This window comes from Hordeum vulgare, chromosome 7H, assembly GCF_904849725.1.
Source record: "Hordeum vulgare subsp. vulgare chromosome 7H, MorexV3_pseudomolecules_assembly, whole genome shotgun sequence".
Lineage (NCBI taxonomy): Eukaryota > Viridiplantae > Streptophyta > Magnoliopsida > Poales > Poaceae > Hordeum > Hordeum vulgare.
Genome location: NC_058524.1, coordinates 420493580 through 420565668, shown reverse-complemented (window position 1 = coordinate 420565668; position 72089 = coordinate 420493580). Strand labels below are relative to the sequence as shown.

Sequence of the window (72089 nt, the reverse complement as noted above, 5' to 3'; positions counted from 1 at the left end):
TTCTTCACAATCGAGATGCGTGAGGCCGAGTGGCGAAGTGGGCGATGGAGATGCTGTACTATGACATCAAGTTCGAGGCCAAGAAAGCTATTAAGTCTTAAGCTCTGGCTGACTTCATAGCAGAATGGGTAGAACAACAGCAACCGACCCACATCTGCTCGCCCCATTGGACAATGTTCTACGATGGGTCCAAGATGTTGAATGGCTCCGGCGCTGGCGTTATGATCATATCACCAAAGGGCGACAAGCTCAAGTACACGCTACAGATACACTTCGATTCCTCCAATAACGAGGCGGAGTATGAAGCTCTCCTCTACGGGTTGCGTATGGCCATCTCACTCGGCGTCCGTCGCCTGATGGTCTACGGTGATTCAGATCTGGTGGTCAATCAAGTGATGAAAGAGTGGGACGTCAGAAACCCCACCATGACTACATACTGCAATGAAGTGAGGAAGCTTGAGAAGAAGTTTGAAGGTCTAGAACTTCACCATGTTCCAAGACTGAAGAACCAAGCGGCTGACGAGTTAGCGAAACTCGGATCCACTCGGAGACCAGTCCCGAGTGACGTCTGCCTCGAGCACCTCCACCTCCCCTCAGTCAAAGAAGATCCTTCCACAGAGGAACCAGTACAAACCAAGAGCACAACAGATCCGACTGAAGTCGATGTACCTACTGTGGTTGATCTGGTCATGGAGATTCTAGCTGTCATTCCCGATTGGACTATGCCGATCATGGCATATATCTTGAGGCAAGAACTTCCAGAAGACGAAGTACAAGCCAGGCAGATAGTCCGCAGGTCGAAGTCATTCACTGTCATTGATGGCCAATTGTACAAGGAAAGTATCTCAGACGTTCTTCAACGATGCATCTCCCCAGAGGAGGGGCAGCTGATTCTGGAGGATATTCACTCGGGGACCTGCGGTCATCACGCTTCTTCGAGAGCAATCGTCACCAAGGCATTCAGGGCTGGCTTCTTTTGGCTCCAGGCTAACGAGATGGCTAAGGATATGGTTGATCGATGTGAGGGCTGCCAGTTCTACTCCAACAAGTCCCACAAGCCAACGTCTGCGTTAAAGACGATCCCTCTGGTGTGGCCGTTTGCACTGTGGGGATTAGATACAGTCGGCCCATTCAAGACAGGCCAAGGTGGATACACACATCTGTTGGTGGCAGTCGACAAGTTCACGAAATGGATCGAAGCGAAGCCCGTCAAGAAGCTCGACGCTTCGACAGCCGTCAAGTTTGTCAGGGACATCATCTTCAGATTTAGTGTACCTCACGGCATAATTACGGACAACGGGACAAACTTTGACTCGGACAGATTCAAAGGTTTCTGTACAAGCCAAGGCATCCGAGTGGATTTTGCTTCCGTAGCACATCCTCAGTCCAATGGACAAGCAGAGTGGGCAAACGGGCTTATTTTGCAAGGATTGAAGCCCCGACTCCTGCGAGAGATAGGACATGCCGCTGGTGCTTGGGTTACCGAGCTACCTTCAGTGCTTTGGGGACTTTGCACAACCCCGAACAGATCTACAGGGCGATCACAGTTCTTCCTCGTTTATGGAGCAGAAGCGGTCCTTCCAAGTGACTTGCTTCACAATGCGCCACGAGTCGAACTGTTCTCCGAAACCGAAGCAGAACAAGCAAGGCAAGACGGAGTGGATCTTCTGGAAGAGGAGCGTGAGATGGCATTAACTCGCTCGACCATTTATCAACAAAATCTGCGGCGTTTTCATGCACGCCACGTCAGAAGTCGGACGTTCCAAGCAGGCGACCTGGTGCTCCGAGTGGATCAACAAAGACCTCACAAGTTGGCTCCAGCCTGGGAAGGACCCTTCATCATCTCCAAGGTGCTGAACAACAAGGTATACAGACTCTACAACATCGAGAGGGAAACAGACGAGCCGCACGCATGGAACGGAGATCTCCTGAAGCGCTTCTACACGTGACCGTCGACTGAAGCGATGTAAAGAACAAGTATTGGCGAAATAATATAAAGTAGATTGAGTTTTTTGCAGGTTCAAAGTTCTTCTACGGTCGCAGACTCCGGTCTCAAAAAAAACAAAAAAAAACATAGCTGCGATCCAGCATCGCCTAAGTATTAACTTTCTCCGAGTGTGCACTTAACGTCACACTCGGGGGCTTAGCTGCGATCCAGCATCGCCTAAGTATTAAATTTCTCTGAGTGTGCACTTAACGTCACACTCGGGGGCTTAGCTGCGATCCAGCATCGCCTAAGTATTAACTTTCTTCGAGTGTGCACTTAACGTCACACTCGGGGGGCTTAGCTGCGATCCAGCATCGCCTAAGTATTAAGTTTCTTCGAGTGTGCACTTAACGTCACACTCGGGGGCTTAGATGCGATCCAGCATCGCCTAAGTATTAACTCTCTTCGAGTGTGCACTTAACGTCACACTCGGGGGCTTAGCTACAATCTAGCATCGCCTAAGTATTAACTTTATTTGAGTGTGCACTTAACGTCACACTAGGGGGCTTAGCTGCGATCCAGCATCGCCTTGGTATTAACTTTCTCTGAGTGTGCACTTAACGTCACACTCGGGGGCTTAGCTGCGATCCAGCATCGCCTAAGTATTAACTTTCTCCGAGTGTGCACTTAACGTCACACTCGGGGGCTTAGCTGCGATCCAGCATCGCCTAAGTATTAACTTTCTTCGAGTGTGCACTTAACGTCACACTCGGGGGCTTAGCTGCGATCCAGCATCGCCTAAGTATTAACTTTCTCCGAGTGTGCACTTGACGTCACACTCGGGGGCTTAGCTCCGATCCAGCATCGCCTAAGTATTAACTTTCTCCGAGTGTGCACTTAACGTCACACTCGGGGGCTTAGCTGCGATCCAGCATCGCCTAAGTATTAACTTTCTCCGAGTGTACACTTAACGTCACACTCGGGGGCTTAGCTGCGATCCAGCATCGCCTCAGTATTTACTTTCTCCGAGTGTGCACTTAACGTCACACTCGGGGGCTTAGCTGCGATCCAGCATCGCCTAAGTGTTAACTTTCTTCGAGTGTGCACTTCACGTCACACTCGGGGGCTTAGCTGCGATCCAGTATCGCCTAAGTACTAACCTTCTCCGAGTGTGCACTACACGTCACACTCGGGGGCTTAGCTGTGATCCAGAATCGCCCACGTACTAACCTTCTCCGAGTGTGCACTACACGTCACACTCCGGGGCTTAGCTGCGATCCAGCATCGCCTAAGTATTAACCTTCTCCGAGTGTGCACTTCACGTCACACTCGGGGGCTTAGCCGCGATCCAGCATCGACTGTTGCCTTTGGCTTCACCAAGAAAAGCCAAACAAAAACTCGAATAAACATTGCAACAGAAGAGCAAAAAAAAAATGGATTCCAAAATTCTCGCAAAGATAGCTAACTCGGTGCGGATCAAGCTTACCCGCACCGATTTAGAAGTGTGACAGCCAACAGAAGTGGCCAAAGTACCTTACAGATAAAACACTCGGCATACCGAGGATAAAGTTTTCTTACGCTTCAGCAGGGTCAGCGCCAGGACTAGAGGGCTCAACGAAGGTGTCCAAGTCGATTCCATCGGCGATGCGGGTAGCACTCTCAAGGAACGTCTCCACGAAGTCTTCGAATGGAAGCTTCTTCGTGTTGGCGACCTTTAGTGTCTTCAGCTTTTCCTCACGCACCTCCTTGCAATGGACTCGGACCAAGGACAGAGCAACATCTGCACCGCAACGAGCTGCAGATTTCTTCCACGACTGCACTCTGTTGGGAATCTCCTCCAGTCGGGTCATCAGGTTCTCCATCTCCTGCCGCGACTCATCTTCTGGCCAAAGCTCCTTGTCGATTCGGCCGACGACTTCTCCCAGTCGACCGATGAAAGGACCAACTTTGCCCACGCGGATGTGCACACGGAGCAGATCCCGATTGGCGTCGTCGCCGAGTGGAACGTTCTCAAGAATCGAACGCTCCACGTCAGCTGCTTCAGCTTCGGCGTCAAAGCAAAAATCTACGACAATAGGACAAATAGAGAATAAGCGTCGAGTGTTACGCGCATAGCACAACCACTCGGAAAAAGCAGGACTTACCAGCCAGACGCGTCATCATCTGCCGAGCCCTGTCGCTGACATATTTCTCTTGCGCCCTGCATCGTTTGTTCAGCACATCCATCTGACTCATCAGCGCAGTCCTCTGTTTCCCCATCTTTTCTACTTCCTCAGTCAACACCTTGTTCACTTCACGCGCCTGATCCAATGACTTCTCCCGTTCTGCCAGAGCATCCTTCATGCCGGCCATTGCAAGCATGGCCGCATCAAGTTCACCAGCGAACTGATTCCTCTCCGCCTTGAGAGTCTCATCGGCTGATCCCATTTCACAGGTTTTCTCCCACCAAACACCAAGAGACAATCAGAAAGTTCAACAGTTAAAAGTCTCAGTTCTTCAGACCCCTGCCGACGCAAGCAGTCGACAGCGGTCTCGGGGACTACACCCACTGGGTTCACTGAGAGTGACCCCACTGGCATGCAGCTCAAGCAGGCCTGCCCTATTGAGATGCATGTTATCACCTACGCCTACGAGGCAAATGTGACCCGACCTGAGTACAACTTACTCTCGGAGACTCTTACAGTAAGTGCACTCCGAGTGCCACAACTGCTAGCAGTCGGTCATATTATTTACAGACACGACCAAAGCAAAGACCATATGTATAAAGACAACTGTCGATGCAAGCACTCGACAGAAGTCTCGGGGGCTACACCCACTGGGTTCACTAAGAGTGAACCCATTGCAAACAACAACTGCTATTCAAGAACACCCAGTGGGTAACAGGAGAAAAGTAAATACTTACTAGACCACTTACTCGGATATCATAATGCAGCTCCAAGCTCCGCTGGTACAAGGCCGCAACGGAGTCGTAGGCCCTCTTGGCTTCTCCAGCCATCAACTCCGCCTGCACCATAGCCCCTTTGGCCACTCCCACCTGCTCCTCCGGAAGACGCTGGATGCTGAATTCAGCATTCGACGAACCTGGAATCGTCGGAGGTTCCTGAGGCATCCCAGGGTCCGCCCCAGTCGGCTCCTCACCCACCAGCACTAGTTCAGTCTGTGGCAGCGCCTCAGTCGGCAGCACGTCGGCGGCGAGAGTGGCAGCAGGAGGAGCAGCCTCGAGAACAGGCTCCACAGCTGGGTTGGCTCTCCCCTGGTCGCCCTCACCCAGACAAATCGCCCCTGACAGACCGAATGACACGAGGCCTCAGAAAAAGAAAGAAGTACCTGCCTGGGACATGATAGTATAAAACATTCGACGTCCCTACAACGCACCTGGCTGGAATGAGACGACGTTGTCCGTGTCCATGGGGTCATCTTCCTGACGCACCGGAGAGGTGGCAGAAGTAGCGACCCTGTCGAGTGAGACCCATTCGGCCAGTAAACAGAAGTTCACTCGGACATCAGAAAGAATTGAAAACGGTGTACACTTACGTAGAGGTGACGGGGACAGCAACCCTCATTCACGGCAGAGCCTTCCGAGGCTTAGGCCCACTCGGCTTGGCCACCTTAGAAGACTGACCCGCAGGCTCAGCGACGGCGTCCCTGGTCCTCTTAGTGCTTCGAACACTCGGGACCACCGGAGCAGCAGGCGGAGCACTCGAAGACGCGGGAGGAGCCGAGGGGACGGCGGGCTCGTGTAGGCGCTTGGTCCGATGCTCTGGGTTCGGAGGTGGCGAGTCTTGCTCTTCGTCTTCTTCCTCCTCCTCGCTAGTCTCCTCCTCCGATTCCCCGCTGTCGGAGACGTATTCGGCACTCTCTACGCTGCCCTCTTGGCTGCCTTCCTCCTCTTCCTCCGCCGGATTCCCGTTCGAGACGGGGGAGAACCAGTTGGTCCACTCCTGCATAAATTTCAGTCGGCAATATCAGACATCACACAGAGATATAGATAAACGACAAGAATTGGGACAGTTCAGTGCACTCGGCAATGTCACTCACCTTATTCGGTGGAGGATGATCCGCGCTGTAAGGCCTCACTCGCCGAGATCCTTTGGGATTCTCGCAGGGGCCCGTGATTTGGAGCACCCACGAGGTCACCCTCTCTTCAGTCACGGCCACCACGTTGGTCCGAGTGGAGTCCTCGGGGCCTGTGTAATGCCACATGGCATGGTCGCGAGCCTGCAGAGGCTGGATCCGTCGACCAAGAAAGACCTCCAGCAAGTCTATGACGGTGACCCCCCTCCTGACGACGTCCACGAGTGCCTCAACCAAGGGCTGGACGTCGTTCTTCTCCGCCCTCGTGAGCGCGAGTTGCTTAGGTGGGGCAGGCCGATCCAGACTGAAGGGAGGCAGCCCTGTCGAAGCATTCGGGCAGGCGATATCCTGGCAGTAGAACCACGTCGACTGCCAGTTCCTGACCGACTCACATAACTAGAGAGCAGGATAACTGCTCCGACTCTTTTTCTAGAAACCTAGACCCCCGCAGAGCTGGAGAAGATGTGTTTTATCATCCGACTTGCTAAGTCGTTTGATGGTCTGGGATCTAGCAGAAAATATGTGCTTGAACAGCCCCCAATGGGGGGGGGACATCCAATGAAACACTCGCACAAGACTATAAAGGCAGAAAGGTGGGCGATGGCATTCGGAGGGAAATGGTGAAGTTGGGCACCAGTGATTCATGATACCCTTGAAGAAAGGATGCGGGGGTAAAGAAAAACCTCGATGGACGTGGCTGAGAAGCAAGACGCGCTCCCCCTCCCGGGGCGCCGGCTCGACCTCATTCTCCGCCGGCAGCCTCCAAGACTTATGCACGATCATTCCGTGCTCCACCAGCTGCAACAGATCCCCCTCCGTCACCGTGGAGGGGAGCAAATCACCTTGAATCCACCCCGCCGGCAGCGCCCGCTGCCGCCGCTGAGCAGGCGCCTCCGCCTTGCCCTTCTTCTTCCTCGCCTCCATCTTGCTGGTCTGACCCTTGGTCATGGAGGCGACGGCGAACCCTCGGGAGGAAGGAGAAGGAAGGAATGTAGGAGTGCTGGAGGTGGCGAGGAAGACGGAGCAGGCGAGAGCGAAAGATTCGGCGAGCGTAACGAAGAAGCCTCGCCGCCCCGATTTAAATAGGGTTCTGACTGGGTCACTGGCGGGTGGCCCCGAAACCTTATCCGCCCGACTGGCCGTGGCGATATCAATGGAGGAGTTGAAGGCGTGAGAATCGAGGCGTCAGGCGCTACTCGAGTGCGCTGGCGTCATCCCCGCTAAGCGCGCGGAACCCGAAATTTGAGATCCCGGAAAATCCGCCGCTCCCAGTTGAGCAGTCGCATCAAAAGATGCCGCGGAAGCACTCGGCTTCCGACAGTCTGTTTCGCGGGCGCTTCCACTCGGATCGTTGGTCAGAAAAGATAAAATGGATCGAGGCAAGCAACGCCCAAGCCAAATCTAATCCAGTCGGATCCAAACTTCAAGCATCGCTTCGTCGTTCCAACCCCAATCCATTCGGGGACTAATGATGGGGTCATAGTCCTAGGGTAGAGTCATAGGCCTGCCATGTAGGTCCAACCCAAGGACTACCCATCACAAAGGACAGGGCCCTTAGTCAGCCCTAACTGAATTAAGGAGTCCCCATCATCCAGTCGGTAGCAGGTCCTCAATCATCCAGTCGGAGACTAGCATTCGGAGGATACCAAGCTAACCGACTGGATACACTCGGTACATCGTAACCTCTGTGGAGGGAAACGGCCGTACGTTTCCGGGTGCATTTATTAGTATTTAGAGCATACGTTACTTGTAACGTACGCATTCAATCCCCACTCCTCCACCCCTGTAACGGAACCGTTGTGGAGGGCAGCGCACTGTATATAAGCCGCCCTCCCCCACTGGTAGAGGGGTTATAAAATCATTGTATTCCATATTCCACTCGACAACAAGCTCCGAGAGCACTGAGACGTAGGGCTGTTACCTCCACCGCAGAGGGGCCTGAATTCATACAACCTTGCCGTAGCTAGGACTCTGCCCATCTCATCCGTACCCTACACATGTACTGTCAAGCTTATACCCACGACAATAACTAACCTTGTAAATGACCAATTCATGTTGACTCTCTAAATAGTTATAAGTGAAGCATGAGAGTTTTATTCTTTCTACAAAATAACATGCTCTAATAAATATAAGTGAATCAAAAGAGCATTCTACAAATATCGGTTTTCTATATGTAGAGAAATAGGTGTCCAACTTTAAATGATATAAGTGAAGCACATGAAGCATTCTATAAAGCCATACTCAAAAGATATAAGTGAAGTGCAAAGAGCATTCTATAAATCAACCGTGGACTTTCCCATACCAGCATGGTGCATTGCTAAAAGGTAAATAAAAAACACGACGCTCCAAGAATTTACCCATACTATGTGAGCAAAACAAAAACCGAGAAATATCGATCATTATTTAAGAAGAAAGATGGGATGCCTTCTAGGGTTTCCCCAAGCTTAGATACATGAGTATCCTTGAATATTTACTTCAGATTGTTTGTGAATCCCCAATCTTGAACTCTTGTCCCTCCTTATTCTTCACATATCGATACCTCCTCGATCTTCGAATACCTCATCCACACAAAACTTAACAAAACTTTCATTAGAGAGGTTAGTTTATATAACATCAAATGTCATCATGTCCTTCCATAACATTATTTTATAATTATTAGCCCAAGTCAATGGCGCTCAACAAGAATTCAAACATAAGCACACAAAGCGACTATAACAGTAATTTGTGAAAAACAGGACATTCTAGAAAGATGCAGATGAAACGTACACTTATGTAACTAGGAAAATTCTGAAAAAATATTTAGTGTTAAAAACATTATATAACAGAACTGCGTAAAAAATTCATAATATTTTTACGTTCCAGTAAAATAGGAAAAATCAAACACTACCCCCAAAGTTTACGTTTTTTCACAACACAAATAAAATAAGAAATTGAAACATCCTAAAGATAAAACTTGGCACATTATTCTTGATTTGCACAAGGGGATAATTATTTTTGTTGAAAAGTTTTTGTAATCAAGATTGATAAAGTTTCCATGGGCATGAACAAAAGTTCAAGGATGTCCCACACTTGAACGGTGCTCATCTTTCTCACTTTCACTTTTCTTTCTGAAAAGGTTTAAGATTCCCCACTTATTTTTGTTTTTAATTATTTTAAAATCACACAACAGAATAGAATGTCTCTCTAAAAGTTCTAGGTTGTCTCCCTAGCAGCACTGTCATTAAATCCATTAAGCTAGGCATATAGTGCTCAGGTAATTCATCCACCTCGATCCCCAGGTATATCAAAGCCAATTTTAATAATGATGATTTGTAATTAAGTAGTGAGCACGAAGTGATATATATGGTGACAATGAAGTCTAACTCTCTTCCTATGCATTGGCATCTCACAAAAGAATAAATCATTCACACAAAGTAAAGGCAAATACATAGCATAAGTAGTTTCTTGCAATTTTATCGTATTAATATAGAAAGTTGAAGATTTGGTTCCTATCTTATAATAATTGCAAGTAGGAGCAGCAAGCACATGCATATTGTATTCATCAAAATCGTCATGTGTAATGGTAAGATGCAACCCATCAATATAATCCTTTATAAGTGAAAACTTCTCTGATATGGTGTAGTTGGGAGAATTCAAAAATATAATAGCACTATAATGTGTGGGTGCAATAGAAATATTTTCATGCTTAACATGAGGAACTATATCAAGTTCATCTCCATAAACATAATTCATATTAGCATCATGGCCACAAGCATAGCAAGCATCAAGTTCATCAAAAAGGGTTATTTCAAACAAATCCAACGGATCATAGCATTCATCCTTTGGTAAGCACGAAGGGAATATAAACAATGTATGAGTCGAAGAGTTACTATCATTTGAAGGTGGGAACGGTAGCTAATCCGCTCTTCCTCCTTTTGTTCTTTGCTCTCCTCCGCATCTTTTTCATCTAATGAGCTCACGGTTTCAGGAATTTCTTTTGTCCATAGATTTTTGCAAAATATTAATATCTTCCAATGCAGTAGATATTCTCACAATAAATTCGTTAATATCATCATTATTCATTTTTCTCATGGAAATAGTAAATATGGCAAAAAATTAGGCCAGTAACTAGCATCATCATAGTTATCATACTTTTCAAAGAACGATTAAATTTCATAAGCACCCTTAAAAGCAACAAATTCTTCTATTTATTCCACATCATAGTAATCATATATACCACTATCATAATAAGCCAAGGTTTCATTATTATTAATTTTACATTGAAAGGGAAGGTGTTGACCCTTAATCTTAGAGGAACAAGTATAATGAAACCTCAATCATAAATTTCAAGCATACCAACACAACTTTTTAATTTAACTCCATAAGAGTTTCCCTTCTCAAAACAAGCGATAATCCCTAACGTAATTATGTTTATCCAATGTGTCTCCCATTATCAAGTTGAATGGGGATTTCTGTGGATTATCAAAGTAGTATTTAATATGTTTCACATAACCAACATCGTGGGTTTTAGGAGGTTTCGCATCTCCATGAGCAGAAAGTACACCTAATTTTTTTTGGCATTTCATGTTCCATATCCATAACTAAGGATATAAAAAACTTAGAATAGAAAATGAAATTACTTACTGATAAAGAAAACAAGCATATACTAGAATATCAATGCTACATTATTGCTCCTGGGCAACAGCTAAAAAAAGTCTTGGTAACCCATAAGTATAGGGGATCATTTGTAGTCTTTTTCGACAAGTAACAGTGTCAAACACAATGAGGAGCTAAAGCTAGAATTAATATTCTCACAAGTTCTATCGACCACCGATACAACTCTGCGCACGCTAATGCTTACTTTACCGAGAACAAGTATTAAACTACTTTGCTGGAATAAAACAAGAAGTACTTTGTAGATAGTTTTGTAAGGTAATAAAGAAAATGGAAATAAAAGTTGTATGCTATTTTAATAAAATAAAGTAAAGTACATATAGCGAGTTTGGAAAAGTGGTGGTAAGATTTGCGATATTTTCCTACGGAATTGATAACAAGATTGGTAATCATTATTACAGTTTTATATCAGGGGGAGGCATGAGCTAACATACTTTCCGTACATGGATCATATGCACTTATGATTGAAAGTCTTGCAAGCATCCACAACTACAAAATATCATTAAGGTAAAACCCAACCATATCATAAACATCAAGTCCCGTTTACTCCCATACGTAAACAACCCCTTACACAGGGTGTAAGCTTCTGTCACTCTAGCCACCCACTATAAGTGAATAACAAACATATTGCAGCACCCTCCAGCAAGGATCCCTCATGTGTGCGTCACAGGGAAGGCACCTTAGGGCAGCACAACAATAAACCACGCAGCTCAAACTAATCAAGATCATCAATTAACCCATAGGACAAAAGGACAGCAACAAATCAGTACATAATAATATGAAGTATAAAGCACCACGTTCAACTAGTACATCTGGATGCAGGTGAGTGGACCACTATAAATAGATGAGGGAAGGTGATGGCGGTGGTGATGACGGCGGCAAATTGTTGGTGTAGATCATCGTCATGATAGTTGCCCCGACGGTGCTCCGGTGCCACCGCGAGAGAGGGGGAGAGAGCCCCCTCCTTCTTCTTTTTCCTTGGTCCCCCTTAGGTGGGAGGAGAGATTCCCCTCTGGTCCATGGCTGCCATGGCTCTTCGAGGGCAAGATCCCCTCCGAGACTGGATCTATCTCTCTGTTTCTCTCTTGTTTTAGCTTCTGTTTTCTAGCCTTTCACCGTTTCTTAAATATCTAGAGATACTTAACTTCAATCGGGCTGAATTTTTGATGGGATTTTTATTGGGAAATTATATTTCTTGCGGTGAAAGAAGGGCCCCAACTGACTTAAGTGGGGGCATGAGCTAACAGGGCATGATCACCCCCCTGGTTGTACCCTGTTGCGTGGTGGTCCCCTCGGGCATCGTATTTTGTTGATTCTTCTTCCTAGAATTTACATATATTCCAAAAAAACATCCATAAATTTTTAAAGTGTTTGGACTCTCTTTGATATGGATTTCCTGTGAAACAAAAAAAAATACCAAAAACAGGAACTAGCACTAGGCTCTCGATAAGTAAGATGGTACCAAAAATAATATATAATGTTGTCAAAAGTATATGAAAGTTGTAGAATATTGGCATGAGACAATCAAATGTTATAGATACAACGGAGGCGTATCAGCTAGGTGTGGCTGCCAAGCAACGAGGGCGCGACCACCCCATAGACGCGCCTTGATGACTTGGGAAGCCCAGAGGCAGGCACGAGCTCCCCTCTTCTGCTTTATGATGTGTTCTGTCCTAGGAAAAGTCAAGAGGATACTTTCGGGACGAATAACCGCTCTCTCAAGGTGGAAACCTGGGAGAGGCCCTTTTGCTCTCCAACAAAGATTATATCGGGGAAACTTCCCCCCGGGAGGGGGAAATCGAAGACATCACCATCACCAATGTTTCCTCCTTTGTGGAAGGATCAATCTACATCAACAACTTCACCAACACCATCTCATCTCCTACCCTAGTTCATTTGTTGTATTCAATCTTTGTCTCAAAACCTCCGATTGGTACATGTGGGTTACTAGTAGTGTTGATTATGTCTTTTAGTTTATGTTAGTTGGTTTGTTTGGTGGAACATAATATGTTGAGATCCTTTATCATATTTATTACACCTTTGATCATGAACATGGTGATGATTTGTGAGTAGTTTCTTTTGTTCTCGAGGACACAAGACAAGTCTTGTTATAATTAATCTTGTGAAGTTGGTATTCATTCCATATTTTAATGATGTGTATGTGGTTTCTTCCTTTATGCTTGTCATATGAACGTAGACTACATGACACTTCACCATACTTGGCCCTAAGGGAAGGCATTGCGGAGTAATAAGTAGATGATGGGTTGCTAGTGTGACACAAGCTTAAACCCTAAATTTATGTGTTATTTCATAAGGGGGTGATTGGGATCCACATGTTTCATGTTATGGTTAGATTTATTTTAATTCTTCTTTCGTAGTTGTGGAAGCTTGCGAGAGGGGGTTATCATAAGTCGGTTTCTTGTTCAAGTAAGAACAACACCTTAGAATCGGTCCACCCACATATCAAATTATCAAAGTAACGAATGGGAATCAACTCAACATGATGAACATGACTAGATGGAAATTCCCATGTGTCCTCGAGAGTGTTTTCCTTTATATAAGAGAACTTTCAGGCTTGTCCTTTGCTACAAAAAGGATTGGGCCACCTTGCTGCACACTCGCTACTTTTGTTACTTGTTACCTTCTACCAATTATCTTGTCACAAAACTATCTATCATTGTTACCCACAATACTTGCAGAGAGTACCTTGCTGAATACTACTTGTCATTTCCTTCCGCTCCTCGTTGGGTTCAACACTCTTACTTATCGAAAGGACTATGATTGATACCCTATACTTGTGTGTCATCAAGACTCTTTTCTGGTGCCGTTTCTGGGGCGTGAAGCGCCTTTGGTGATTGGAATTTGGTAGGGAAACATTTCCGGTAGGTGCTGAAATTTACTGTTGCCTGTCAGTATGGATAGTAATCCTTTAAGAAGTTTGTTTAGGGTATCTTTGCCACGAACGGAAGTGGAAAAGACGGTCCCCAACCTACTGAACTTGATGAAAATATTTACTATGAAATTCCTTCCAGTATGTTAGAGAAACTGCTAGCTAATCCTTATGCACGAGAGTGTACAACTCATCCTATTTTGCCCTTATAGGTAGATCAGATTTGTGGATTATTTAATCACATCCAGGTTTATCCACGGACAAAGTTAAAAATAAGGTTTTCCCTTTATCTTTGGAGGGAAAAGCATTGATTTGGTATAGGCTAAAGGATGGTATTGGATCACGAAACTCTAATCGCTTGAAGCTAGAACTTCATCAGAAGTTTTAATATATGCATCTAGTTCATCATGATCGGAATTATATATATAGTTTTTTTGGCCTCGTGAAGGAGAAAACATCGCTAAACCTTGGGGGAGGCTTAAATCTGTGATGCACACTTGTCCAAACCATGATCTCTCAAGAGAAATAATTATACAAAAAAATTATGCTCGACTTTCTTATGATGATCAATTAATACTCGACTCTTCTTCCACTGGTTCCTACACGAAGAGAAGTATTGAATTCAAGTGGGATCTTCTAGAAAGAATTAAACTCAACATTGAAGATTGGGAACTCAGCAAAGGTAAAGAGTCAGGTATAAAGCTTGAGTTTGGTTGTGTTAAACCTTTTATGTAAATGGATACTTTTCATAAATTTATCAATAAATATGGGCTTGAATCTGAGATAGTAGGTTTTTGTGAATTATTTGCTACTCATGTTGATCTCCCTAAGGAGAAGTGGTTTAAATTTCATCCACCTATTGAAAAAAATTTAGAGGAACCTATTGAAGTTAAGGAAGATACAATTGTTTACCATGTTGATCCAGTTGTGCCTACTCCTTAGATTGAGAAACCACCTTTTCCTGTTAGGATTAAGGAACATATTAAAGATAGAGTTGTGGTTAATAAAATCCATATTAGCACACCTAAACCTTCTGAACAAATAAATGTAGAACATAATATTGCTATGGTTAAAGATATCCTAGTTGATAATATTGATGGTTAGGTTATTTACTTCTGTGATGAAGCGGCTAGAATTGCAAAAATTCTTATAAACAAGGAGGATGAGTTAGATAAAAATAAACCAGTTGTTAGCATGCTTGTTGTTTGTGTTAAGATTGGAGATCATTGTTTTCATGGCATGTGTGACATGGGTGCTAGTGTTAGTGCTATACCTTTCACCTTATATCAAGAAATTACTAATGACATAGCACCCTCTAAGACTCAAAACATTGATCCCACTATTAAACTTGCAAATAGAGATACTATTTCACCACTTGGGATTGTTAGAGATGTTGAAGTCTTGTGTGACAAAATGAAGTACCTCACTAATTTCTTAATACTTGGTTCACAACAAGATAATTTTTGTCCCATTATATTTGGTAGACCTTTCTTGAATACCGTTAATGCTGAAATTAATTGTGTTACACACAAGGTTAAAGTAAGATTTGATGATGTGTATCATAAATTTAATTTCTCTAACTCTGGTATAAAACCACATGAGAAAGAACTATCTAGTAAGAATTAAAATATTGGCCTTGCTTCTATTTTTGTGCCTCCTACTAATCCATTAGAACAATACTTGCTAGACCAGGAGAATGATGTGCATATGAATGAGAGAGATGAAATAGATGAGATATTCTTTAAACAAACACTTATTCTTAAACACAAGTTGTGTGTTCACATTTTATGTGATCCTGTCCCACCTAAGGGAGATCATAGTTGAGCTAAAGAAATTACCTGATACTTTGAAATATTCTTATCTTGATTAAAAGAAAATATATCATGTTATTATTAGTGCTAACCTTTCATAGATGAAGAAAACATATTACTCAAAACTACGAGGAAGCATCAAGATTCTATTGGATATACTCTTGACGATATTAAGGACATTAGTCCCACTCTATGTGAGCACAAGATTAATATGGAACTAGTCGCTCAAACAATAATTGATCATCAATGCTGCTTGAATCCTAAAATAAAGGAAGTTGTAAGAACTAAAATATTAAAGCTTCTGGAGGCAGGTATAATCTATCCCATAGGTGATAATACATGGTTAAGCCTTGTTCACTATATCTCTAAGGAAGGGCGTATAACTGTTGTTCCTAACGATAAATATAAACTTATCCCAGAAAGGATTGTAACTAGTTATAGGATGACAATAGATTTTAAGAAATTAAACAAAGCTACTAGAAAAGATCATTACCCCTTGCCTTTTATTGATCAAATATTACAAAGATTATCTAAGCACATACACTTTTGCTTCCTTGTTGGACATTCTTGATTTTCTCAAATACATAGGTCAAAGGAAGACCAAGATAAATCTACCTTTACATGCCCATTTGGAACTTATGCTTATAGACGTATGCCTTTTGGTTTATGCAATGCACCTACTACCTTTAAAAAATGTATGACTGCTATATTGTGTGACTTTCGTGAAATGATTGTTGAGGTATACATGGATGAGTTATTCCTTTGACGAGACTTATTTTAATGATTTCTTAAGCAACCTTGATCGAGTTTTGGAGAGATGTGAAGAAACCAATATTATCTTGAATTGGCAGAAGTGCTACTTGGCATAAAATTTCTGAACGAGGTATTGAGGTAGACAAAGCTAAAGTTGATGAATAGAGAAAATTCCATGTCCTAAGGATGTTAAATGTATAATCAGTTTTCTTGGTCATGCTGGTGTATATAGTCATTTCATTAAATATTTCTAGACCATTAACCAATCTCCTTCAAAAATTTATTCTATTTGTTTTTTTATGATGATTGTGTAGAAGCCTTTGAAGTACTTAATAAAGCCTTAATTCTTGCACCTATTGTTCAACCATCTGATTGGAACTTACATTTTAAAATTATGTGTGATGCTAGTGATTATGTTGTCGGTGTTGTTCTAGGGCAAAGAGTAGACAAGAAATTGAATGTTACCCATTATGCTAAATGACTTTAGACAGTGCCAAAGAAATTGTGCTACTACTAGGAAGCATTTTTTAGCAGTTGCATTTGCATGTAATAAGTTTAGACCTTATATTGTTGATTCCAAAGTTACTATTAATATTGGTTGTGCTCCTATTAAATATCTTATGGAAAGGAAAGATGCTAAGCCTAGAATGATTAGGTCGGTGCGTTTACTTCAAGAGTTTGATTTGCATATTGTTGACAGAAAGGGAGGTGAAAACCTCATAGTAGATAATTTGTTAGAATGGAAAATGTTCTTGATGGCCCACTGCCTATTGATGAAAATTTTCTTCATGAGCAATTAGCTATTATAAATGCTTTCCATAGTACTCCTTGGTATGCACATTACCACTAGTAGGAGAAAGGCTACCAGTAACGCTGGTTTGTGCCTTACTAGTAGCGCTGGAGCCAGCGCTACTGCAATCGCTCTACAACTAATCTGTTAGCAGTAGCGCTTTTTTAAACAGCGCTACTAGTATATACATTAGCAGTAGCGCTTTATCTTCTCCAGCGCTACTGTTATACCCATTAGCAGTAGCGCTGGAATATTAGTAGTAGCGCTGCGCTTTATCTGCTCCAGCGCTACTGCTATTGTTACTGCTTTCAATATTTAATTCTCGTCATATTAGCAAGGCCCTTATACAGGTTTTCATATAGTATCATCATAATACATCATTGTCATATAACAACTCCTAGTCATCATCATTTTCGTCCATGATACATCACTAATTGTTCTTAATACCTAGGATCTATACCCCTGCTACTATCTCTCAAGTAAAATAGCATAAAACATGTGTAGATGCACTCAAGTGCAATACAGGATATCTTGGCCGTAAGCTAACCATTGTCATGCCACCTTTAGACTCGATCCAATGAGGCACAACATTCATCGGGAGTCATTGTTCAATACATAGATGTAGCACACATAGTAATGAAGTTTAGCTTAAAAAATAATGTATGCAAAAGATGCATGGTACGTCCATTTTGCATCATGTTTTCATGTTGTTATTTATCGCTTCTTTGGCTGTTATTTCACTTCAGATACTATTCTTATGCCTTTTCTCTCTTATTTTGCAAGGTTTACATGAAGAGGGAGAATGCCGGCAGTTGGAATTCTGGCCTGAAAGTGGAGCAAGTTTGAGATACCTATTCTGTGCAACTCCAAACGCCGTAAAAATCAACGAGGATTTTTTCAGGATTTAAAAAAACACTGGGCCGAAGAAGTGCCAGAGGGGCGCCAGGGGTTGGCCACAAGCCTGCACGGTGCGGCCACCCCCCCCCCCCCCCCGGCCACGCCATGAGGGCTTTTGGGCAACCTGCTGGCCCACTTGCCCCCCTCTTCTGCTATCTGAAGGGTTTCGTCTGGAAAAAAATCAGGGAGGAGCTTTTTCGTGGATTCGCCGCCGCCACGAGGCGGAACTTGAGCAGAACCAATCTAGAGCTCCGGCAGGAAGATCCTGCCGGGGAAACTTCCCTCCCGAAGGAGGAAATCGTCGCCAGCGTCATCACCAACACTCCTCTCATAGGAGGGGACTCGTCACCATCAACATCTTCATCAACACCCTCTCATCTCCAAACCCTAGTTCATCACTTGTAACCAATCTCCGTCTTGCAACTCTGATTGGTACTTGTAAGGTTCCTAGTAGTGTTGATTACTCTTTGTAGTTGATGCTAGTTGGATTATTTGGTGGAAGAGTTCATGTTCAGATCCTTGATGCTACTCATTACCTCTCTAGTGATGAATATGATTATGCTTTGTGAGTAGTTACTTTTCTTCCTGGGACAAGGGACAAGTCATGCTGATAGTAGTCATGTGAATTTGGTATTCGTTCGATATTTTGATGTGTTGTATGTTGTTTTTCCTATAGTGGTGTTATGTGAACGTCTACTACATAACACTGCACAATTATTTGGGCCTAGAGGAAGGCATTGGGAAGTAGTAAGTAGATGATGGGTTGCTAGAGTAACATAAGCTTAAACCCTAGTTTATGTGTTGCTTTGTAAGGGGCTGATTTGGATCCACTAGTTTAATGCTATGGTTAGACTTTGTCTTAATTCTTCTTTCGTAATTGCGGATGCTTGCGAGAGGGGTTAATAATAACTAGGATGCTTGTCCAAGTAAGGGCAGTACCCAAGCGTCGGTCCACCCACATATCAAACTATCAAACTAACGAACGCGAATCATGTGAACATGATGAAAACTAGCATGACAGAAATTCCCGTGTGTCCTCGGGAGCGTTTTTCCTCCTATAATACTTTGTCCAGGCTTATCCCTTGCTACAAAAGGGATTGGGCCACTTTGCTGCACCGTTGCTACTGTTGGTACTTGTTGCTTGCTATGAACCATCTCACCACACAATCACTTGTTACCGACAATTTCAGTGCCTGCAGATTTTACCTTGCTGAAAACCACTTGTCAGATCCTTCTGATCCTCGTTGGGTTCGACAATCTTACTTATCGAAAGGACTATGATTGATCCCCTACACTTGTGGGTCATCAAGACTCTGTTCTGGCGCCGTTGCCGGGGAGTGAAGCGCCTTCGGTAAGTGGAACTTGGGAAGCAAACATTCATATAGTGTGCTGAAATTTATTGTCACTTGTAACTATGGATACTAATCCTTTGAGGGGCTTGTTCGGGGTATCTTCACCTCGAACAGAAGCACAAAGAGTTGCTCCTCAACCTGCTGCACCTACTGAAAATATTTTCTTTGAATTTCCTTCGGGTATCCTTGAGAAACTGCTGGCTAATCCTTTTATAGGAGATGGAACATCACATCCAGACTTGCATCTAATCTATGTAGATGAAGTTTGTGGTTTATTTAAGCTTGCAGGTGTGACCAAGGATGAGGTCAAGAAGAAGGTCTTTCCTTTATCTTTGAAGGATAAGGCGTTGACATGGTGTAGGCTATGTGATGATACTCGATCATGGGACTACAATTAGTTGAAATTGGAATTTCAACAAAAGTTTTATCCTATGCATTTAGTACATCGTGATCGGAATTATATTTAAAATTTTTGGCCTCGTGACAGAGAAATCATAGCTCAAGCTTGGGGGAGGCTTAAATCAATGCTATATTCATGACCCAATCATGAGCTCTCGAGAGAAATTATCATTCAGAACTTCTATGCTCTGCTTTCTCATGATGATCGCACCATGCTTGACACTTCTTGTACCGGTTCTTTTACGAAGAGAGATATTGACTTCAAATGGAATTTATTGGAGAGAATTAAACACAACTCTAAAGATTGGGAGTTTGAAGCAGGTAAGGAGTCAGGTATGAATTTCACGTTTGATTGCGCTAAATCCTTTGTTGAGACAAATACTTTTTGTGATTGTAGCACTAAGTATGGACTTGACTCTGAGATAGTAGCTTCAATGTGTGAATCCTTTGCTTCTCATATTGATCTCCCCAAATAGAAGTGGTTTAAATACCATCCTCCTTTAGAAGTCAATGTACTTAAACCCACTCCTGTTGAAGAGAAAGTCATTGCCTATAATGATCCTGTTGTTCCCAGTGCTTACATTGAGAAACCACCTTTCCCTGTTAGGATGAAGGATCATTCTAAAGCTTCAACTGTGATACATAGAGGCTATATTAGAACACCTACACCCCTTGAGCAAATTAGAGTTGAACCTATCATTGCTATTATAAAAGATCTTCTGTCCGACGTTGTTGAAGGACATAATATTCACTTCTGTGAAGATGCTGTTAGAATTGCTAAACCTCACGCTAGAGACAAACATAGGCCTGTTGTTGGCATGCATGTGGTTTTTGTTAAGATAGGAGATCATTGTTATCATGGTTTATGTGATGTGGGTGCTAGTGTTAGTGCAATACATCAATCCTTATACGATGAAATCAAAGATGAGATTGCACCTGTTGAGATAGAACCTAGAGATGTCACTATTCAGCTTGCCAACAGAGATACTATCTGCCCTGTGGGAATTGTTAGGGATGTTGAAGTCTTATGTGGTAAAACGAAGTATCCTGCTGATTTCCTCGTTCTTGCTACCGAACAGGATAGCTTTTGTCCCATCATATTTGGCAGACCTTTTCACAATACTGCCAATGCTCATATTGATTGGGAGAAGCAAACTGTCACTATTGGCTTTGAAGGTGTGTCACATGAGTTCAATTTCTCCAAATTTGGTAGACAACCTCATGAAAAGGAGTTGCCTAGTAAGGATGAAACTATTGCCTTAGCTTCTATTGCCGTGCCTCCTACTGATCCCTTAGAGCAATACTTGCTTGAGCATGAAAATGATATGCATATGGATGAAAGGGATGAGATAGATAAAGTTGTCTTAGAACAATATCCTATCCTTAAGAATAATCTGCCTGTTGAACTGCTTGGGGATCCACCCCCACCAAAGGGTGATCCTGTGTTTGAGCTTAAACAGTTGCCTGATACTCTTAAGTATGCTTATCTTGATGAAAAAGAGATATATCCTATTTTTATTAGTGCTAGCCTCTCAGAGCATGAAGAAAAGAAGTTGCTAAAAACTCTGAGGAAGCACCGTGCTGCTATTGGATATACTCTTGATGATCTTAAGGGCATTAGTCCCACTCTATGCCAGCACAAGATTAAAACCGATCCTGATTTCGAACTAGTTTCTAATCATCAAAGGAGATTGAATCCTAAGATGAAAGAAGTAGTAAGAAAAGAAATACTAAAGCTCCTGGAAGTGGATATTATCTATCCTGTTGCTCATAGCAATTGGGTGAGTCTAGTGCACTGCGTCCCTAAGAAGGGAGGCATTACCGTTGTCCCTAATGATAAGGATGAATTGATCCCATAGAGGATTATTACTGGCTATAGGATGGTGATCGATTTTAGGAAATTGAATAAAGCCACTAGGATCATTACCCTTTGCCTTTTATCGACCAAATGCTAGAAAGGCTGTCTAAACACACACACTTTTGCTTTCTAGACGGTTATTCTTGTTTCTCCCAAATACCAGTTGCACAATCTGATAAGGAGAAAACCACTTTCACCTGCCCTTTCGGTACCTTTGCTTATAGACGTATGCCTTTTAGCTTATGTAATGCACCTGCCACCTTTCAAAGATGTATGATGGCTATATTCTCTGACTTTTGTGAGAAGATTGTTGAGGTTTTCATTGATGATTTTCCATTTACGGGTCTTCCTTTGATGATTGCCTCAGCAACCTCGATCGAGTCTTCCAGAGATGTAAAGATACTAATCTTGTCTTGAATTGGGAGAAGTGTCACTTTATGGTTAATAAAGGCATCGTCTTAGGACATAAAATTTCAGAAAGAGGTATTGAAGTCGATAAGGCTAAGGTTGATGCAATCGGGAAAATACCATACCCCATAGATATCAAAGGTATAAGAAGTTTCCTTGGTCATGCTGGTTTCTATAGAAGGTTCATTAAAGACTTCTCTAAGATTCCTAGGCCTCTTACCAATCTCTTGCAAAAGGATGTTCCTTTTGTTTTTGACAATGATTATGAGGAAGCCTTCGAAATACTTAAGAGGGCTTTGATAATGCACCTATTGTTCAACCACCTGATTGGAACTTATCTTTTGAAATCTTGTGTGGTGCTAGTGATTATGTTGTTCGTGCTGTTCTAGGGCAAAGAGTTGATAAGAAGTTGAATGTTATTCACTACGCTAGTAAAAGTCTAGACAGTGCCCAGAGAAACTATGCTACTACAGAGAAGGAATTTTTAGCAGTCGTGTTTGCATGTGAAAAGTTCAGGTCTTACATAATTGATTCCAAAGTCACTATTCACACTGGTCATGCTGCTAGTAAGTACCTCATGGATAAGAAGGACGCTAAACCTAGACTTATCAGATGGGTTCTCTTGCTACAAGAATTTGATTTGCACATTGTCGACAGAAAGGGTGCTGATAACCCCGTAGCAGATAACTTGTCTAGGTTGGAGAACGTTCTTGATGACCCACAACCTATTGATGATAGATTTCCTGATGAGCAATTGAATGTCATCAATGCTTCACGTAGTGCATCGTGGTATGATGATTATGCAAACTATATCGTTGCCAAATATATACCACCTAGTTTCACATACCAGCAAATGAAGAAATTCTTCTTTGACTTAAGACACTACTTTTGGGATGATCCTAACCTTTATAAGGAAGGAGTAGATGGTGTTATTAGACGTTGTGTACCCGAACATGAACAGGGACAGATCCTACAGAAGTGTCACTCCAAGGCCTATGGAGGACACCATGCGGGAGATATAACTGCACACAAGGTATTGCAATCTGGTTTCTATTTGCTGACTCTCTTCAAGGATGCCCGTAAGTTTGTCTTGTCTTGTGACAAATGTCAAATAATATGTAATATTAGCAAAAGTCAGGAAATGACTATGAACTATTCACTTGTCATTGAACCATTTGATGTTTGGGGCTTTGATTATATGGGACCTTTTCCCAAATCCAATGGGTATAATCATATCCTAGTTGATGTTGATTACGTCACTAAGTGGGTAGAAGCTATCCCCACTAGTAGTGCTGATCACAACACTTCTATCAGGATGCTTAAAGAAGTTATTTTCCCTAGATTTGGAGTCCCTAGATATCTAATGACCGACGGTGGTTCACATTTCATTCACGGTGCTTTCCGTAAAATGCTTGCTAAGTACGATGTCAACCATATAATTGCGTCTCCCTACCACCCTAAGTCCAGTGGTCAAGTAGAGCTAAGCAATAGAGACATTAAACTAATTCCGCAAAAGACTGTCAACAGGTCTAGAAAGAATTGCTCTAAGAAGCTCCATGATGCACTATGGGCTTGTAGAACTGCCTATAAGAATCCCATGGGCATGTCTCCGTACAAAATGGTGTACGGTAAAGCATGTCATTTACCTCTTGAGCTAGAGCATAAAGCTTATTGGGCAATCAAAGAGCTCAACTTTGAATTCAAACTTGCCGATGAGAAGAGGTTATTTGACATTAGCTCGCTTGATGAATGGAGAACTCAGGCATATGAGAATGCCAAGTTGTTCAAAGAAAAGGTTAAGAGGTGGCATGATAAGAGGATACAAAAGCATGATTTCAATGTAGGTGATTATGTCTTTCTATATAACTCTCGTTTAAGATTCTTTGCAGGCAAGCTTCTCTCTAAATGGGAAGGTCCCTATGCTGTTGAGGAAGTATATCGTTCCGGTGCTATCGGGATCAACAACACGGAAGGTAATTGTCCATGAGTTGTAAATGGGCAGAGAATCAAGCATTATATCTCACGTACTCCCATAAATGTTGAAAGCAATATCATCAATACCATAACTCCGGAAGAATACCTAAGGGATATTTATCAGCCTGTTTCAGACTCCGAAAATGAAGCGGTATGTGATTCGGTAAGAAAATAGAGTCCAAAACTTTTCCAGTAGGAAATTTTCTCCGTTTTGGAATATTTGAAAAAAATACAAAAATTGGAAGTAGTCCGGAAAGTGCGCGAGGAGGCGACAAGCCTGCCCGGCGCGGGCCCACCCCTTGGCCGCGCCGGGAGGGCTTGTGGCCACCTCGTGCGCCTCCCGGACTCCGTTTACGTGCGGGGTACTCCTTCTGTCCTGAAAAAAATCATTATATATACTCGTGTTTGGTGTGACCCCTGCATCACGTGGATTTCCTCTGTTTTTCGTTTCGAGCATGTTTTCTGCCGCAGATTTAGGGCAAGATGTCTTCTCAAGATTCAGAGGGGGAGAGCTTTGTGGCAGATTACCTTGCTAATCCCAAGGTCTATGAGGACTTGGATCCTTATGGCTGGACCACTGATGAGGAAGAAGAGTATGATCCGAAGGGGAAGGAACAAACAAGTTCCTATGAAGAGGAGGCTCCTCTACCTCAACCTGGACACATGCATGTGGAGTTCAAGAAGTCGAGCCTCCCTGACTCAAGGAAGAAGTCTAAGACTTTGCTTATCCCTTCTCGTTTCTTGCAGGAGAGTAAGCAGGAATTATGCCAAAGGGTGTTGAACCTTGAAGAGGAAAATGATGATCTGAGGGAGCAGAATTTTATGCTCAAGTGGAAATTAAACAAGCTCAAGACCTCTGCAACAACTCCTCCTCCACCACCACCAAAGGAATACAACTAAACATGGGTATAGGCAATCCCCTTGGCTTGTGCCAAGCTTCGGGGAGTTGCCCCGGTATCGTATCACCATCACATCTTTTGCGTTTACCTTTGTTTTAGTTTTCCTTTTCAGTTTTCTCTTTCTCTTGTAGATTAAAAGTCTTAGTATTTTAGGCTTTCGTTTTGCTTTGTGTCACCCCCGATGTATTCGATCTCATGAATCATATAATAAAGAGTGTCTTAGTTGAAGGGCTTTGCCTCTTGCCATGATCAATAGATTGAGAAAAGAACAAAAGCATGAAAGATCATGTAATGATCTTATGGGAAGTGATGGCTTCACATATAAAAAGAATGATGATTGAAACTTGTTGAGGGTAGACAAACATAGACCTTGGTCATTGTTGCAATTAATAGGAAGTGATAAAGAAGGAGAGGTTCACATATAAATATATCATCTCTAACACCATCTATGATTGTGAACACTCACTAAACTATTACATGCCTAGAAGTAGATGTTGGACAAGGAAGACAACATAATGAATTGTGTTTGCTTGGTTCCGAACAATGTTATATGATTAGAGATCCCTTAGCATGTGACGATTGCTTCCACCTCACATTTGCCAAACCTCCCGCACTAAGTAGAGATACTACTTGTGCATCCATAAGCCATCAACCCAGTTTTGCCATGTGAGTCCACCATACCTACCTATGGATTGAATAAGATCCCTCAAGTAAGTTTTCATCGGTGCAAGCGATAAAAATGGCTCTCTAATATGTATGACCTATTAGTGTGTGGAAAATAAGCTTTGTACGAACCTATGATGAGGAAGACATAAAAGAGACAGATTGCATAATAAAGTTCTTTATCGCGGGAAGCAATATAAAGTGACGTTCCTCCGCACTATGAGGACACGCATCCAAACCTCAAAATCGCATGACAACCTTTGCTTCCCTCTGCGAAGGGCCTATCTTGTACCTTTACTTTTTTCCCTTGAAAGATTCATGGTGATCTTCACCAATTCCTTATTTCACCTTTATCTTGGCTAACGTCATATGCTTGGGAAAGATCTATATTCATATGCCAACTTGGAAGTAAGTATTCATGAATTATTATTGTTGACATTACCCTTGAGGTAAGTAGTTGGGGGGCAAAACTGTAAGCCCCTATCTTTCTGTGTGTCCAGCTGAAACTTTGATCTCATGAGTACCACGTGAGTTGTAGCAATTGTAGAGAATGAAAGAATGATTGAGTATGTGGATTTGCTTTACAAGCTCTTATTTGACTCTTTCTGATGTTGTGATAAACTGCAATTGCTTCAATGACTAAAGGCTATCGGTTGTTACTTCTCGGTAAGGTTCCTAATCCATGCTTTACTTTGTGAAGGAATTATCACTTTAGCATGTATATGTTGGTATAGTTGTTCTGATCATGATCATGATGCATGCAAGTTCATATCTTGTTTTGTCGACACCTCTCTCCCTAAACATGTGGACATATTTATTGAGCTAGGCTTTCGCTTGAGGACAAGCGAGGTCTAAGCTTGGGGGACTTGATACGTCCATTTTGCATCATGTTTTCATGTTGATATTTATCGCTGTTATTTCACTTCACGATACAATACTTATGACTTTTCTCTCTTATTTTGGAAGGTTTACTTGAAGAGGGAGAGTGCCGGCAGCTGGAATTCTGGCCTGAAAAAGGAGCAAAGTTGAGATACCTATTCTGCACAACTCCAAACGCCGTAAAAATCAACGAGGATTTTTTTTCTGGATTTATAAAAAATACCGGGCCGAAGAAGCGCCACACGGGCGCCAGCGGGTGGCCACAAGCCTGCTTGGCGCGGCCACCCCCTGGCCGCGCCAAGGGGGCTTGTGGGCAGCCTGCTGCCCACTGGCCCCCCTCTTCTGCTATATGAAGGGTTTTGTCCAGAAATAAATCAAGGAGGAGCTTTTTCATGGATTTGCCGCCGCCACGAGGCGGAACTTGAGCATAACCAATTTAGATCTCCGGCAGGACGATCCTGCCGGGGAAACTTGCCTCCCGAAGGTGGAAATCGTCGCCATCGTCATCACCAACACTCCTCTCATCGTAGGTGACTTGTCACCATCAACATCTGCATCAGCACCATCTCATCTCCAAACCCTAGTTCATCACTTGTAACCAATCTCCGTCTCGCGACTCCGATTGGTACTTGTAAGGTTGCTAGTAGTGTTAATTACTCTCTGTAGTTGATGCTAGTTGGATTACTTGGTGGAAGAGTTTATGTTCAGATACTTGATGCTACTCATTACCTCTCTGGTCATGAATATGATTATGCTTCGTGAGTAGTTACTTTTGTTCCTGAGGACATGGGATAAGTCATGCTAATAGTAGTCATGTGAATTTGGTATTCGTTCGATATTTTGATGTGTTGTATGTTGTTTTTCCTCTAGTGGTGTTATGTGAACGTCGACTACATAACACTTCACCATTATTTGGGCCTAGAGGAAGGCATTGGGAAGTAGTAAGTAGATGATGGGTTGCTAGAGTGACAGAAGCTTAAACCCTAGTTTATGCGTTGCATCGTAAGGCGCTGACTTGGAATCACTAGTTTAATGCTATGGTTAGACTTTGTCTTAATTCTTCTTTCATAGTTGCGGATGCTTGCGAGAGAGGTTAATCATAAGTGGGATGCTTGTCCAAGTAAGTGCAATACCCAAACGCCGGTCCACCCACATATTAAACTAGCAAAGTAACGAGCGCAAATCATATGAACATGATTTAAACTAGCATGACAGAAATTCCCGTGTGACCTCGGGAGCGCTTTTCCTCCTATAAGACTTTGTCCGGGCTTATCCCTTGCTACATAATGGATTGGTCCACTTCGCTGCACCGTTGCTACTTTTGTTACTTGTTGCTTGCTACGAATTATCTCACCACACAATCACTTGTTACCGACAATTTCAGTGCTTGCAGATTTTACCTTGCTGAAAACCACTTCTGAGATCCTTCTGCTTCTCGTTGGGTTCGACACTCTTACTTATCGAAAGGACTACGATTGATCCCCTATACTTGTGGGTCATCAATGGTCGCTACTCATACTTCCCCTAGTACATAACAAATATCGAGCACAAGGAGAAGCGACCCCATGACAACAGTCGGCATTCTTCTTCTCTCCTATATGGTGGACACTCCCTCACTGATTTTTTGACCGTTGATGATGGTCGCTACTCCTTGTTCTCGTTATGCCCCATCTACGAATTTCTGCATGATCTAAACAATAGTTTCATCGTATCATAATAAACATGCATTATTCTCATCATAGCATACACATAAAGTATCATGTCATATAACTCATCACCATCATATATCAAGGTAAAATCTTGTAAAACAAAAAAACATCATAATAGTCATCATATGCATGCATCCTAATCGATCATGCCAAGTTAATATAAACCAGAAAAACTTGTCTCTCATAAGACCTAGTCCTCGCTCCTAGATATAATGTCTAAAAATAGAATAACACCTATGTATCCATGATGAAGCACACAGATCAAACGATCTCCAACTTGTGGGTTGCAATCCTTCTTTATTTCTCTCCATGCTTCAATGTGGAGCTTTCTTGACTTGCAGTTAGTCAAGTATGGAGCATCGAACTCAGCCCTGAGCAGGCTTTTAATTTTCATATGACCTTCTGGGTGCATCAACAGAGGCACTACATCATTTGGCAGTTGTTGTTGAAGAACATAATAATAACCTAGTTAGCAATGTAATCAACACCATTTATGCAATAGTAGAGCGTACTTAATTAGGAAACTCTTACCAAGATATTTCGGCGAATGTCATCTAGCCTGAACCTATGCAATAGTGGCATGTAAAATGTATAACTTTGGCCAATTCCCAAATTATACAGGAAGTTCTCCCTAGCAACCAGGACACCAACAAGAAAATAGAGAAGAACATCCTTCTCCTCCCAAGTTAGATGTGATCCATACGTGTAGTGTGTCGTGTCAATTAATTTTCGTAATTCACTCGAAGTACCGAACTAAGATGTAAATTATAATTTAACAAATTTAGTATATGGACGAACACCAACTATTTCTAAATAATGCAGATTACTTGACAAATATGGTTGAGGAACTCACATGGAGGTAAAAGAGGAAGCATATCGACAACCACCCAAATGTTGATGTTGCCTCGCATATTATCTTCAAGACGAAGATCGAAAGTTTTTTCCATACCCTCCTGAAATCCATATGCCTTGCAAAGATTTTCCCACTTTGAGCATCGCGTTTATGTGTTAGAAACTGAGTTAAATACTTTGATCACAAATGTGTGACCATTTATAGTCCTCAGGTTAGCGCTCCTCGTCTCCATACGCTTGTGGTCTTCGAAACCGAGCCTCTCCAACACATATATTCTTGCATGGCAAGGGAGGAACTAGTTGAATTGTATAAAATAAAAATTACACGTTGAAGCAAAAAACAGAAGTCATGCATGCTTAATTACGAAAAAACACTAGTCATAGTTGCGTACCATACAAGCTTTCAAGGTCTCGTCAAGCTTCATGCTGAAGAACATGTCGTCTCGTAGGTGAGCCGTGTCGCACATACCCCGACAGTCGCCACAATATTCACACTCCCAATATTCATCTTCACACATTTACTGTTATAATGTGGTAATTTAACTTATAATCCACGGAACATGTTTGTAAATGTGTAAACAACAACCGTGACAAAATTATCGAAAGAATTGAACATCTATATAAACAGAAGCATGAATAATAAAAAGGGACCTATATTTGGTCGGAATGTTGATTCATTCCCATTTCCGGCAACTCCAGGGCACTCCATATGTCCTAGTTTCTAGCACTAGTCATGCCGAAATTCACGAAAAGAATTCGGCATGAACTTTGCTAAAAAGTGGACATATGGAGCGCCGGAAATTTGCTGGAACGGAAATGAATCAACATTCCACCAAAACATAGGCCACTCGGATATAGAAACAATGAACAAGTACAACAGATGGGCTAAATTTTTCTCATGAAGATAAAAAAAATACTGGTTTCTACTTTCAATATTCAAAGATTGCATATAAAATGAGTAAGATTGCATATAGTCAAAGATTGCATATAAAATTCTGGTTTCTACTTTCAATATTCATAATTGCATATAAAAAATTCTGGTTTCAATATTCAAACGTTGCATATAAATCATATCACTGGCCTTTGAAATACACATGATGGTTTTCCCTGAAAATAGAAAATACAAAGATGGCATCTAAGATGAGTAAGAACTTGAACTTGAAATGTTTGCTTATATTTTTTTGCATCCATGCCCTTTTTATTCACCCATAATTGATTGACAAGTAATGAACATCATCATCATCAATACTAAAACCAAAACTTTCCCTAGACATACTAAAACCAAAACTTTCCCTAGATATACATATTGTAGATTTAGCTACAAATTTTCCCTAGACATACTAAAACCAAAATTTTCCCTAGACATACTACAACCAAAACTTTCCCTAGACATACTAAAACCAAAACTTTCCCTAGACATACATATTGTAGATTTAGCTACAAATTTTCCCTAGACATAAACCAAAATTTTCCCTAGACATACTAAAACGAAAACTTTCCCTAGACATACAAAAACAAAATTTTCCGGTGGGGGAGGTCTCCGGGGAGGTGGGGTGGGGGCGGGCTTCGAGGGAGGTGGTGAGGGATCCGGTGGAGGAGGGCTCCGGGGGAGGTGGGGAGGGCTCCGATGGGGCGGTGGGGGAGGGCTCTAGGGAAGGGCTCTGGGGAGGTGGGGTGGTGGAGGGCTCCGAGGGAGGTGGGCAGGGCTCCGGTAGGGAAGGGGGAGAGGGAAGGGCTCTGGTGGTGGAGGTGGGATGGGGTAGGTGGGGTTGGGAAGGGCTCCAATGGGGGAGGGGGAGGTGGGAAGGGCTCCGGTGGTGGGGCTTACCGGGGCGGCGGCGGGGGGGGGGGGGCTCCTGTGGGGCGCTTACCGGGGCGGGAGCGGGGAAGGGATCTGGCGGGGGAGGGGGCACAGGGGGAGATGGGGAGGGCTCCGGTGGGGGCGGCGGTGACGACGGGGGAGGGCTCTGGCGGCGGCAGCGGCGACAGGGGAGTTGAGCGCGAGTGGGAGAGAGGGAGAGGGAAGGAGTGGAGGGGCAGGGGGAGTTAGGGGATTTTGGGTAGGGTTATACGTAGTTAGCGATAGCGCTGGATTGGCTTTAGCGCTACTGCTAAGTTAGCAGTAGCGCTCGTGCTAGCCCAACGCTACTGCTAAATGACGTAGGTTATTTAGTAGTAGCGCTCGTTTTCTTACACCACTACTTCTAACTTAGCAGTAGCGCAGGGGCCAATCCAGCGCTACTGCTAGCTTTATTTTCATTATTAATTTATTTTAGTTATTTTCTTTATTTATTTTCTTTATTAATTTATTTTAGTTATTTTTCTTTATTTTTTATTTTTTATTACCTTTCTTTCCATTTTATTATTTTCCTTTTCTTTTTCTTCTGCATTGCTTTCTCCCTTTTTGTTTTTTTTTGTTTTTCTCTCGATGGCCTCTCGCACGCATGAAGTCGATGACGAGAACATCTCCCTCCCACACTACGCGAATATTATTGGAACCATGTGTTGTTGCCTACACAAAATAGGTACATACATATATACGAATGATTGTTTCTCAGCTGCGTCGAAGACGTTTCACGTTGAGCTTCTTCCCTTTCTTTTTCGTTGTCTTGATTTTTATTTTCCGACACCATGGAGTACAATCTTTCTTAGGTAATGTAGTCTTGATTCTTCTTTTCACGTATGCTTCATCGTCATCGTCATCTTCCCTCATCGGGTTGCCGTACTGGTCGTAGTCTTCCTCGTTGGCGACTCCATGCATTCCGACGATGTTCCTTTTGCCTCTCCTCATGACAACACGTCTGGGATTGGTCGGGTCGGTTATGAAGAAGCATTGTGTCACGTGCTTAGCGTGTATCCATGGCTCAGTTTTGGCGATGACCTTAACGTTGACGGTAGCGCTCTTTGCGTCGGGTATAGACATGGTGGTGAAATACTTGTTTTCTCTTACGACAACCTTAGCCACCTGATATGGAACATCGTCGCATCGTGCTTTCCAGCATAGTTATGTCCCAGATCTCTTCGACCCTTCCGCAGAATCTTTCAGTTGTGCCGTTGGAGTCGATCACGCATACAAGCGTCACCCCCGAGTTCTGGTAATCACTGTCCATGTCTTTGGCTTCCGTGTAGAACATGTACCCATTGATATCGTATGCCTCATAGAACAAGAGTTTGGGCACGGGGCCCTGTGCTAAGATGTGTATGAGAAACCCGTCCGCACTTCCCTCTTCGGGGGGATTAGCACGAACCTGCTCTTTGAACCAACGCAAGAAAGTGGCATTGTGCTCTATAGTAACTTCGTCGTCCGTCTTGGGCATCCCGTGGTCATGGTACTTCTTTGCAATGATTTCTTTGTGCAGTTTGACATAATCTTCTACCACATCTAGGTTTTGTAGCACTACGAAGTTAGCCATGTCAAAGTCGTCCCATCGATCCGAGTAGTCCACGTGCAATTCCCTCCGACCGTTGTTGTGACCTTCTCCTCCGCTCCTCCCATGGTGCTTGTTGACGGGCAAACTAATAACAAGGTATTCTTTGCCCATATAATTCTCGCAAAAGGAGATGCACCCTTGGGTTAGATACCCCTGGATGATGCTCCCTTTGGACGGGCCATGTTGCGAACGAATCCTTCGATCACCCCATTCATCCTCTCCAACGGCATCATGCTGTGAAGGAATGTCGGCCCGAGGTCGATGATGTCGTCCATGATGTGATCACATAGATGCACCATGATGTCAAAGAATGCGGGCGGGAAGTACATCTCAAGCTCACATAGTATGACAACGATCTCTTCATGTAGCCTTCGCAACTGCTTCACACTGATGGACTTTCGAGAGATAACGTCGAACAAGTTGCATAGACCAGTATGTGTCTCACGGACGTGCTTGTCCATTATCCCTCTAATGGAAACCGGGAGTATCTGCATCATCATCACGTGACAGTCATAAGACTTCATCTTGCTGAATCTTTTCTTCTTGGTGTCTAGAAATCTGCTTATCTTCCCACAATAACCGGAACTAAATTTGATTCCCGTAAGGCACCTGACAAATTGATCGATCTCCTTCGGACTTAAGGCGAAGCAAGAAGGGGGGCAACAATTCTGCTCCTTCTTGTTGACTTTTCTTCCCCTTAGCCCCATCGCCATCTCCGTCTCCGTCTCCTCCGTCGACTTTTTACGGGGCATGTGGAGATCCCCCCCTGATCTCCAAATCATCCAAGTCTTTCCTTGCCTTCGGCCCATCCTTGGTTCTCTCCGGCATGTTCATAAGTGTGCCAAGCAAGCTCTCGAGGACATTCTTTCATTATATGCATTGGATCAAGGCAATGAGGTGTGTCGTGATTGGGCCAGTACTCCAAGTCCCAGAAAACAAACCTCGTTTTCCACACCTTCAGCAGCGGATCCGACGCCTTTTCCATCTTTCCCGGCGCGGGGCACTGTTGCCAAACATTCAATAGCTCGTCGATTTCGGCGCCGCTCCTCTAACGTGGAGGTCCTCGATGCTCATCCAAACCATTCAACCGATCTCCATGTTTTCTCCATGGGTCATCCTTTTCGAGCCATCTAGGATGCCCCATGTACACGATTTTCGAAGACCCGCCATCTTTCGTTGACGTAAGCTTCTGAGACATTGTATCATCCATGCACCTCGTGCATCCGTTGTATCCGTGGCACACCTGGCATGAGGTGTACCCATAACCGAGATAGTCGTGCACCGTCATCATGAGCGCAGCTCTCATATAGAAATAATCTCTGGTGCTGGCGTCCCATGTCTTGACCAGCGATTTCCATAACGTATCTAGTTCCTCTTTCAGAAGCCCCATATATAGGTTAATATTATTTCCTGGTTGTTTTGGACCTTGTATCAGCATGCTCATGTGTATGTACTTTGTCTTCATGCACTTCCATGGGGGGAGGTTCTACATCCATAAAAATACGGGCCATGTGTTGTGGTTGGTGCTCTGGTTTCCAAACGGTTCATGCCAATGGTACACGCACCAAGCATGATGTTCCTTGCATCTTCTCCGAAAAAATGATATTCCGCATTAAGTTCTCTCCACTAGCTACCATCTGCGAGGTGTCTCAACTTCGTATCATCTCCATCATCAGGCTTCTTCCTCTCCGCGTGCCAGCGCATGAGCTTTGCTTCCTTAGGATCTACGAAATACCGCTGCAGACGGGGAGTAATCAAAAAGTACCATACAACTTTCTGAGGAGCTTTCTTTCCTGCCTTCTTATATCGAGAAGCATTGCACACTGGACACATGGTTTTTTCCGCATGCTCACCCCGATAAATGATGCAATCGTTGGTGCATGTGTGGTATATAATGTGCGGCAGATCCAGAGGGCAAACGATTTTCCTAGCCTCATTGACACTAGTAGGACACAGGTTCCCTGCGGGAAGAACTTTACTTTGTAGATACTCCATGTTCTCATCGAGGCTTTTGTTTGTCCATTTGTTTATGGCCTTCGTCTTTATAAGTTCGAGCGTGAAATTCAAGCGGGTAACTTCGGGATCGCAACCGTCATATAATGGAGTCTTCGAGTCTACTTCAAGTTGCGCCAGCTTGGCCTCCTCTCTATCATCAACTGTGTCGCTATTCATACTCTTGCCAAGTAGGTCTCAAGCATGAGGGTCCTGCCCGACTGAACTTAGTAGCGTTGAAGTCTGCGGCGTGTCCATTGACTCTTCTCCGCCTTGTCCGGACTCTGCTACTTCGCCGTGTTCAGAATCTTCTCCGACGCCATGTCCAGACTCTTCCCCGCCATCGTGTCCGGACTCTTGACAGCAAAAGGTTCATAAACAAAATGCATGCATATAAAAATTTGGCATGACCTTGCCTAAAAATAGGACATATCGAGTTTGCTCGTAATTCGCCAAAACGGAAATAAATCAACAATTCAAAAAAACATAAGCAACTCACGGGTCATGTCATTCACACAATATCCCTTCATATCGCAAACACACATATTCCCATTATTGAAATGAACAACTTTTTACTCACCTATATATATATCCCTGATAGAAATTGTGCACGGCTAAATAATGGATAGGTAACAATGGTGGAGAACTTAGAGAGAGGAAAGGAAAAAGGAGGGGATAGGCAAAGGGGGAGGAAGGGGGAGAGGGGTGTGTGTGGGTGAAATGAGGGCAACAATGGTGGAGGAAAGGAGAAAGGAGGGGATATGGCAAAGGGGGGGAGGGGAGAGGGGGTGTGTGTGGGTGAAAGGGAAAAACAATGGTGGATGAAATGAGATAGGAGGGGATAGGGAAATGGGGGAGGAAGGGGGAGGGTGTGTGGGTAGGTGATAGGTAGAAAGGTAGAGAGTGTGTGTGGGTGCAAAGGTAGAAGTAACACTGGAGGAGGAAAGGAGAAAGGAGGGCAAAGGGGGAGAGTGTGTGTGGGTGTAAATTAAGTTGCCCACGTGTAGCACTAGCACTGGTTCCAGAGGGGCGCTACTGCTATTGAACTTAGCAGTAGCGCTTTTTCCCAACCAGCGTTGCTACTATAGATGCTATCAGTGGCCTTGTTGGGCCCCATTTAGTAGTAGCGCTGGCCACAAGGAAGCGCTACTGCCATGGAAATTAGCAGTAGCGCTGGCTCCAGGGAAGCGCTACTACTACAGATACTGCGGATGGCCTCGTTTGCCCCGTTTAGCAGTAGCGCTGGATCCACAGCCGGTGCTACTACTACGGTAGTTATCAGTAGTGCTTACTATTTCCAGCGTTAATGCTAAGTAGCAGTAGCGCGTGCTATTTTCTAGCGCTACTAATAGGCTCCTACCTATAAGGTTTTTCCTACTAGTGTATGCTAATTACATTGTTGCTAAATATATACCACCTAGTTTCAACTAGCAAGAAAAGAAAAGTTCTTCTTTGATTTAAGACATTACTTTTGGGATGACCCATATCTATATAAAGAGGGAGTAGATGGTGTTATTAGACATTGTGTAACTAAGCATGAACAAGAACAAATCGTACAGAAGTGTCATTGTCAGGCCTACGGAGGGCACCAAGCTTGTGAGAGAACTACACACAAGGTAGTGCACTCTTGTTTTTATTGGGTTACTAGTAGTGTTGATTACGTCTTGTAGTTGATGCTCGTTGGTTTCTTTGGTGGAAGATAATATGCTCATATCCTTTATCATATTTATTACACGTCTGATCTTGAACATGGTGATGATTTGTGAGTAGTTTCTTTTGTTCTTGATGACATGGGAGAAGTATTGATATAAGTAATCATGTGAAGTCGGTATTGGTGTATCAAGAGCCTTCTCGCACTTCACATTATTACTTATAACAAGACTTTTGGAGCCATACTACAAAGTGACTAAAGCAAGAGCCTTCTGGAGCGATGCTATAAAGTGCCTCAAGCAACCACTTAGTGGTTCCTCGTTCATGATCCTTTGGCATTTTGTACGTAAAATTATATGTATGGGATGATGTACCATTAGTTGCATGCTTATCATTCCTCTATCTGAATTTGTGTGCTAGTGTGTGTGTTGTTGTATGAAACTCTAAATGTATGTAAATGTTTGGCCATGAAAGCTTCCTCACAAAGATAGCTTTAGAATAGAATGAAGATGCTAGGCCTCCATACATTGTAATTAAACTTGTACATGAACATCCGAACATTTGTTGCATGACTCATAAGTAAAAATTGTGACAATACTGTACAATGATGTGTTTTATACCTTCATATATCTATAATTGCTTTATTGCCCAGTCGTGTCAATACTCGTTGAGTTGTTGAACATATTATTGTGAACACCTGGCTATTGTTCAGTGCTCAACTATTGTTCAGTACCAACATATTATTGTGAGCACCTGGTGGTGTAATATGTATTTCATTGTTTTTTGGAAAATGAGGTTAAAACTTCTGGTTTCTGCATCAATCGATGCATACAACCATCTTTATTATTATTCAACATAGGTCTAACAAGAACATACATCAAGACATCCGAAGCCACCACTCACACCTATAAAACTCAATAATGTAGATTGCTCTCACTTCCCATATCTAAAACCGGTGTCGTCGCCGGTCCATGCACATAACGTATCAGAACCAACAACGGGTGCAACAGAGCAAAAACGTACACCACATGCGCATGTTCCGGATGCCGTCATCATCATCGAACCGCTCACCCATCTTCGGGAGAAAGATCCTTGCCGGTACGTCTATCCGTAGAGACCACCACAACACCCAACAGCGCCACTGCCCCACGCTCGTCTATCCACACGCGAAGAGTTTGGAAGATCTCTCATGCGTAGCACCTGTCGGCCACGCATGAATTGACATCTCAACCGAAAGCTTCATGCAAGACGAAATCACTCCACCTCCTGCGAGTGTCTTCCAACTCGTCTCCACAAACAACACTCCCAAGAGAGAAAATGAGACCGCAGTACCGGCATCCTCCGATCTGGAAGACCAGATCCTAGGGTTTACCCCGGAGCAGCACGCGTGATTTGATAGTAATTACACGACGATACCTTCATCAAGGTAACAACACTCAACGACGCCACCACATGCCATCGACTCGGTTTTCAACAGTGACTATGTCTTCCCGACTCGCAACTGAAACTAGATGGCGTATACCGAGATCTGACCATTCAGCCTCAGGCCGAGTACCTCCTAGGGAGGAGATGACCACCACAGCGAGTGGCACCAGCCAGATCAGATCTGACCGGAGGCGCGGCCGACCAATCAACCATGACCACATTCCCTCCTGATCCGTCCTCGCCATGAAGCCACCGGAGCAGCACGGAACCGTCGGGAAAAACAAAGACTGAAGGACGATCACGCGCTGCCGATCCCTCCAGATCATGGGGCTACAACTTAGATCCCTGCCGTCCCCATCACCGGTGGCGCCCGGTCTTAACGGTAAACGCCTCTAGGAATGGCGAGGTGGAGGAGAGGGGGGAGGGGGCGGCGGCCGTGGCGCCGGGGTTGCTCCCCTGATCGCCCTGGAGGGAGCGATACGAGGGAGCCCTCTCCGATATAGGGTATCATGTACTCCTTGTGTCTCAAAATAAGTGACTCAAATTTATACTAACTTTAGTGCTACATTGAATCGCTTATTTTGGGAAGGAGGGAGTATTTCATTGCTGTAAGATTAAGTATGACATAGCCTGATTTTAGTGCTAGAAAGATGTAGTCCCGAGGCAGTCAGGCTGCGGTGAAATGTGCACATAGCTTGGAGTCTCATGAGTACGGTCATGCCAATACTAAATGGAACAGTTCCTTTTGTAAGATCTAGTTGGCCAGTTCTTGCTCATACGTGAAATTGCCTGAAAAAAGTGCATCTGTTTGGCATGATAAATTAGGATGCAGTGCAGTTTATAATACAGTGCAAAACATCATATATAGAAAGCTACATATTGTTCACAACTACAGTTAAGACAATAAACAATTCATCATTACACTAGGTCCACTTAGTGGGCTCGACCCTTCAATTTTCAATTCTTCTTTTCTCGTTTTCACATGGGATTTAAACGTTTGTTTCCTTCTTTATTTTTCTTTTTATTTCTTGCACAAACTGTTTCCAAATTCGATGAATTGATTTTCGTAACTGATGGACATTTGCAGCTTTTGTGAACTTTTTAAAGTTGATGATTATTTTTTAAAATCGTCAAACTTTTTTATCAAATTAGTAGACTTTGTTTTCAAAATGGATGAACTGTTTTTTCAAATTCTATATAAAAATTAAAGTAAGATGAATATTTTTTTTCTACTTTTTGAATTATTTGCGGAAATTGTTGAACTTTTTCAAATTTGATGAACTTCTTTACAAAACTAAAGAACTATTTTAAAATTTGATGAACTTTATTTGAAGTTTGATGTACCTTTTTCAAATCTGAAGAACTTTTTTCCAAGTTTGATATACTTTTTTCAAATTTGATGAACTTATTTACCAAACTGATGAATGTTTTTGGAATTCCTAAACATTTGAATTATTTGATTTTCTTTCGCATCTGTCTACTTATCTGAGGATTGTGAACTTCTTTTCAAAATCCATGTACATTTTCAAATTTACAATTTTATTTATTTATTTTATTTTTTCCATTTTCATATTTTTTGAAAGTAACGAGGCTAATTGAGGAGCTTGTCAACTTGGGCGCATGGGCACTGAGAAACTCAAGGGCAGTAAAGGAGAGCAACTAATTGAGGAGCACTACTTCGGGAGCCTTCAAAGTGTCACTCTTAGACGCCACCACGTGACGCATTTTTAGCCGTCGCCATGTGTCCCGTTCTGTTCCGGTCTTTTTGGGGTTTTTACACGTGTTTCATGTTTTTTTATCATTTATTTGTTTTTTTTGGCTTTTTGGGTTTTGTTAGGAGGAACTCCTCTGAATACCAAGATTGTATTTCCATGGTATGCGTGTTTGGGTTCACATGACCCAGCCGGGCCGGTCTTCTTTAGCTTTTGGACTTTTTTGCACGGAATACGCCTTTTCTTTTTCGAGAGGTATGGTTTTGCTTCTGCGAAAGGCACGGATTTCCATCCACGAGAGGCACGGTCGTGCCTTTCGGAAATGAAAAAACGCGGTTCTTTTTTCTCTTCCACGAGAGGAACGTTTTCGCTTCTGCGAGATACACGGATTTGCTTGTGCGAGAGACACGGTCGTGCCTTTCTGAAAGGAAAAAAGACGTATTTTTTTGCGGGAGGCACGATTTTGCTTTTGCGATTGGCATGAGCGTGCCTCTCGAGAATGAAATAAAACGTGTTTTATTTTACTTTCGCGAAAGGCATGATTTTGCGTTCGTGGAAGGCACTGATTTGCTTCCGCGAGAGGCACATTTTTTATCAGGTTTCTTTCGTTTGATTTCATGAAAAAAAGTTAGTCAAAACATATCAACATGAGATCTACTTTTAAAAATCTCGATGCGAGGAATACAACGATGAAAACCGTACAATAGTTGAATGCACGGTTTAAGAGATAAAATATTTTAAATAAATGTATCTACGTAAAAAAAATGGCACACATGCAGTACATCACTTGAGACGACATGAGGAGGTGAAAGTGATCTTTGAAAGATGTACACCATAATTAGTGGTTTCGGCACTTAAGGCGCCCTATAGAAGCTCCCTCTCACAAGTGTACCTCTCAATTTTTTATTCTTTTAGGCAAATTCCTTAGTTTTTTTTTGTTTGATGGGTAACTCCTCACTTTTTTTCCCTTTTGCTTACGGTTACCGGGGACCGATGACCAGCCACAGCCCAGCGAACGCAACTGCTATTAGGCTGCAGCCTGTTTGGTGTCAGCGCGGGCTCTATGAGTTTTTTGAAGTGAGAGATTGCGTAATACAGTAGATCAAATTAATCAACAATATAGACTCCGAGTCGGACTACCGGGTCGAGTCCAGATGTCGCTCGTACACAAACCAACGCGTTTTCCCAACGTGCTTGCACATATATATGTCAACTCTTTGTATCTTTTTATTTTTTGAAAGAAAGGGGTTGCCCCCCGCCCCATTTTATATAACGAAGCAGACAGAACACAGTTCAACATCGCCTGATCATCAGGTCAAACTACCACACCACAAATCAGGCGATACACACAAGTAAAGTCCTGAAAAGTGGCCAGAACCACATAAAGCACTTCCACAAAACTAAACAAGGACAGGTCTGCAAGGAGGTTTAAACTAGCTATTACAGTTGAGATCACTCATCCCTCCAGGCAATCCGAAGCAGCTCGCCTCGATGCTTGTCCAGGAGCAGAACAAATCTTCTCAACACCTCCACTTGTGCAGCGTCGCAGAGCACCGCCCATTTTTGCAAATTCCCTTTTAATTTGATAAGGCCGCATCCCAGGCCCCTCCATGATCGTCCCTGGAAGCAGAAATCATTTCTCAAAGTCCAAATACTCCACAGGGAGGCAGCAGTGATCATATTAAGCATAATTCTTTTCTTTTTGCTTTTCCACATGGAAAAAATATCATCAAAACATTGAATCTTTCTTATCATGAAAAATTCAGAAATAATAGACCAAATATGCTCAGCATTGATACAATCAAAAAACAGATGTTGTATGGATTCTTTTTCATTACAAAACAGGGAAGTTAAGTCATCCACGTTTCTCCTCTTAGCCACATTTTCTCTAGTCAGAATTTTGTTATATAGACACAGCCAAAGAAACACATGGATATTCTGAGGACAAAGAACCTTCCACAAGTCATCTCCATACAGAGACCCTACCCCACCAAAATTGATGCATTTGTAAAACGACTTGACTGAGTACCCCCCATTCTTCTCTAACACACACACAGATATATCAGGATTATTAGATAGTGGGTAATTTTTAATATAATCAATGAGACTCTCCCACTTATTCATCAAATCCAGATCTACACATCTTCTAAATGTAAGTCTTAGATCAGTACCATCCCAAACCTGGGATACCACACAATCTTGCTAATTACAAACCCCAAATTCTAACTTTAAGGGAACAATCCCCAGCCCATTTATCATGCCAAAATCTAATATTATTACCATTACCAATCTTCCATTCATAAAAATTCCTAGCATCTTGGAGAGCCTAAGAAATACTCTTCCAAACAGGGGAACCCCCTTGTTGTCTGGACCAGAAGATATTAGGATTATCAACATTATATTTAAAAACAAGCAGTTTCTTCGAGTCACTATCTCTATTATTATGGAACCTCTTCCCCAGGAAGCCAACAATGCCATGTTATAATCTCTAATATTTGGTATACCCAATCCACCAAATTCCTTCTTCCTGGAAACCAGTCCCCATTTGGCCAAGTGATATTTGCGATGGTCTCCCATATTCCCCCACAAGAAATGAGCCATCTGAGAGTTGATGGCATTAATGGCCCACTTAGGAAATTTCAGTACAACCATCAAATAAGCAGGAATGCTAATCACACATGCACAAAGCCAAATAATCTTCCCCTTATATGTAAGATATCTACCTAGCCACCCAGAAATGCCTTTAATGATTTTATCAATGATAGGTTGGAGATCCTCCCTTCTGAGTTTATCATAATGCAGGGGCACACCCAAATACTTAATGGGGAAGGAACCCATGTTACAGCAGAAAATCCGGGCAAAGATATTAGCTCTCTCCTCATTCACATTTATGGTAATAAGATCACTTTTATGGAAATTGATTTTCATACCACTGATGCATTCAAAACATGACAAGATCCATTTGAAGTTTTTTGCTTTTTAATAAGAATTCTCCAGAAAGAGGAGAGTATCTTCTGCATACTGAAGACTAACAATCCCCCCTGGAATGACATTACTCAAAACCCCTGAAATCAAATCCTGTCTAGAAGCTTTTGCGAGCATCTTGGTGAATACATCCGCCACCAGATTAAAAAGAATTGGGGATATCGGATCCCCTTGTTTAAGACCCTTTCCGCCTACAAAGTAGGGACCCGTAGTATCATTAATACGGACACTAAAGGTCCCCTGGAATAGTAATTTCTGTATCCACAAAATCCAATTAGATCCAAAACCTCTAGATTCAAGCATCTCAAACAAAAAAATCCCAGTTAACACGGTCGTATGCTTTTTCATAATCCAGTTTGAGCATAAGCCCAGGAACATTGGATTTTTTCACCTCATGAATTACTTCATGAGCTAGCACCACACTCTCTAAGATATACCTCCCCTTAATAAATGCAGTCTGATTAGGGGAAATCAGTCTATCACTAATAGGGGATAGTCTATTAGTTAATACTTTGGGAAAAATCTTAACAGCACAATTGCTCAGACTGATAGGTCTAAATTTTTTCATAACATTGGCATCAGGATCTTTTGGAATTAATATGATCAAAGCGAAGTTCAGACTATGAATGTCTAAATTCCCCTCCTCAAAGTCCTTAACCATTGCCATAAAATCAATCTTGATCAACTCCCAAAAAGTTTGGTAGAACAGAAACGAAAAGCCATCCAGCCCAAGGGCACCATTGGCATATGAGCCAAAAATGGCATCTTTCACCTCCGCTTCTGAGAAATCTCTTTGGAGATTTTCATTTTCGGCCATGGTAATTAACTCATCATCCTCCCAAAAGGCAGGGCCCAAGTGAATATTATGTCTGGCCTCGTGGCCAAACAGTTTTTTATAAAATGATGTTGCCACCTCCAGCATCTCCTCAGGAGAGGAAACAGGAGCATGCTCGCCAACGAGTTCAGCAAGATGGTTCTTCCTGTGGCGATGATTTGCCAACGCATGGAAGTAAGCATTATTTCTATCACCTTCCTTAATCCTACGATCTCTAGATCTTTGCCACAAGGCAATTTCCTCTTTCCTCATGATCTCTTCTAGTTCCCTCTTAATATCTTTCATACGTTTAGTGTCCACATCTGTGACACGATTGGTTTCAGCAAAGACATCTAAAATATCAAATTCCATTATAAGATCTCTCTTTTTATTTTTAACAGCAGCTTCAATATTAATACTCCACCCTTTAATTTTCTTCCGAAGTCTTTTGGATTTCGCAATCCAAATATCAATAGCAGATCTGCCCACAATGGGAGCATTCCACACTGATTCAACAATATTTTTAAAATCAGGTTGTTCCAGCCACCATTTTTCAAATCTGAACAACTTTGGGGAGGTAACCCTCCGAGCCATCGTATCTAAAATCAGAGGGGTATGATCACTACCGATTCGGGGCAAAGCCCTAAGAGTTGAAAGGGGGAACATGGTGTCCCAAGAGGGAGAAACAAACACTCTATCAATAGTGGAGTAAATGGGGTTTTCCTGGTTATTACACCAGGTGTATTTCCTGTTAGCTACACTGATTTCCATCAGCCCCCATTTGTTAATCCAATCATTAAACAGGAGAAAAGTGGAATGATTCACATTACCATTACTCTTATCAGATCCTGATCTGGTTAGGTTAAAGTCCCCACCCAAAATAATAGGATAAGAGGCTTTCTCCATAACCTCATGCAGGTCTGCAATAAAATCCATCTTGTTCCCATTATAAGCCGTGCCATAAACAGCAACAAACTGCCAAACAACTTTATCCGTTTTATTCCTAATAGTAGCTGTAATACAGAACTCATGGTTTAGAAAACCAACAGTCTCAAAAAGATCTCCATTGATGCCCACAAGGACACCACCAGCTATACCTCGAACACGTTGTTGGTGCCAAACAAAATTCTTATTACCCGCAATCTTATCTAGAAGCTTTGCTATCAATGTTTTCTTTCTTGGTTTCAGAGAAACCCACCAAATCCACATTATTAATCCTCAAAAAATCTTACACGCGTTGACTTTTTCCAGGTTGTCCTAGACCACGTATATTCCAAAAACCTCCTATCATGAGATTTTAAAAGCATGTGACAGGCTACAAAGCCTCCTAGCATTAATCAGGTTTGGACAAGTACTACCAGAAGCATCAACGCCTACTGCTCTATTAAGTATCACGTCTTCACCACGTGGAGAACCCTTAGTATTTTTATTAATAGGTGTGTAAAGGTCATCAGGGAGCACAGTCTCAGGATTGGAATCTGTAAATTCCAGACACCTAATACTCTCCCTCAGGACCAAATCCTGAATAATATCCCCTGCTCCTTATCACTATCTCCTATGCAAATGTCTACCCTAACAATTTGATCAACAAGAGTTTGAGTATCATTTAAAGCAAAAGATTTACCTTGGAAGGAACCAGGAATCTCCAAGTTCTTCTTTTGTAGGTATGCAGTAGCCTTCTCCATAATCTTTATGTTACCATGTTGTCTTGTAGTAGGTCTGGTGGAGAGCACAGGCCCACATCTCTTTTCTTTGCCTGTATCTTCTTTCCTTCTCTTATCCATTTCCTCCATATCCAGGGATTCTAGCAATGATCTCTTAGCAGAACCAAAGCTTGTAGCTATTTGTTCAGGTAGACACATCTTCTCAGGCAGATTATTTTCCTCTTCATCTTCAGAATCATCCACTTCAATCTTCCTTAGTGGGGCAGAGCAGTAGTCCATGTGAGAACCAATGTCCATATCATGATTCAGTTCCTCAATATTCTCCTCAGATGTCTCCATTTGTGCAGTGGGAGTTTTACACTCAGCTTCCAACAAAAACTGCTCATGTATCTCATCCATCAGCATCTCAGGGTGAAAGCTGGCAGCAGATGTGCAGATTTCCTCCTTAATCCGAGAACCAACTTTCTTATCCTTTGAGAAGTTTGCTCTATCTAGCTCATCTATTGGTTCATCAGCATCCCCATCCATATACTCCTTATCTTGATCAAACTCTTCATCTTCTTTGTCCTCATATTCCACATCTAGGTCACGGTCATCTCCATCTCCTCCAGAACCTTCCCCATCCTGGTCAAATCCTTCCAAAGTGAAGAGCAATATGTAGAGCTTCTTTTTCATCTCCACCAAACTCTCATAGGGAATCTTGGTTGGATCTCTACAAGCAACCTTAATTCTGACTTTCTCATAGAAACTCTTAAAAATTCCATTCCAGTCCACATCAACTAGGATACCAAAGCAGGATGCTATTTAGGCAAAATCCTTCCATGCACACCATCTGGGAGGAATACCCTCCACTTGGATCCATACTTCAGTCAGCTCACTATAAGGTTCCAGCATCCCAGCCCATTCACATATCTTAACAGAGACTCCATCAATGGGAAGATCAAATGCAGGAAATTCAATGAGGTCCTCTACTTTCTTCCAAGGAGGAAATCTCAACAGAAACTTTCTTTCTTCTAATTCTCTCACTTGCCAAGGCCACTCTTTTCCTTTGCAGAAAATTCCATTAAGTTGCACAATCAGATCAGAGGCAGAGACCTCTCCTTTAAGTACCTTCAAAACAGCACAATTCTTGTAGTTCAACTAGTTGGATTCAGCTTCCACAAGTATGTCAATATGATAGAATCCCAGTCCACTGCTGCACTACCAAAGTACTCAGCAGTAGGTTGTAGACGTGCCCAAGAAACACAATTATTGACATTATGTGTACCAGAGTAGATAAAGCATCTTTTTGGTTCCACACGATTGCCTACATAGTGCCCAGGCCAGCTACAGTTGAAGCAGATCATCTCCTTATATCTGGGATCTAAGACTTGCACAGTGGGAGTTGGAACAGGGGCAGGGACTGGAGCAGGGGTTGTATTTTGAACACTGGGGGCATTCTTACTAGTGTTACCTGATTGCTTCTGACCTGCTACTGCCCCCTTGACAACAGGAGCTACAGGAGGTGGAGGAAGGGCCCCCTGTCCACCTTTCTTGGGAGGATTCTTCTTGGGTCTCTGTTGCCCCCTGGGATTCATGATCCCTTTCACCACAGACACGAAAGAAGCTCTCCTCGCACCACCTTCCTCACAGATCCGAAATCTAGTGGGGGCAGGAGCAAAGCGACCAGGGTGGATGATGGGATAGCAATCTTCTACATAGAAGCTCCCAGATCGCAGCAAAGTTTTCTTGATCCAGAATAGGCGGCTGCCTATTGTTGATCTGGGGTTTGGGGGAGGAGGGCGATATTTATGGTTGGTCTGACAACGTCGGGGGGAAGGAATGACCCACAACTATCCATAAAACTCCTCCACCTCTTCCTCCTTTCTGTCATCATAGCCAGAAGGCGTGTTTCTCTTTACCGCTTTATCCTCCACCATTGATCCATAGATCATCGATGGTGTGTGATCCTGGGCCCTCAAAGGAGGCCAACATTTTTCCATATCCACAGTTTGTCCTTTAGACCCAGCCCCACCATCAACTAGCCGTATTCTCTCTCTAGACAGGGCCTTGGATACAAATCCATCCTCTCTCTGCAGTTTGTTTTGGCAATCTCCATTATTTTCCACCTTTGTTGTGCCAATAATTGTACCTTCGTCACTGTCAATCTCCATAATCACAGTACTATCAACCCCTCTTTTGCAAACAGCATCAGAACCTTCATACTTGCTAACAGAGGAAGTAACACTCGACACAAGTCCATCAGGGCCAAATGGATGGATGAGAAGTTCATCCTCAACTCCACAATCCGCAGCTAAAGCCCCAATCCCCCCAAATTGAAGCCGAGCAACAATCCCCCCTTATTAACCCTAGAATCATCACCTCCCCACTCTGCATAAGCAGGAAAACAATATTTAATTGCAGGTCTATGTACCTTCGCATCTTCCAGAGGGATCTCACCCCTGTTCCCCACCCATGGAGGAGGCTCATGAACCCGAGCCCCCATGAGACGCCCGGGACGTGCTCCCTGGCCACGTCCATGGGCAACACCCATCAGGGGAGGCGGGGTGGGCTGACACCGTGCGGCAGGTGCTCCAGTGGGATGCTGGCGAGCTCCATGATCGACGGTGGTCGGATGTTGAGCCGCGCGGGGCTAGTGGATTTGAAGCGCCTCCACCTCTCTGCCTGGATCGGATCTGACGACTCTGCCTCCTGGATGGCCCAGAATATGATGTCGTAGTCCATCCCTCCCTCATCACCGGCGAATCGGCAGCGTTCCGACTCCTGATGACCTCGACGCAGATCTCCGGCCACTTCTCTCTCCGCGGAAATCTCTCCCTCACCACCCGCAAAATCTCCTCCCGCACCTCCGGCGAGTGCGAGTCTATCTGCGGGCGCAACTCCACCGGCACCGCTTCCTGGATCACCACCGGCGATGCTACCTGCGCCTGAGGACGCAGGCGGCGGATTCGCCTCCTCCATCGCGGATTCCCCATTCTCGCACCAAGAGGAGTGGTGGGGAGGAATGAGGAGCGGTGGAGATAGAAACCTACCCGCGTGCTCGATATGGTGGCCGCAGTAACTACGGGGCGTGGGTAGGTGTGGGAGTGGGCGGCCATTAATGGCGGCCGCGGCACAGGGCGTCGCCCGCTGCGCACGCGTGTCACCAGACATGTCGGTCATCCTGAACCTCACTCCATACTATATTTTCATGTGATGCAGTACATACATTGCCAAGCTGTTGCTGCATTCAACTCATTGTATCTACATCTTCCTACCTAAACACCTCCGTGGCAATCGAACCTGCGGTTGCGTGCACCGGCACAGACGCCATGGCGGCTTCCGCTGGAAAGAAAGAGGCAGCCTGTCCTCTCACCATGGCGCGGGATGAGCGGCTGGAGAAGCTGGGCGAGGGCATCAACGGTGAAGTGTTCAAGGCGTGGGACACCGAGGACAACCTGATCGTCGCCATCAAGCGGCTCAGCGGGAGCGGCGACGACGACTTCATTATTTCCGGCCTGCCGGAGGTCATGCGGGAGGCCATGTGCCGGGGCGCGTGCCGCGGCATCCCCTCGATCTTGCAGCGCCACGCAACCTGTGTTGCCGCATGCCAACGCGAGGCCAGTGATTCCTTCATCGCGATGGACTACGTCGGGCGCCTCAACCTACGTGGCTACATGCAGCGCCGGGTCCGTCGTCGTAGGCCCTTCTCCGAGGACGAGGTGCGCCGGATCATGAAGCATCTCGTGGAGGGGGTGACGGCCCTGCATGCCGTGGGCGTCCTGCACCTCGACATCAAACCGGAGAACGTGCTCCTCGATGACGGCACCGAGGACAGGAAGAAGAAGCCCAAGAAGGGGCCCGCCAAAGCCGATGTTCACGGCGAGCTCAAGGAGGACCGTATAGTCTACAAGATCGGCGGTTTCGGGATGTCCATGAAAGGGAGGAGCAAAAGGCAGACGGAGGTGACTATCGTGATGCCGTACAGCGCACCGGAGCTCCTCCTGCACTATTGCGAGTACGACGATCACGTGGACACGTGGGGGCTTGGATGCGTAATGGCCGACCTCCTCTCGGACACCGACGTCTCCACATTCGACGATGAGTCGGACATAGATATCATGGCTAAAGTGTTTGACATCGTCGGCACGGAGGGGATCAAGGAGTGGTTTGGATACTCGGGGCTAGCGGCACGCAGAAAGTCGAAGCTGCCTGGTGGGAGAGGCATCAGCCGCCTTCGACACAAGTTTCCTAGTCGCAAGTTGTCATCTGCCGGCTTCGAGGTGCTCAGCGGGCTGTTGGAGAGCAACCCGGTGAAGCGGCTTACCGCAGCGGAGTAGCTCGAGAAGCCTTGGTTCGACAACCGACGACGTGGCTTTGGCATTTTCTTCAAGTCGTGCGTGGTTGGAGTCCTACCGGAGACATAGAATTAATTTTGGTCACTCCACATGCTTTGCCTTTTTTGTTTTGCGTGGCATGTCCTTCTAGAATGTATTTTTTTGAGATAATTACCATAATGTAATAATTACTGAAGTATTGTATTAAAGAGATGCTTTATTTAATTGGCTTAGGAAATACACTTGAATATTGTCTTGGAGTTCTTCTTCGTCAACCTTGTCGCAGGCTCCTCGTTCTTTGTGTGCGGCACCGGAAGCCATAAAGTTACAGTTCACGTAAAAAAGGCTTTACGGGTCGATGTAAACGAGGACAGACTCAGAGCCCACAAAACGAACCCGTAAAAAAATATTCTCAGAAGATGGTCTTTTATGGGTCGGCTACATGGTCTCCGCTCGGGCATCGCCGCGTCGACCCGCAAACCGAAAACTCCCAATAAGTGATTTTGACAGCGATTCCGACAAATGAGTTCAAATTCAAACAATAAAACATAGTTTGGGCAATTAGCTTTGTAGGGCAAACGCAAAAGGACTTCATGCAAAAGAGATGACCACGTCCGTCATCATCTTGGTCGCTCTTCACTCCGCACCACACCCATCGAGGTCATCGCCACCCCCTGAATCCATCACCGGCACTTGTTCCAACATCGGCACCGAAATCATCGACGACATTGGTTCCAAATCCCGATGAGAAAACATCATCGAGACTGTAACACGCACCGGCCGACACAAGCATCCTCCTCTTCATGATGTCTCTCCCTGCCATATCATGCCATTCTTTGCCCATGCCGTCCATGTCATTGCGCTTCAATGTCAAGATCCTATTCTCTTCCACAAGAAGCTTGGACATGGCTTTGTTCTCAGTGGCACGTTCTCTTCTCTCCTCAATGTCCGCCTTGCACAACCCTTCGTCCTTGAGCAATTGCCGCTTCTCTTGATTCTCTCGTGCCTTCTTCTCGGCCAACTCTTTCTTTGTCTCCAATGTCTTTGCTAGCATCAATTCATTTGATTGCACCATGGAATCTATCTTGTCCCGCAAGCTCGATGCTTCGTGTTCCCTCTTGATCTTCTCCTTTGTCTTCTTGTCACCATTGTCCTTGATCAAATTTCTTGGGCCATCATCATCTTCATCTTCATCCATGTTCATAAGTGAACCTCTCTTCGGTGGGGATTCTTTGTCAATCAACTTCCATTTGTCGCAGTCTTTGAGCATATCCCAACAATGCTCTAGTTTAAATAATTTGCCTTCGAAACCTTCCATGTCTTTGTATCATTGTTGGGTAATTTTGTCCTACACAATTAAAATAAAGTCAAATGATGCAATCACTTCATATGATTCAAATGATGTGCACAACTTGGGACGTGAAAACGAACTCACATAGTCGGATTCTACGGTTCCACTTGGAGGTGCATTGCGAACTTGTTCCAAGGAAGCTGCCCAACGGCTACAAATCGGCTTGACCACGTCCCAGCGACCTTGGACTGACCGAATGGTCCGTGGTGTCCTATTGGGATGCTTGGCCATCATGCGGAAGTATTGATCTTCGATTCTTTGCCAATATATCTTGGAGGTTTGAGACCTACCCGTGCAAACATCCATAGACACCGCACTCCAAGCCTTGATCAAGATTTGATCTTCCAAGATCGTGTAGTTCTTTGATCTCACGCTTTTTTTTCTTGGGCTTCATAGACCTCCATATGAAGGGCACGAGCATCTCTATCTCTATTCTCTAACATCTCAGTGGTAGACTGCAGCAGTAGATCCTCCAAATAGGAATCAAAGTAGACCCCACTGAGATATCCTTCTTCTCCTGGCTGAGAAGCGGGAACATAACAGAACTCTGAATTCTGCTGCAGTGCATGTCTGGCTCTCATGATGATCAACATTGAATAGGAGGCATCTTGTACCGCCATGTCAACAGTAACCCCCAATCCGTAAGACCAATGGATCGGCTCCTCGGCTCCAGGGTAATCTGGGAATACCCTAAGAATGCATAGGTACTGACTCTGGTTGAAATCCCGGTACTGCTCCTCCACTATATACTCTGGGTACCAGCGGTAACCGGCTACTAAAATCATCTTGACCAGCATGGCCGTGTGACCTGGCACATCAATGCACCTAGTCATACGGACCACCTGACGAGAAGGACGGCCATGCATCTGAAATAGAGAGTAATGCAAAAGGCATTAGAGCTCCGGAGATAAAATTGGGCAGCATAATGGCTGTAAATGCTCAAAAACAATTTTGAGACAACCTACAAAAGATACGATAACATAACCACTCAACTATCAAGTTCAATTCCATGGTCATCGAATACTTATTTTCTTGTCTTTGAAACAAAAGAAAACTCGGAGTAACTCTCAAACCATTTCCTTACAATCTACCGATTGGTAACACGCGATCCTGAGAGATAGATAAGTAACCTAGTTCTGAATCCCCGTAGAAAAGACGAGGATGACCAGAATAGAATGACTTGAGAAGAGAAGCAAGAGCCTTACGTTCCCTTCCACAAACAATTCCCTTATATATAACTAAAGCATTTCTAGACTGAACTTCGACCAGTTTGGCTTGGTAATCCTACAGTCAGTCAGGCTCTGATAACAACACTGTCGGGACCCCGATCCTAAGCCATAAGAATCCAGCTTGTAACACATCGCATCCCTTTGCAGTCTCACGCACGGTTAAACCCACGGCTGTCACCTTACCTTAGCCGGGACCGTTTGCGCCTTATGACTCACGTATGCAGTTGTGTCGCTAGCATTCCAATGTCAAAGAACCTGGGTCGACATAACTAGTCATAAACTCAAGTGGCTCGAGTGTATAGAGACATGCATACATAACCCAACAAAGGAGGTGTCTGTCATCAGCGGGTGTAGACGAGCCGTAGCAAGGTACAAGGACTCCATTACACCGCATGACATTTCCCCGTAGGGATAGACACAACAACTAAGAAGGATACATTCCGGTCAACCAATGTGTCCGGAGCAGTAGCGAACTACCAAGGCTCGGTGGAAACACAAAGGGGCATTTCTCTGTATAGAGAGCTACTAAGGGCATACGATGTCGGGACCCCAGTCCTGAATCATAAGAACCCAGCCTGTAATACATCACATCACTTTGCGGCCTCACGCACGGTAAACTCCACTGCTACCACCTTACCTTGGCAGGGACTGTTTGCGTCTTTTTGCTCACGTATATGAATGTGTCGCTAGCATTCAAACGACAAAGAACCCAGGTCGACATGGCTAGTTATAAACCCAAGTGGTACATCCGTACAGGGAGAGGCATACATAACCTAGTAAAGCAGGTGTCGGTCATCAGCGTGTGTACACGAGTCGTAGCAAGCTACAAGGACTCCATTACACCGCATGACATTTCCCCGAAGGGACAGACACAGCAGCAAAGAAGGATACATACCGGTCAATCAATGTGTCCGGAGAAGTAGCAAGCTACCAAGGCTCGGTGGAAGCACAAAGAGGCATTTCCCCGTAAAGAGTACTACTAAAGGCACACAACTAGGTGTCGAATCCCACACATATAATGCATTTCATAACATGCACACAATATGCACTATATGTGTAGATACAACATGGCATCACAACATAACTCTATGACTCAAACTTTTATTATAGACTCATAAAAGTCAACATAGTATGATGTTACAAACAGGGGTCTCGTGACCCGTCACTCAAGTCATACAAACATCAAGCGGAAGCCAAACATGTCTGGGTACAGACATCTGCTAAAAATGGCTCGAGGAGCCTGAAAAGCTACCATGACCCTACCAAAGGAGGCAGACCTCTGTCTGGGATTCCCAAGCTATTCCGGTCAACATCGAACATGTCGTGTAGAAACCTTTTTAAAGGGACTAAAACTTCTCTGCAAAACATAAATAAAGCAACCGTGAGTACAAAGGTACTCAACAAGACTTACATCAGAACTATCTACATATGGATCATGTTTCAATGAAAGGATTGTGGGGTTTGATTGCAGCCAGCCAGCTTTGACTCTTGGCTAACCTGTACTATGACTACAAGTTATTTCTTTGAGGTGGGACAGCGCACATGAGTCCACATATTCACCAATTCAATACACCACTATGGATCCACTCTCGTCTTCCTACGAGAAGGCCATCCATAGCACTCACACCTATCTTGCATGTTTTAGAGTATCCATTTAAATTGTCTATGTACCATGTAATGTTTCCAAGTAGTCCATATCCGAGGACGCGGCTATTCGAACAGATTAAATCACCCTGGAGGGGCATACTTTGTCACACATGCTCTCACCACTTAGCACCATATGCACGTTGTGCATCTCGGCAAACTTCAAGCGGAAGCACTGGCGTGGGTGTCGGCCACGACCGTTAACCACACAAGACCCTAGTCTAGGTTTATCGCCTATTTGAGACTGAACCCGCAAGGAAGTCCGGTCGAGGTTTCCTCTACGGCCCCAAACGATGTGCGCAGGGTTCCCAAGCCCACCATCCCGGTGCCACTTGGTACATCGTGCCACTGTGTATCTACCGCAGAGAAGACTACCCCGTCGGGCAGAGCTAAACACGGCCGCCAACACTTTCCTACAAACACCAAAAACTAATTGCAACTCATGGACAGAGATCTAGGCGGTTAATAAGCCAAGAGGGTCAATTAGTATCCCAATGTGTGGTAGTATCTGGTCTTGGATAACATACACATAACTCAGTTCTTAAGTACGGTCCCAATGAGACAACTCACCATGTACTCCTACATGGCCTCTGATCGCTACCTTTACCAAATCGGATTCACACCTTTACTCTCACACGGTAGAACATGAACACCACCATTACGATTCATCAGCCACATGGATCAGACACGACACAACTCTAAGCATAGCAGGCACAATAAACAAGCATGGATGAGTAAGCACAACAAGGCTCAAGCAGTTGCTACTCATGCTAAGTGGTTTCAACTATTTACTATGGCAAAATCAGGTCATGCAGAGGAATGGGTTCAACTACCGAGAACATGTAACAGTTGAATCATGTTTGTCCTAATGCAATAAAAGAGGTCAGGAGCGCGAGAGTGGGTTTATATCAGTATGCTCAAGGGGGTTTGCTTGCCTGACACGTTTGAAGATAGCCATGAGTCTTCATCAGTGTCAACGATCACATCGTTGGAACCATCGTCTACCGAGAGGAAACACAACCGGCAAACAAGAAAGAACAATAGTTACTTTACAGAAATGCAACACTATGATGCATGATCATGAAATGAAGATGAGAAGTGGCAGGGCCAATATAGCTACCATTTCTTAGGTTGAAGCTGTATTTGATTTAGAATTCAAATATCACTTCAAGCAAGGTATTTTCCGGATACCCTTTTAATTTATTCGACCTGATGCTCAGGCATAACTTGTTTTATCCTGCATGAAGATGGCATTTTGAGGTACTGGTTTTTCTAGCTCAATGTTTGGTCTTATTAATTGAAGTGGAATTAAAATATATACCAAATTCCATCTCCAAACTATTTATTAAATTTACCCTAATCATCATTTTGCCTACTTGGTGATGTTAACTTTCTCAAACATGCATGAAAATGCCATCATGAGATTCCTTGAAATTTTCTGATCATTTTTTATATAGAAATTATTTTCATCTGAGTTATATTTTATTTTCCATGATTCTTAGAAGTTTTGGGCATTTTCCGGAATTTCTTTTATATTAGAAAACCAATTATTGTGTCAGCACTGCATCAGCAGGTCAACTGACGTGGTGAGAGGCAAACTTGACGTGTGGGGTCCACACGTCAGTGACAGAGTTTAATTAACTGGGTTAGGTTAATCTTAATTCTTATTTTAGAGCATAAGGGCCCACTGTCAGTGAGTCATTACGTTAGTTAATCTAATTAATTAATTGTTGTGATTAACTCAACTTAAGACGGGGAGGCCCCACCTGTCTATGACTCAGGGGAGTCAACTCCCTGGTCAAAAGGGACGAATCCACCGGTGGCTCAATGCCGGCAACACCAGACACGGTGGAGCTCGCCGGAAAAATGCTATGGGCATCCATTTCGGGCGCGGTATGGCTCTACAGAAAGCACGTGCTCGCGCGCATCCGATGAAGCAAGCGGCACCAACTAGAGTGCACAACCTCGACGGCGACGATGACGTCCGCGGCGCTCGAAGCACGACCTTGTGCGGGTGGTGGCTGCAGTGCACGGGAAGGGCAACTGTCGGTCTCAACATCATCTACGGAGCTCCAGGAACCCATTCCTGAGCTCGGACACTTGGGTCGATGACCACAACAACGACGGTGACATGGCCGGCGTTGAGGAGCTCTTGGCTCCGGTGGCCTTGCTAGCTAGGGGCACGGGGAAACGCGGGGAGAGGGGGGAAACGGTGCAGCAGCTCATCGCGAGTCCTATGGCATCGACGACGAGCTCGGTGACGCTTTGGTTGGCACAAATCGATGAAGAAGGTCCGACGGCCAGAGGTGAAGGGGACAATGGCGATGGCAGCGCTCCGTGGCTCCCGGGCCTGATTCCAGCGGTGAGAAGGAGCAAGGCGATGAGGGGGTCCTTCTGGTCTTCTCGAGGAGGCGAGGGGAAGCCTGAGGCTGCGGCTGCGAGTGACGGAGGCGACGGCCTCGCTGTAATCCATGGGGAGGGAGAAGTAGAGAGATAGGGAGAGACTGGAGAGGGGGATGAGCTCGAGGGGTCTAGGTGGTGGCCGCAGACGGATATGGATGCATGGGTGGCCGCCAGCGCGAAGCAGGAGGTGGCTCGCCCGGCGCCGTGCCTGGTCTCGCCTCTGCCTTCTGGCAGAGGTAGACGATGACTGGCAGAGGCCAATGGGCTGGGCCATCTCCTTCCTGGGCCAGGTAAGTTCTTTCTTCTTCTTTTTCTTTTTTTTGATTTATTTTTGTTTGAAATTTCTAACCGTTATTTTATTTTCTTTTGGCTTCAAACTTAAGTCAAAAATATTGAAATTGTTTTTGGGGTGTTGTTTGGATTATTTCCTGGCTCCACCAAAAGATTCATCATTTTTGCAAAGACTAAAGTATTTATAGAACTTTAGTTATCATTATCAGAAGCATTTAAGATTAACTTAAAATGACAAAAGAGTTGGTAAAAAGTTTATCACCTCTGCTATGTTGCTTCCAACATTTACCAAAAAGGGTGAACATTTTTCAAGACCAATTGAGTTCAATGAAAATAATCCTTGTTGAACCTATTTGGATGTTATTTGGTGCTAGGGTTTGGTCATCCCCATTTGTAGATCATCCACATTTGAATTAAACTGATTTGAATGCATGCATGAATGCTCACTGATGTAACTACTACAAGCTATAATCTAGGGCTGTGACAACTCACCCCCACTAAACAAGAATCTCGTCCCGAGATTCCGGCGTAGTCGGGAAGAGGAAGAGGGAACACTAAACTAGCACAATCTTCACGATCCAATTGCCCTTCTTGAAGGTGTTGATTCATTGCATCAGGTTGATCTTGGCATCTTTGTCTTTGAGGTCTTGATCTAACGTGACGACAAGAACATGAGGACTCTACAAGATTCGATCTCCTCAAGATCGAGCAACTCAAGATCAACTTATAGAATGAGACGTAGAAACGTCCCTTGAGCTGAGATACAACACACATAACACAGATGAGGAAATGATACATATGACAGAGGTTCAATTGGTAGGCAACAATCCCATGCTTAAATTAGATGGAGACGAGGGTTCAAAGTAGCGAGGATTAAGCTACCCTTCATACCATAACGGGGCACCGTAGGAGGGTGACTGGTAGCGTTATTCCCTTAAGTGGCAAAAAGAATTACTTTTGATACGAGATCATTGGAACTCTTCATACCAGGGAAGGAAATTCACAAATGATTGTTTGAAGGAATTTGAAAGAAGGGCATACTCAGGTTGGAAAGAAACTAGGGTGATAGAACAACTCGGCGAACGGAAGGCACATTCCAGTTACTACTGAAGATATAACCTAGTGTCTGAGTGTGCTCTCAAGAACTTGAGCATTTCCATATTCATCAAAGTTTTACCAATATCTGTGCCAAGATCTTGGTGACACAACATACTACCATGATGAACAGTGATGGAGGATGCAGATGCAAAGGAAGACACCACTTCCTCAGATTTCACCTTAGCTATACCAAGGGAACGAAATCTGGTTGATCGACCGAGAGACATTTAGCACTCCGCTTCTAATGTTCTCCTTGATGTACTAGCACAACCCAATTTTAGTTCATGCTTGATATCTAGCACATCAAATATAGGTCGGACTTCGGGGCTTAAATGGGGTCCATGAGGAACAACTTATAAAATAAGTCATACCAAACCCCATAGGAAGATGGCTAAGGTTGCTGATGCAAGATATTATAATCTTAAGTCTTCCGGTTAGGTGTGTTAGCCACGACATCACCTTACCGGGTTACAGAGAGACCAATATTATAATCCTTGGGAAGCGTTACAACCATCATATCTGACTGAGATTCAGATTTGGTTGGTGACATGATGTTTCAGACTCAGCATGTCTGAAGAGAAATTTCGCAACACAAATCGACGAGATAACGTTGCAAGATTCTCGGGAAATGAACTACGGAAGCCAACTCCAAAACATGAGCTGGATTGCAAGACACATGTGAACACACTACCCAAGACAATGATGACCACATGAAAAGTCTTACAACAAAACACTACCAAGTTCTGGATGGGAACCATCATTAAGAATACCAAAGTCCTTACACAAGTCTGATGATTAGCTCTTGGGAGGGAACTCCTTTTTCTTAAACAAAACAATCAGTGGCTTGGTGTGCTAGGAGATACATATGGAGTGAAGATGATTAGTCTATCAAACCATAGAATACTTCGCACGTGCATGATTGACTTGGGATGATTCCGAAGAAAACAAAACGACCTTCTCAAATTCGTGGCAGCAACTTGCACCAATGCACATGAATTAGAGGAAGTCACTTCTTACACCTAACATATACCTCGTGCTCGAGACACGAAGACAATGTCTACAAAGTTTCTAGCACTAGCTTAATGTCCAACATAATCATGGAACAAATGAAAATGTTGCCGATGGGCTCAACAACAATCCATCAAGATACCCATATAAATGGATTTCCACAACTACGTGAGCAAGATAATAGCATTGGTCAGATCAAAGAATACAATGGTGTAGGATCAAGGAAATCCATGAGTAAGACACCGTTACGAAAATCTTTGGGTCTGAGTTTGATTTGACAATAGCCCATACTCAAATCAAAATTGGACAAGATAATATATGCAACAATTGATCACACGAATCAACCGATGACAATATCATCTTCTTCAGACTCATACAACAGGAAAAATATCCTTTTAAATGAGCTAAGTTTAAACGAAGCTTTTATCTTCCAACTCTCCAAGTTGTTGTTTAGCTTAACCCACTAGCTCGGGGGATCCAACACGGATTCTTGGAGAAGGGGTTGGTTTATAGAAAGACCAATTTAGTCACAAGCTCAACATATCGCTCAGGAAACAACTTGGTAATACTTCCGAGAAGATATTCAGAATATCACGAACCACCGATATATTATTAAGCTCGGGAACAATCTCGCTTTTCATGGCAAGATGATGTGATCAATAGAGCGAGGGATTGACACAATCCTAACCCATCGATCAAAAAGTGCACCATGAAACATGGACTAGGTAGCACGAACAATCTTAGGATGACGATTCAATCACCATCACCATAAGAGTGAATTTATTGTCCATTAACTACTAAACAATGGCATTGCTAGGAGTATTGATTTCACACATCAGGGTTCACTTGTCGATATTCCAGTTACAACCAACACGGAAACCGAGGGATGAATAATGATGTCGAGAAGTATCACTACATCAAGAGCTCATAAGAGATGGTGCAATTCTCACGACACTATTGACAGTAAGAGGGTAATACTCCAGGATAGAACAGAACAAAAGCCAGATTGGCATTTTGATCTGCGGAATACAACTACTTTGACAAAATCCAAGAAATGGATGAGGCACTAGAGTTTGCTTCTCTCAGTCATTCGAAAATAGAACAACTTGACACACCACAGGAATAACAACATCGATGACACGAATGCACAACTACTCTTGACTATCCTCTCATAAATGAAGGTCAGAATACACCTAGATAGGGCCAACTCAAGAGCACATGGTTTCTTGAGTTGTGGATGCATGGATTAGCATGTTGAACGAGTTCAACATAATTCTTCCAGATAACCCATGCAGAAGGGCGAAGTTGGCAGAATCACAATATGGAGTAGAGAACTCATCACAAGCACTCTTGTTATGATCTTTAATTCATGAAGAACTTCTGCCAGAGATGGTCCATGGTGTTGGAAGAATGATATACCATGAACCTTGGGAACTACAACAAGGTTACTAATCATTCTAAAGGAACTAGCAATACAATCAACAGAAGTGAGCAGAATGATCCTTGGATTCAAGAGTCCAGAAATAGAATACCTACTAACTAAATAACATCACGGGATGTTTTTCGAAAATGATGGCAAGAATTATCACTTTGGGAACCAAAACACATATAGACTATTGGGTGGTTTTCAGAGGTAACAGGGTTTCCTAACACTTTAACAAATATGTCGAGGCAATAGAGTACCTCAACACAATGATTAGTGTGCTTTGTCTGGCCAAAATACATTAACTCGGGATAAGAGGATTTGTAATTGCATTAGATTGTTTATAAACCTTAGAAAACTCGGACATCATAACGGTTGTACAGGCATGAAATATGAGGCAACCTGCAAGAAAACTAACATCATAACAATTGAATCCTTATGGAGACACTGATCCTTGAAGACAACAACTTTCCTATAGGTCTCCAGCATAGTAACTCGTCATCCTAATGAATAGATGAGAAATCCTAATTCTTAAACCCCATAGAATACAGAAGAGGATGACTCATAATAAGAACTACACAAGGAAAGGAGTAAAAAGAACCTTACGTTCCGTTCCACAAACAATTCCTTATAACTAAAGAGTTGCTAGACTCAACATCGACCAGTTTGGCTTGGTTATCCTACATACAGTCAAGCTCTGATACCAAAGCTGTCGGGACCCCGATCCTGAATCATAAGAACCCAGCGTGTAACACATCACATCACTTTGCGGCCTCATGCACGGCAAACTCCACGGCTGCCACCTTACCTTGGCCGGGACCGTTTGCGTCTTTTGGCTCATGTATATGAATGTGTCGCTAGCATTCAAACGGCAAAGAACCCAGGTCGACATGGATAGTTATAAACCCAAGTCGTACATCCGTGCAGGGACAGGAATAGATAACCCAGCAAAGCAGGTGTCGGTCATCAGCGTGTGTAGACGAGTCGTAGCAAGCTACAAGGACTCCATTACACCGCGTGACATTTCCTCGAAGGGACAGACACAACAGCAAAGAAGGATACATGCCGGTCAATCAATGTGTCCGGAGAAGTAGCAAGCTACCAGGACTCGGTGGAAGCGCAAAGAGGCATTTCCCCGTAAAGAGTACTACTAAAGGCACACAACTAGGTGTCGAATCCCACACATATAATGCATTTCATAACATACACACAATATGCACTATATGTGTAGATACAACATGGCATCACAACATAACTCTATGACTCCAACTTTTATTAAAGACTCATAAAAGTCAACATAGTATGATGTTACAAACAGGGGACTCGTGACCCGTCACTCGAGTCATACAAACATCAAGCGGAAGCCAAACATTTTTGGGTACAGACATCTGCTAAAACTGGCTGGATGAGCCTAAAAAGCTACCAGGACCCTACCAAAGGAGCCAGACCTTTGTCTGGAATTCCCAAGCTATTCCGGTCAACATCGAACACGTCGCATAGAAACCTTTTTAAAGGGACTAAAACTTCTCTACAAAATATAAATAAAGCAACCGTGAGTACAAAGGTACTCAGCAAGACTTACATCAGAAAGGATTGTGGGGTTTGATTGTAGCAAGCCAACTTTGACTCTTGGCTAACCTGTACTACGACTACGAGTTTTTTTTTGAGGTGGGATAGCGCACACGAGTCCACATATTCACCAATTCAATACACCACTATGGATCCACTCTCTTCTTCCAACGAGAAGGCCATCCATAGCACTCACACCTATCTTGCATGTTTTAGAGTATCCATTTAAATTGTCTATGTACCACATAATGTTTCCAAGTAGTCCATATCCGAGTACGCGGTTATTCGAACAGATTAAATCACCCTGCAGGGGTATACTTCTTCACACATGCTCTCACCACTTAGCACTATATGCACATCATGCATCTCGACAACCTTCAAGCGAAAGCACTGGCGTGGGTGTTGGCCATGACCATTAACCACACAAGACCCTAGTCCAGTTTTATAGCCTATTTGAGACTGAACCCGCAAGGAAGTCCAGCCGAGGTTTCCTCTACGGCCCCAAACGATGTGCGCAGGGTTCCCAAGCCCACCATCCGGGTGTCACTTGGTACACCGTGCCACTTTGTATCTACCGCAGAGAAGCCTACCCCGTCGGGCAGAGCTAAACACGACCGCCAACACTTTTCCTACAAACACCAGAAACTAATTGCAACTCCAGGATAGAGATCTAGGCGATTAATAAGCCAAGAGGGTGAATTAAGTATCCCAATGTGTGGTAGTATCTTGTCTTGGATAACATACACAAAACTCAGTTCTTAATGACGGTCCCAATGAGACAACCCACCATGTACACCTACATGGCCTCTCATCGCTAACTTTACCAAATCGGATTCACACCTTTACTCTCACACGGTAGAACATGAACACCACCATTACGATTCATCACCCAAATGGATCAGACCCGACACAACTCTAAGCATAGCAGGCACACTAAACAAGCATGGATGAGTAAGCACAACAAGGCTCAAGCAGTTGCTACTCATGCCAAGTGGTTTCAACTATTTATTGTGGCAAAATCAGGTCATGCAGAGGAATGGGTTCAACTACCGAGAACATGTAACATTTGAATCGTGTTTGTCCTAATGCAATAAAAGAGGTCAGGAGCGAGAGACTGGGTTTATATCAGTATGCTCAAGGGGGTTTGCTTGCCTGACACGTCTGAATCTAGACATGAGTCTTCATCAGTGTCAACGATCACATCGTCGGAACCATCGTCTACCGAGCGGAAACACCACCGGCAAACAAGAAAGAACAGTAGTTACTTCACAGAAATGCAACACTATGATGCATGATCATGAAATGAAGATGAGAAGTGACAGGGCCAATATAGATACCATTTCTTAGGTTGAAGTTGTATTTGAATTAGAATTCAAATATCACTTCAAGCAAGGTATTTTTTGGATACACTTTTAATTGATTCGACCTGATGCTCACGCATAACTTGTTTTATCATGCATGAAAATGGCATTTTAAGGTACTGGTTTTCCTAGCTCAATGTTTGGTCTTGTTAATTGAAGTGGAATTCAAATATATACCAAATTCCATCTCCAAACTATTTATTGAATTTACCCTAATCATCATTTTGCCTACTTGGTGATGTTAACTTTCTCAAACATGCATAAAAATGCCATAATCAGATTCCTTGAAATTTTCTGATCATTTTTCATATATAAATTGTTTTCATCTGAGTTATATTTTATTTTCTATGATTTTTAGAAGTTTTAGGCATTTTCTAGATTTTCTTTTATCTTAGAAAACCAATTATTACGTCAGCAGGTCAACTGACCTGGTCAGAGTCAAACCTGACTTGTGGGGTCCACATGTCACTAACATAGTTTAATTAACAGGGTTAGGTTAATCTTAATTCTTATTTTAGAGCCTTAGGGCCCACTGTCAGTGTGTCATTAGGTTAGTTAATCTAATTAATTAATTTTCGTGATTAACTAAACTTAACAGGGCTAGGCCCCACCTATCTGTGACTCAGGGGAGTCAACCCCTGGTCAAAAGGGACGAAGCCACCGGCGGCTCAACGCCGGCGACACCAGATACGGTGGAGCTTACCGGAAAATGCTACGGGCATCCGTTTCGGGCGCGGTTTGGCTCTACGGAAAGCACGTGCTCGCGCGCATCCGATGAAGCAAGCGGCAACAGCTATAGTGCACAACCTCAACGGCGACGACGACGTCTGCGGCGGCCGAAGCATGGCCTTGTGCGGGTGGTGGCTGCTGGGCACGGGAAGTGCAGCTGTCGGTCTCAACATCACCTTCGGAGCTCGAGGAACTCATTCCTGAGCTCGGACACTTGGATGGAAGATCACAACAACGACGGTGACATGGCCGGCGTCGAGGAGCTCTCAGCTCTGGTGGCCTTGATAGCTAGGGGCATGGGGAAACGCGGTGAGAGGGGGAAACGGTGCAGCAGCTCACCGCGAGTCCTATGGCATCGACGACGAGCTCGGGGATGCTTTGGTTGGCGCGAATCGACGAAGAAGGTCCGGCGGCCGGAGGTGAAGGGGACAACGGCGATGGCGGCGCTCTGTGGCTCCCGGGCCTGATTCCAGCGGCGAGAAGGAGCAAGGCGACGAGGGGGGCCTTATGGTCTTCTTGAGGAGGCGAGGGGAAGCATGAGGCTGTGGCTGCGACTGACGGTGGAGACGGCCTCGCTGGAATCCATGGGGGAGGGAGAAGCAGTGAGATAGGGGAGAGACTGGAGAGGGGGATGAGCTCGAGGGGTCTAGGTGGGGGCCGCAAATGGATATGGATTCATGGGTGGCCGCCAGCGCGAAGCAGGAGCTCGCTCGCCCGGCGCCCTGCCTGGTCTCGCCTGTGCCTTCTGGCAAAGGTAGACGATGACTGGCAGAGGCCAGTGGGCTGGGCCATCTCCTTCATGGGCTAGGTAAGTTCTTTCTTCTTCTTTTTCTTTTTTTATTTGTTTTTGTTTGAAATTTCTAACAGTTATTTTATTTTGTTTTGGCTTCAAACTTAAGTGAAAAATATTAAAATTGTTTTTGGGGTGTTGTTTGGATTATTTCCTGGCTCGACAAAAAGATTCATCATTTGTGCAAAGACTAAAGTATTTATAGCACTTTAGTTATCATTATCAGAAGCATTTAAGATTAACTTAAAATGACAAATAGTTGCTTCCAACATTTACCACCTTTGGTATGTTGCTTCCAACATTTACCAAAAAGGGTGAACATTTGGAAGACCAATCGATTTCAATAAAAATAATCCTTGTTGAACCTATTTGGATGTTATTTGGTGCTAGGATTTGATCATCCCCATTTATAGATCATCCACATTTGAATTAAATTGATTTGAATGCATGCATGAGTGCTCACTGATGCAACTAACTACAAGCTATAATCTAGGGCTATGACATACGACTAGGTGTTGAATCCCATACATATCACAGTGCATCACATGTACGCATGACATAGTCGATATGCATAGATACAACAACGGCATCACAATATAACCATACAACAACACAACATTTATTTAGAAGACTCGGAAGAGTCTTGTATAATATGTTCATACATGTAGGGGTCACATGACCCGACACTGAAGTTATACGAGCAGTGTCATACAAACCAAGCGGAAGCATTAAAGCTGTTTGAGTATAGATAGTTGAAAGAAAAAGGCATAAAGCCGGACTATCTACAGATCCCTTCTGAAAGGGGCCAGGTCGTAGCTGGGACACCAGCTACTCGTCATCATCGAGGTCTAGGTAGAACCCACCTGTTGACTCGTGGGTATCCTATGCAACATTTATTAAACAAACATGAGTACAAGAGTAGTCAGCAAGACTTTAGAACATATATATCTACTCATGCACATGTTGTTGAGGAACGTCGCAAGGGAAACAAAAATTTTCCTACGCGCACGAAGACCTATCATGGTGATGTCCATCTACGAGAGGGGATGAGTGATCTACGTACCCTTGTAGATCGTACAGCAGAAGCGTTAGTGAACGCGGTTGATGTAGTGGAACGTCCTCACGTCCCTCGATCCGCCCCGCGAACAATCCCGCGATCAGTCCCACGATCTAGTACCGAACGGACGGCACCTCCGCGTTCAGCACACGTACAGCTCGACGATGATCTCGGCCTTCTTGATCCAGCAAGAGAGACGGAGAGGTAGAAGAGTTCTCCGGCAGCGTGACGGCGCTCCGGAGGTTGGTGATGATCTTGTTTCAGCAGGGCTCCGCCCGAGCTCCGCAGAAACGCGATCTAGAGGAAAAACAATGGAGGTATGTGGTCGGGCAGCCGTGAGAAAGTCGTCTCAAATCAGCCCTAAAACCTCCGTATATATAGGTGGGAGGGAGGGGAGGAGGCAGCCTCAAAACCTAAAGGTTTGGCCGAAATTGGAGGTGGAGGAGTCCTACTCCAATCCTACTTGGAGTAGGATTCCATCTTCCCACTTGGAAACTCTTTCCACCTTGTGTTTTTCCTTCTCAAACCTTATGGGCCTTAGTGGGAACTTATTCCAGCCCACTAGGGGCTGGTTTATCTCTTCCCATAGCCCATGAGACCCCTTGGGGCGTGACACCCCTCCCGATGGTCCCCGGCACCCCTCCCGGCACTCCCGGTACACTACCGATGAGCCCGAAACTTTTCCGGTAATGCACGAAAACCTTCCGGTAACCAAATGAGGTCATCCTATATATCAATCTTCGTTTCCGGACCATTCCGGAAACCCTCGTGACGTCCGTGATCTCATCCGGGACTCCAAACAACATTCGGTAACCAACCATATAACTCAAATACGCATAAAACAACGTCGAACCTTAAGTGTGCAGACCCTGCGGGTTCGAGAACTATGTAGACATGACCCGAGAGACTCCTCGGTCAATATCCAATAGCGGGACCTGGATGCCCATATTGGATCCTACATATTCTACGAAGATCTTATCGTTTGAACCTCAGTGCCAAGGATTCATATAATCCCGTATGTCATTCCCTTTGTCCTTCGGTATGTTACTTGCCCGAGATTCGATCGTTAGTATCCGCATACCTATTTCAATCTCGTTTACCGGCAAGTCTCTTTACTCGTTCCGTAATACAAGATCCCGTAACTTACACTAAGTTACATTGCTTGCAAGGCTTGTGTGTGATGTTGTATTACCGAGTGGGCCCCGAGATACCTCTCCGTCACACGGAGTGACAAATCCCAGTCTTGATCCATACTAACTCAACTAACACCTTCGGAGATACCTGTAGAGCATCTTTATAGTCACCCAGTTACGTTGCGACGTTTGATACACACAAAGCATTCCTCCGGTGTTAGTGAGTTATATGATCTCATGGTCATAGGAATAAATACTTGGCACGCAGAAAACAGTAGCAACAAAATGACACGATCAACATGCTACGTCTATTAGTTTGGGTCTAGTCCATCACATGATTCTCCTAATGATGTGATCCCGTTATCAAGTGACAACACTTGCCTATGGCCAGGAAACCTTGACCATCTTTGATTAACGAGCTAGTCAACTAGAGGCTTACTAGGGACAGTGTTTTGTCTATGTATCCACACAAGTATTGTGTTTCCAATCAATACAATTATAGCATGGATAATAAACGATTATCATGAACTAAGAAATATAATAATAACTAATTTATTATTGCCTCTAGGGCATATTTCCAACAGTCTCCCACTTGCACTAGAGTCAATAATCTAGTTCACATCACCATGTGATTCCAACGAATCCAACACCCATATAGTTATGGGGTCTGATCATGTCTTGCTTGTGAGAGAGGTTTTAGTCAACGGTTCTGAAACTTTCAGATCCGTGCGTTCTTTACAAATCTTTATGTCATCTTATAGATGCTGCTACTACGTGCTATTCGGAAATGCTCCAAATATCCACTCTACTATATGAATCCGTTTCACCACTCATAGTTATTCAGATTAGTGTCAAAGCTTGCATCGACGTTACCCTTTACGACGAACTCTTTAACCACCTCCATAATCGAGAAAAATTCCTTAGTCCATTAGTTACTAAGGATAAATTTTGACCGCTGCTAGTGATTCAATCATGGATCACTCTCTGTACCTCTCAACATACTTTGAGTCAAGGCACACATCAGGTGCGGTACACAGCATGGCATACTTTAGATTCTACAGCTAAGGCATAGAAGACGACCTTCGTCTATTCTCTTTATTCTGCCGTGGTCGGGTTTTGAGTCTTACTCAAATTCACACCTCACAACGCAACCAAGAACTCTTTCTTCGCTGATCTATTTTGAACTCCTTCAAAAACTTGTCAAGGCATGCATTTTATTGAAACTTTCATTAAGCGCTTTTGATCTATCTCCATAGATCTTTGATGCTCAACGTTCAAGTAGCGCAATCCAGGTATTCCTTTGAAAACTCCTTTCAAACAACCTTATATGCTTTACAGAGATTCTACATCACTTCTGATCCACAATATGTCAACCACATATACTTATCAGAAATTCTATAGTGCTCCCACTCACTTCTTTGGAAATACAAGTTTCTCATAAACCTTGTACAAACCCAAAATCTTTGATCATCTCATCAAAGTGTATATTCCAACTCCGAGATGCTTGCACCAGTCCATTGAAGGATCACTGGAGCTTGCATACTTGCTAGTACCTTTAGGATCGACAAAACCTTCTGGTTGTATCACATACAATGTTTGCTCAAGGAAACCGTCGAGAAAACAATGTTTTGACATCCTACGTGCAATATTTCATAAATAATGCAGCAACTACTAACATAATTCTAACAGACCTTTAGCATCGCTACGAGTGAGAAAGACTCATCATAGTCAACTGTTTGATCTTGTCGAAAACATCTTTGCGACAAGTCGAGCTTTTCTTAATAGTGACTTATCACCATCATCGTCTGTCTTCTTTTAAAGATCCATTTTACCCAATAGTCCCATGACCATCAAGTAGTTCTACCAAAGTCTACACTTTGTTTTCACACATGGATCCTCTCTCGGATTTATGGCTTCCAGCCATTTGTCGGAATCTGGGCCCACCATCGCTTTCTCCATAACTCGTAGGTTCACTGTTGCTCAACAACATGACCTCCAAGACAGGGTTACCGTACTACTCTGCAGCAGTACGCGACCTTGTCGACCTACGAGGTTTGTAGTAACTTGATTCGAAGCTTAATGATCACCATCATCAGCTTCCACTTCAATTGGTGTAGGCGCCACAGGAACAACTTCCTACGCCCTGCTACACACTGGTTGAAGTGATGGTTCAATAACCTCATCAAGTTCTACTACCCTCCCACTCAATTCTTTCGAGAGAAACCTTTTCTCGAGAAAGGATCCGTTTCTAAAAACAAACACTTTGCTTTCGGATCTGAGATAGGAGATGTACCCAACTGTTTTGGATATCCTGTGAAGATGCATTTATCCGCTTTGGGTTTGAGCTTATCAGACTGAAACTTTTTCACATAAGTTTCGAAGCCCCAAACTTTCAAGAAACGACAGTTTAGATTTCTCTAAACCTTAGTCTATACTGTGTCATCTCAACGGAAATACGCGGTGCCCCATTTAAAGTGAATGTGGTTGTCTCTAATGCATAACCCATAAACGATAGTGGTAATTCGATAAGAGACATCCCAGCATGCACCATACTAAATAGTGCGTGGCTATGACGTTCAGACACATCATCACACCATGATGTTCCAGGTGGCATGAACTGTGAAACAATTTCCACATTGTCTTAACTGTGTACCAAAAATTCGTAACTCAGATATTCATTTCTATGATCATATCGTAGACAGTTCATCCTCTTGTTACGATGAACTTCACTCTGAAACAGAATTTGAACTTTTCAATATTTCAGACTTGTGATTCATTAAGTAAATACTCCTGTATCTACTCAAGTCGTCAGTGAAGTAAGAACATAATGATATCCACTGCGTGCCTCAACACTCACTGGACTGCATACATCAAAATGTATCACTTCCAACAAGTTACTATCTTGTTTCATCTCAATGAAAACAAGGCCTTGCTCATGTGGTATGATTTGCATGTCACTAGTGATTCGAAATCAGGTGAGTAAAGATCCATCAGCATGGAGCCTCTTCATGCAATTTATACTAACATGACTCAAGCGGCAGTGCCACAAGTAAGTGGTACTATCATCATTTAACTCGTATCTTTTGGCACCAATGTGTAACACTACAATCGAGATTCAATAAACCATTGAAGGTGATTATTCAAGCAAATAGAGTAACCATTATTCCTTTTGAATGAATAATCGTATTGCAATAAACACGATCCAATCATGTTCATGCTTAACGCAAGCACCAAATAACAATTATTTAGGTTCAACACCAATCCCGATGGTAAAGGGGGCGTGTGACGTTTGATCATATCAACCTTGGAAACACTTCCAACACGTATCGTCACCTCGCCTTTAGCTAGTCTCCGTTTATGCCGTAGCTTTCATTTCGCGTTACTAATCACTTAGCAACCGAACCAGTATCCAATACCCTCGTGCTACTAGGAGTACTAGTAAAGTACACATCAACATTATGTATATCAAATATACTTCTCTCGACTTTTGCCAGCCTTCTTATCTACCAAGTATCTAGAGTTGCTCCGCCTCAGTGACTGTTCCCCTTATTACAGAAGCATTTAGTCTCGGGTTTGGGTTTAATCTTGGGTCTCTTCATTAGTGCAGCAACTGTTTTGCCGTTTCACGAAGTATCCCTTCTAGCCCTCGCCTTTCTTGAAACTTAGTGGTTTTTCAAACCATCAACTATTGATGCTCCTTCTTGATTTCTACTTTCGCAGTGTCAAACGTCGCGAATCTCTCAAAGATCATTGTATCTATCCTTGATAGTTTATAGTTCATCACGAAGCTCTCAAAGCTTGGTGGCAGTGACTTTTGGAGAACCATCACTATCTCATCTGGAAGATTAGCTCCCACTTGATTCAAGTGATTGTCGTACTCAGACAATCTGAGCACACGCTCAACGATTGAGCTTTTCTCCTTTACTTTGTGGTCAAAGAATTTTGTTGGAGGTCTCGTACCTCTTAACAAGGGCACAAGCATGAAATCACAATTTTATCTCTTTAGAACATCACTTATGTTCCGTGACGTTTAAAACGTTTTCGGTGCCTTGCTTCTAAGCCATTAAGTACTTTGCACTGAACTATCGTGTAGTCATCAGAAACGTGTACGTCGGATGTTCACAGCATCCACAGACGACGCTCGAGGTGCAGCACACCGAGTGGTGCATTAAGGACATAAGCCTTCTGCGCAGCAACGAGGACAATCCTCGGTTTTACAGACTCAGTCTGCAAAGTTTGCTACTATCAATTTTCAACTAAATTTTCTCTAGGAACTAAAAAAACAGTAGAGCTATAGCGCAAGCTACATCGTAATTCGCAAAGACCATTAGACTATGTTCATGACAATTAGTTCAATTAATCATATTACTTAAGAACTCCCACTCAAAAAGTACATCTCTCTAGTCATTTGAGTGGTACATGATCCAAATCCACTATCTCAAGTCCGATCATCACGTGAGTCGAGAATAGTTTCAGTGGTAAGCATCCCTATGCTAATCATATCAACTATACGATTCATGCTCGACCTTTCGGTCTCATGTGTTCCGAGGCCATGTCTGCACATGCTAGGCTCGTCAAGCTTAACCCGAGTGTTCTGCGTGTGCAACTGTTTTGCACCCGTTGTATGTGAACGTTGAGTCTATCACACCCGATCATCACGTGGTGTCTCGAAACGAAGAACTGTCGCAACGGTGCACAGTCGGGGAGAACACAACTTCGTCTTGAAATTTTAGTGAGAGATCACCTCATAATGCTACCGTCGTTCTAAGCAAAATAAGGTGCATAAAAGGATTAACATCACATGCAATTCATAAGTGACATGATATGGCCATCATCACGTGCTTCTTGATCTCCATCACCAAAGCACCGGCACGATCTTCTTGTCACCGGCGCCACACCATGATCATCCATCAACGTGTTGCCATCGGGGTTGTCGTGCTACTTATGCTATTACTACTAAAGCTACATCCTAGCAAAATAGTAAACGCATCTGCAAGCACAAACGTTAGTATAAAGACAACCCTATGGCTCCTGCCGGTTGCCGTACCATCGACGTGCAAGTCGATATTTCTATTACAACATGATCATCTCATACATCCAATATATCACATCACATCGTTGGCCATATCACATCACAATCATACCCTGCAAAAACAAGTTAGACGTCCTCTAATTTTGTTGTTGCATGTTTTACGTGGTGACCGAGGGTATCTAGTAGGATCGCATCTTACTTACGCAAACACCACAACGGAGATATATGAGTTGCTATTTAACCTCATCCAAGGACCTCCTCGGTCAAATCCGATTCAACTAAAGTTGGAGAAACAGTCACTTGCCAGTCATCTTTGAGCAAAGGGGGTTACTCGTAACGATGAAACCAGTCTCTCGTAAGCGTACGAGTAATGTCGGTCCAAGCCGCTTCAATCCAACAATACCGCGGAATCAAGAAAAGACTAAGGAGGGCAGCAAAACGCACATCACCGCCCACAAAAATTTTTGTGTTCTACTCGAGAAGACATCTACGCATGAACCTAGCTCATGATGCCACTGTTGAGGAACGTCGCAAGGGAAACAAAAATTTTCCTACGCGCACGAAGACCTATCATGGTGATGTCCATCTACGAGAGGGGATGAGTGATCTACGTACCCTTGTAGATCGTACAGCAGAAGCGTTAGTGAACGCGGTTGATGTAGTGGAACGTCCTCACGTCCCTCGATCCGCCCCGCGAACAATCCCGCGATCAGTCCCACGATCTAGTACCGAACGGACGGCACCTCCGCGTTCAGCACACGTACAGCTCGACGATGATCTCGGCCTTCTTGATCCAGCAAGAGAGACGGAGAGGTAGAAGAGTTCTCCGGCAGCGTGACGGCGCTCCGGAGGTTGGTGATGATCTTGTTTCAGCAGGGCTCCGCCCGAGCTCCGCAGAAACGCGATCTAGAGGAAAAACAATGGAGGTATGTGGTCGGGCAGCCGTGAGAAAGTCGTCTCAAATCAGCCCTAAAACCTCCGTATATATAGGTGGGAGGGAGGGGAGGAGGCAGCCTCAAAACCTAAAGGTTTGGCCGAAATTGGAGGTGGAGGAGTCCTACTCCAATCCTACTTGGAGTAGGATTCCATCTTCCCACTTGGAAACTCTTTCCACCTTGTGTTTTTCCTTCTCAAACCTTATGGGCCTTAGTGGGAACTTATTCCAGCCCACTAGGGGCTGGTTTATCTCTTCCC

At 43.8% G+C, this 72089-nt stretch overlaps 1 protein-coding gene across 1 annotated transcript; it reads left to right on the top strand.

Annotated features, from left to right (window-relative positions):
* The first annotated feature begins 47772 nt into the window (after positions 1 to 47772).
* On the top strand, positions 47773 to 48780 carry LOC123411256 (putative cyclin-dependent kinase F-2). Its single transcript, XM_045104191.1, has one exon. It carries the CDS (start codon positions 47773 to 47775, stop codon positions 48778 to 48780), a length of 1008 nt encoding a protein of 335 aa, XP_044960126.1.
* Positions 48781 to 72089: the final 23309 nt, after the last annotated feature.

What these genes read in the sequence shown, in the direction of transcription:
- LOC123411256 (XM_045104191.1), top strand. Translation starts at nt 47,773, where the DNA reads ATGGCGGCTTCCGCTGGAAAGAAAGAGGCAGCCTGTCCTCTCACCATG.